The sequence below is a fragment of the Aphelocoma coerulescens genome, chromosome 3 (genome assembly GCF_041296385.1).
Source record: "Aphelocoma coerulescens isolate FSJ_1873_10779 chromosome 3, UR_Acoe_1.0, whole genome shotgun sequence".
Taxonomy (NCBI): Eukaryota; Metazoa; Chordata; class Aves; order Passeriformes; family Corvidae; genus Aphelocoma; species Aphelocoma coerulescens.
Genome location: NC_091016.1, coordinates 79,139,242 through 79,202,011, shown reverse-complemented (window position 1 = coordinate 79,202,011; position 62,770 = coordinate 79,139,242). Strand labels below are relative to the sequence as shown.

At 41.4% G+C, this 62,770-nt stretch overlaps 1 long non-coding RNA gene across 5 annotated transcripts; it reads left to right on the top strand.

Annotated features, from left to right (window-relative positions):
- Nucleotides 1–2,128: 2,128 nt before the first annotated feature.
- LOC138108399 (uncharacterized) lies at nt 2,129–28,644 on the top strand. 5 transcript variants are annotated; one of them, XR_011149949.1, is made up of 7 exons: nt 2,174–2,299; nt 2,669–2,791; nt 21,373–21,482; nt 22,663–22,712; nt 25,763–25,861; nt 26,214–26,256; nt 27,900–28,644. It is a non-coding gene; the product is annotated as an uncharacterized lncRNA (long non-coding RNA). The 5 variants fall into 5 exon arrangements; XR_011149950.1 differs by lacking the exon at nt 25,763–25,861; XR_011149951.1 differs by lacking the exons at nt 2,174–2,299; nt 25,763–25,861; nt 26,214–26,256 and adding an exon at nt 2,129–2,147.
- The last annotated feature ends 34,126 nt before the right edge of the window (nt 28,645–62,770 follow it).

Sequence of the window (62,770 nt, the reverse complement as noted above, 5' to 3'; positions counted from 1 at the left end):
AATTCCTTCTTGGTACTTTTTGTGAATTTATATGACTGAAGGAAAAACTAGGCACAATAAAAATTCATACAGTGTGTCTTACTCTGTGGTAGTATAAATGAAGCCACAGTGTAGGTCTTACTTGTAAAAAAGTAGTATTTTGGTGATATTTTATTTAGTTGTTCTCTGCTAGTGACAAAATACCGTGTTCCGAGGCCAGATCCACTCTTAGGCTGATTATACAGAATTGAAATCTTTGCAGAGCCGGCTGCTGTTTCCTGGGTGTCTCTTTCTCATGGCACAGGTCCACAGTACTCAGTTCATAGAGTCTGCAGAGGTGGAAAACCATGGCAACTCTCACACTAGTGAGGATGAATAAATTCACACACAGGACCAGTGAGGGTTATACATAATATATGATGTGAATTTAGAGGACCCAAAGGAGATTGGGAACAGCCGCTGCTTGTGACCAGCCAGTATATTAAGAAAGAAAAACGTAAGATATCCACATGTCCATATCACCCTGTGATAGTTGGGTTTGCTCTTTTCAAGGTAGGCTGAGCCCATGACTTGAATTGTTGCTGTGCTTGTGCAAGACCAACTGCTGACTGCATTTCTGGGAACTTTTTTATCCTTCTAGGTAGTTAGGTGATGAATGTTCTACAAAGACCTAACTGAATATGTGGAATTGGTTGTCACATATTGTTAATGTCACAGTTTTGCACTTTTTCAGGGTCATAGACATCAAAGTCACCCTGGAGGGAATAATAACAGAGAAGAGACATTTACTGACGGAGTTAAGTAATATAATGAGCAAGCACATCTTCTAGGCACAGGGAGAAAAGAAAAATGTTAATTTTTTCTGAATGTCTTTTTATTAATGTATTGGATTGCTTTTTCCACAGAACTTATTTAACTTCCTACAGTTTTAAACTTTTCTCAGTTGTCAATATAAATCCACAAATTATTCGATGTTCCAGACTTCTTTTTTCTTAAACAGTAAGATATGAGTTAAGGGAGACTATTAGGGATTTCTAAAAAAGACCAGCTGTACTTCTAGAAGAGTGAGGAGGAAGAAACCCCATGGAAACCCCATGGCTGATTTTTAACTCTGCAGCTCTAAACTTTTCAGATTCACTCTACTTGATTTATCATTTATTGTCAAAAATAGCTCTAATTTAGATAGCTACACAACCAGGAAAATGAAAGAATCACTTCTTTAAGGATTTCTCATGGACTGATAGCACTGAAATAGCAAAACCAGCAGAAAACCAGGACCTTGCATTTACTTGCTGGATTCTTACAAGAACCATTAAAAAATTTCCATGGCTATACCCTATACCAAGTGTTTATTTATACTGGAAGATTAACTTCAGTAATTACACACCCAGAGATGTACGTCTGTAACTCTCTTTGTGGCACTCCTAGTCAAGAAACAGAATCTTTTGAAAATGAACACCACTTCTGGTGTTATCAATAGCATTGATAGTGTTTTTTTCTCCTTTCAGAGTAATTTTCAAATTATGAAGACTGACTTTTCTGGTACTAAGCTATCCAAAAAGAAAGTCTTCCTCCTTGAGCCACTCTCTATCCTGCTTTATCTCTTAGTAAAATTTATCTTTCAGTAGTGTGTGCTGCTTTTCATTGATCTGAGAGTGAAGGTGAAGGGATGAAGATGACTGTCGCTAGCGGGGCGCTGCAGCTTTGCAGTGCCAGAGCATGATGCCACCACCTTCCAAAAACGTCTCCTAAGCACAGCCACTCAGCAGGACCAGCACACACTCACACACGTGTGCGCACACACACACGGACAGCTCCAGTAATATGAGTCGACGGCAAAGAGACGGGAAGGGTCTCTGTGCAGAGTCCCACAGACAAAGGCTTATTGCAGTTACACCGTGAAGGAGCCCAGAGACAAAGACAGAGAACAATGGCGAGTCCAGGTTTAAGTAGGGGAGCAGGCGAGCATCAGAGACCAATGATCTGAGGGCACAGGGCCGGTACAAAGGCGGGACTGGGGAATGGAAGCCAATAGGAAAACTCTGGGGGAGTGGCGAGGGGCAAGAGCCAATGGAGGGAACAGGGAGTAGAGAACTTTCTAGGGCATGGGACATATATGGTAACAAGGGGCGGGGAGGCCAACAGCCAACCGGGGAAGCAGAACTGGGGTACATTACCATAACAGAACAGAGCGTCCTGAGAGATGCTTCTTTTCTCACCTTGAGGTTCTGTGATACTAGGGACTGTCCTACCAGTGGACTTTCTTTGAGGCTTGTACTGCAGGCTAACTGGCCACAACAGATGATACCAACAGGATTTGGTGTTGTGAACAATTAAGCTTCTCTTCACTTTCCTCCCTTAGTTTTCTTGTGTTTTCTCTGGCTTTATGTTTCTTGATGTGGGTTTTTTGAACTTGAACCTCACAAAGAACATTTGTTAAAAGATGATGAAAGAGATATGTTTACACCAAATGGCTGGTGCGCTTGTTCTTTGCCTTTCAGAATACTCTGGGGTGCACCAAAGCTTATGGAACTTGAAATCTTTTCCTGGTCTGGGGTTCCCTGCAAGCAAAAACCACAACCCCGTGCTAGAAATAAACAGAATTACCACAAGCCCTGGGACTGTAGGCATGTGGAAATCCCTGTGATACTAACGTCTGCTCGTTTTCTCCTTTTTTGGTTCGTCTTAGGCAATGTGAGCAATTCAGTGGCAGCAAGCCCATCCTTGGCTGGGCACACGCCTCTGCGGATCAGTGTGCTATGCTGCTTGACCTCTGGACCTGTGAAACTGCTCTCCTGGAAAAAAAAGTCAGGTACAGAATTTTTTTTTGTCTGAAAACAGTGATTTGCAATCAGTTCAGTTTGGGTTGCATAAGATTCCCTTTCAACAACATTTCCTGTTGTGCATGCATATGAATGCTAGAACCAGCAACTATATTTATTCTATAAATATCACTCTGTATTTACTATAGATTTTTTTCATTGTTATTTACCCTGAGAAAAAAGTGCCATGCTTTATTATGTAGTTATAAAAAAACAACAAGCAAACCAACACTATAATGTGTATTAAGCAATGTATTGCACTGTTATCCACAAAGGCTGCTGCATATCCTGAGGGCTCTCCCCTTCATCCCTCTGAATCCAGAAATGTGACTGTATTTTTCCATGCCCCATGGAAGCATATAGGGTTTCTGCCCAAAGATTTTAGTGTTGAAAGATGAAGATTAGACGAGTTGAGAGGAATGGACCCAGAGAAGCTTGGAAGTGTTTTTCTGTCTAGGGGACTCAGCAGTCTCAAGGACAGTGCTGTGAGTGTCAGGAAGTGGAAAGGAGCAGATAAACCACTTCAGAAGCATGGAGAAATGGCACTAATTGAGGTCGTCTTCACACACTTGAAATGTTTTGTTCTCAGTCCTGGAACACAGGGCAGTTCTCAAAATAGGAATAGTAGAGGGTGTTATGGAATCTCCTGTGTACCCTTGAAGAGGCTTTAAATAGAAAACCTTTTAAAACTAAAAATATACAGTTTAGGAAATCTCCTAAGGCCACTCTCCCATTTTCGGGGGGTAGGGGCAGGGGGAGGGCACAGAGCTGTGTAAAGTCTGTCTAATTGCCTAGTACACTAAGTTTGTGCCCTCATCCCAAAAGACTTCACCTTCCATTGCTATATAACCCTGCTACCACTGTGCACCTACCTTTCATTTTTATCATGGGTCTTCTGTACAAGGGAATTTGCTTTATTTTGTAAAGAAAAAGCTCCAGCTAGAGAATAATGAAGCCTCTACAGCAAAAATACAGTAATTCTCTTCTAAAAGCATCACAGAGTATATTCCGGAAATGCTCTCACAACCCAGCTATCTAGGCAGGATTAAATGTACAGATGTGTTGTTGCTGGAGGTCTCACTTTTAGCTAAAATTTTAGCTAGCTTTCTTTCCATCTGGGACAGAGTTCATGCAGATGAATGAGGAAACAAAAGCACTCTGTCCAACAGATTAGCTTAACATAAAGCTTGCTATTAGTCTATTGCTCAAGCACCCTCTTAGCTTCCTCAGAACAGTTCAGGTCATGAAGGTCAAAATCAGAGAACTTGAGTGTTGAAATCTGTATTCTCAGCAAGCCAAGTTACCTCCTAAGCCTTTCTGCAACTTCCTCTTCCAGAATCTTTTGGTTCAGTATGGAAAGTAACACAAATGCTTTTCTACTTAAGTGTTAATGCAAGAGAGTCAGATCTAGATCATTGCATAGTGACATTATTGGTATGTCCAGAAGGAAGAGCACTAGATGTTCATATTTTCAATCTCCTAACTACCATTTGACCAAAAAGGACTACAATGCTATCTCAAGAGTTCACACGTGCTTGGTTCACATGTTCACAAGGTCACAAGAGTTCACATGTTCTTGGAACATTCCTTTTTCTGACCTAAGCTGTGGGCATTGATAATTAAAATTTTTATTTAAAAAGAACTTAAGAGCTAGTCTTGATAGAGGACCCTTAAGAGGGCTTGAGTCTTTGCGCAATTTTACTTATACCTTCAATTAATTTAGGGTTTCTCCAAAAAATATTAAGTAACAGTGGCAGTCATTGCCAAATGTGTTAACAGAAGTCTTGGAAGAGTCAACAGGTTTCAGGTTGAGGGAAATGGAGCTTTTCAAATATATGAGAAGGGATTAATTGTCAAAAGAAGCAGGTGTTTTTAAAGCAGTAAGTACACTGCCTATTACTTTTTAAAAGAAATAACATGTATCATAAAGATCTTCATGTTTCAGTAGAAAAAACCCAAATGTTAACTTTGCAAAATTTGGATGAAATTTCCCCTGTGAGTAGTTTATTCTGCGTTCTGTTCTTGAGCCTTCTGATGAAGCATTCAGTAATATCCTGTACCACAAATGTGATGCTGCAGCAGGTTACTGGTGGTTTGATACAGGCAGCAACCTTTATGCTCAGAAATCTCTCCCCAAAAAAGAATGAGTATTTGGGCAAACAAACACTTCTAAACATGCCTTGGAGTATCTCTTCAGCTTTTTTATGTTTACTTTGAAGCTTATCCGAATGCTTTGGATCCAAAGGAAAGATTCACTTTGGCCCAAGTGATTACTGACATCATGCATAAACATCCAGGGTTTGATTTTGAGCTTCAATGTATGTTAACACCTACAAAGATGAATGTATGTGTTTGCAACTTCACCCCACTGCTGAGGGACATAGTAAACCAACAAGTAGGTTGAATTTACAGTATAGCCATTTTGGGCAAGTAGGTGAAATCCATCGTGGGAAACTTTGATTAAAGCCTGCACGGGTTTACAGTGTTAAGGTGGGTCCATACTAATTTAAAAATGAAGTCCACGGATGTTTTGTAAATAGAAGACCTGAAGATCAAGAGCAGAAAGCTATCATTTGTTGCTGCCTGCCCCTGAGGTGCAGCCAGGCCCAAGGCTGTGCAGGTATGCCCTGACTTGCTCGAGCCATGTGCTCTGAATCCCCTTCATTCTAAGTGCTGGTAAAACTGAAAGTAACTGGGATTCCACCGAAACAGAGTCCGATTGGCTGGTTCTCCCCTTTCCCTTCCTAGTTCTCCCTTTTCCCTTCCCCAGAATAAAAGGCGAGCGGAGCAAGCCTCCCCCCCCTCTTGCTCTGGCTACCCTTCTGCTCACAGCTTGTGTGTGTCTCTGTCTCGGACCGAGCGCGATCTGCTAGCAGGATTAAAGCATAGAGCGAGGGCTGTATTTCTACCTCTTTGCTCCTGCTTTTGCAGCTACCACTTGCCGCTTTTGGAGCTACTAAAGTGCTAGATCATCTCTAGGCAGCTCGAGGCTTTCTGAGGCACTGAACTGAGAGCCTAGCTGGCTAAGTGTGCTGTGAGTATTTCCACAATCATTTCCTCAACATAAGAAATTAAACATTGGAAAGATTGCAGAGCTTCATACGTCATGTTAAAGCCCCATCTGCTACTGTTTGAGACAACTAGAAATAGTATTTGAGAGGCATGGAAGGTAAATAAAATGATAATCTAATTTTTTTTCTGTAATGAAGTACATAAGGAACTAGTCATGTTTAGAGTAAGAGAGAAGAGACTTTAAAGAGAATATAAACAAAGCTTGTGCTTCATAGTGCACTTTGAAAAATTTCAGATAGCTGGGAATTCCTGTGCTAATAATTAAAGTACAGCATTTCAAATCCTCACACTTTTCTTCAGGTCTAAAAATCTGCCTCACCTTTCCTCTGCATCCTGTCACAAGGTGTTTCCTTTCTCTGAGCTTTGATTTCAGAGGCTGCAGGTTGGGAAGCTTAATTAGCTAACTTTTGTAATGTGGCTTTTAGTCCACAGACAGAAGTTGGAGGTTTGGTACAAGAGGCTCAGTGTTGTGCTGCTGTTGCCACCAGTGCTTCCACATTGCTAGCAACAAAAATGGAATATTGCCAGCATCACTGGATCTCAAATTTTGTTCTGAAACAATATGAAAGGCTCAAAATAATTTTAGCATAAATGATTCATGTAGAGTGGGTACATAGATAATTGACAAGAAAACTTTTACGTATATATATAAAGAGAATTTTTCTAAACTTCTGTTTAAATAAAGAATAGTTGATTTTTGCCTTGATTTCTAGCTATATGTGAATTTTGTTGGCTAACGTCACTGCGTTTATTGGTAAGTTTTAGGTAGAGGCCCAAAGGGAATATATCTACAAGACTGTTTTTAGAACCTTACCCCGTGTCTGACAGAGCCAACGTCATGCAGCTCCAAGATGGACCCACTGCTGGTCAGTGCTGAGTCCCCCAGTGACAGTGGTAGTGCCTCTGGGATAACAGATTTAGGAAGGGAGAAAAAAAAATTGTGCAACAGCAATTGCAGCTAGAGAGAGGAGTGAGAAAAAACAGCCCTGCAGACACCAAAGTCAGTGGAGAAAGAGATACAGAAGGTACTCCAGGTGCCAGAGCAGAGATTCCCCCACAGCCCCTGGTGCAGACCATGGTGAAGCAGCTGTGCCCCTGCAGCCCATGGAGGTCCATGGTGGTGCACAGATCCACCTGCAGCCCCTGGAGGACCCCACACCAGAGTAAGTGAATGCCTGAAAGAGGCTGGGAGCCTGTGGCCTATGGAGAGAGAAGCCCACACTGGAGCAGATTTTCTGGCAGGACTTGTGACCCTGTGGGGGACCCATGCTGGAGCTGTTTGAGAAGAACTGCAGCTGGTGGAAAGGACTTGGGATGGAGAAGTTTGTGGAGGACTGTCTCCTGTGGCAGGGACTCCATGTGAGGGAAGAGCATGAGGACTTCTGTCACTGAAGGAGTGGCAAAGATAACATGTCATGAATTCATTGCAACTCCCAGTCCCTGTCCCCTTGCCCCACTGGTAGGGGGAGGTAGAGAAAATCAGGAGTGGAGTAGAGCCTAGGAAGAAGGAAGGGGTGGGAGGAAGCTGTTTTAAGATCTGGTTTTCTTTTTCATTATCCTACTCTGATTTTGAATGTCAATAGATTAATTTTCCCCAAGTCAGGTTTGTTTTGCCTATGACAGTAACTGGTGAGATCTCTCCTGGTCCCTATCTCTCCCTGTGGTAAGTTTGTTATATCCTCTCTCTCCTACCCTGCTAAGGAGTGGAGTGATAGAGCAGCTTCATGGGCACCTGGCATCCAGTCACCACATCGACTGTAAAAAAATTAGTATCCAACACCTGAAAGTAAGACTGTTTGAAAAAATTGCAGTCGTGGTGAATCAAGCAATAGATAAAAAGTCTCATGCTATTTAGATACCCAGAAAAAAAAAAAATAAGGAGAAAAAGTGATTCCTCCCCCACCAGCTTTACATTGCCCTTTCATGACAATGGATTTGGTACTTGCATCTTGCAATGCACTGGGGCATTAGTTTTCCTGTGGGTACAGAATATTAAACAGTAATGATGGAAGTAATTACTGAGGTTAGCCTGGCCTCAGGATTGCTGCATCAGTATCCTGACCTGGCGGTACAACTTTCCCTGCCCTTTGGCCACAGTCTATTACTCTTTTGAGTACAGCTGCCCAGCTGGATGTGTGTGCACTGTGACTTCACATACAGAATCCACACATTACCTGCAGGTACAGACCTGCCCCTCGTTCCCAATTCCTCAGCTGTGCAACACTGTGGGTTATGCAGAGCAGCCACAGAGCAGCTGATACACACCCAGAAGCCAAGAGCTCCTTGCACTTGGTCCCTTCTGGATTCCTGCCTCTGTCTTGAGCCCCTCGCTCATATTCCTCTTCCCACAGACCTTGTGATTTTGTGTTGGTTATCTGAGGGTTTATTTTTAAGTGCAGGCAGTTTTAATGGGCAGGCGTAACCATAGTAGATGTGACAATGTGGTTAATAAACCATGTCAGCTAATGAAAGAGAATTTTAAACATTTTCTGTTTTCATGAGCAAATGAGTACTTAGATGTGTTCCAATATAATTACATTTATTACGACTACAGTTCTATTTTCATATTGGATGTTTGATATCTGATGTGCAATGAAACATTGCTGTTTATTCTTGCAAATGAAGCTATTGCAAGGTTTTTTGTGTAGACAATTAATAAAAGCCTTATTTGAGACCTATTTGTTCTTTCTTTGTTTTTGTTGGTTTTAAGTTCTACTTTGAGGAACATTTATTTAGCTAGAGTTTCACCCTTCTCTTGGTTTGGTGTGCTCAATCCCCAAAGCTCTTGAGTGTGTCTACCAGGAACTCCACAGCATCTACAGGCCAAAACCAGACACGAAAGGAGGTAATCTAGAAAAATAAGTACTGCAGCTAATAGTTGGTAAGTGGCTAACTATGAAAACCCCAGAAACTTTCTAGAATTCTTTGATTCAAAAGGACATAAGTTCCATTTTGCTTATGTTAGTAATAACGCTTTCAAGTAGAATGTCCCAGTCTGATCTTGCTAGTTTAATTACACTTCCTGGTTAAATTCTAGCTATGTGATTCTTAATTTATTTACTTATTGCATAAGATTGGTCAAGATACATTCTATCCACCTTTAAAACAAGATTTTTTTTTTTTCCTGCAAATGACCACAGAAACGTAGAACTCTTGACCTCATGACAACAGGAAGTAGAAACAACCAGCTTAATAGGAAGGAAAATAGACATGGTTAATACTGATGTGAGGTCATGATAAGTCTCCAGATTTTGTGTTTGTGTGTGTGTACAGTCTACAAAGAAAAGAAAGGCTTGACATTAAAGCAAATATTGTTATAGCTGAAGTAAATTATTACTATAATGTCTACTATTTCCTGGTGTAGGACTCCAAATTTGGTTGGGTATAATTTTGATAAATGCTAATTATTGTGAATGAAATTACTGATGTTGGATATCTCAGCAGGTTGGGGTTTTTTAAATTAGTCAGCTTAGTTGTTGCTTGCTACTTCTCCTGTCCTCATTGGAAACAGAAAATATGCTGTTCTTCTTGTAGCAGCTCTGTGAAAAAGAATGTAAAGATGACTTGTCCTGTCTCACCCATCCAGAGTCAGAGAATTACAAGTGCACAAAGTACAGGATAAGAGGGACAGAATAAAGTTACACAGCTTCTGACACTGAACTTTGGGGTACTGTCTTTCCAAACTCTGTTTTTTCAGTGTAGGTGTGAATATGTGGGGAATGGCTGGTGTTGAAATCTAAGCATTTATTACTAATAACTGCATGGCTGTGTTCACATGTTCTTATGATCTGTGATTCATTGGTCATAAGCAGCAAAGTGTGAAGCCACTCAGCTATAGCAGTGGCCACACCTGCTGTCTGCTATGAGCAGGGTGGCCCAGTTGTAAAGGCTGGGACATGGAGAAGGAGCATCTCCATGCACAGAGCCAGGAGCTGTTCCTGCCACCACTTCCACAATACTACAGATGATGGACCGTTGTCTTTCCAGCTTCCACATGACCAATCTGCAGCTTTTGATCATTTTTATTTCCTGGGGTTTCTCTTCTTTTGGAGGCTTCCATCATCAGTAGAAAAGGGGTCCAGCTCTGCAGACCATAGGTGTTTGCTGTTCCCATTTTGGGACCATCATAGATACACTGCTGCATGTGCTGGGATCTGCACAGTCTTTGGAGGAGGAATGGCCCCAGCTAGTACTAAGAGAACCAGGTTACATAGGTGTATATACTTTCGAGAGGTATATACAGCTAAAAGCCTGCTGAATAGTGAGTCAAAAGATAAATATCTGGCATTAGATATAAAAATAGATAAAATAACATTTTTAATGGATAAAATAAGCTTTGAGTAAAGCCAGGTTTATAGGTTCAGTGTCTTTTGCCTTCAAAGCAAAAGACAAAACGCCAGCATATTTTTAGGGGCCAGGATAGGTCAGGGTAGGCACAATTCTGGCCTTGCATGGGTAGTTAATCAGGAACAAATCCAGTCATGATCTACGATTAACTTTTGAATGGTTCCCTAAAGTATTTAAAGGCCTTTGTTATCTGTATGTAAGTGATTTCTCTCTTTCCTTTTTCTTTTTATCCCTTTGTTAGAAGTTATTTGCTGAGGTGCTGATAGAAGACCCTGTGTTGGTGCAAGAGATTGCTTTGTCATTATTAGAGATGGAAGCAGATGAAGAGAAAAGGCAGGCAGAGGAAAACAGCTCTTCATCCTGGATTCCTTCTCCACTCTCCTGGACCTTGTCACACTCTGCCATAGGCTGATGGAGTTGGCAACAGAGAAGACATGGTTAGCTAGGTTAGTGCTGTTTTAGCTGTGGGGATTTCAGAGAGGTGTGGTCTGTAGGGAAAAAAAGTGAGTTCTTTTAAATAGACTACCTACTATAGTTGGAAAAAAATACAGAGAGAAGTGTGCCTGCATTTCTGTTGTAGGAGCTGTTTGCCTGCATGTCAAGATGGGGAAATGGGCTTAGTTTCAAAAGTTAAGGCCATGCCGCTTATCAAAGCTTGACAGGAAAAAACTTTTCCCAGTGAAAATACCAAAATTTTGTCCAAAGGAGCAGGCAGAATTCACTGATCAAATGAACACAAGATGCCTCCTTCTGCAGAGTTTTAAACAGTTAAATATCTTAACAGCCTTCTTATGAAAAGCAGTGCAATATAAGAACAGGCACACAAGAAGTACAAGTTTTGTTCACCACCAGAGGTAGGAAAATATCAAAATTGTTCTAGCTCTGCTGATCTTTACAATGATAATGAAATAAGAGAGGCAAGAGAAGTCAGTGTCGTTTATGGAGTTATCAGCTGGAGGAGATGACAATTTGTACAGGAAGACAAAGAAGATAAGGACTGACGTAATAGGGAGACTACAAAGGTTAGTGTTGAACTGCTGTCTTGGAGGCAGGTTATTGGTGAAATTCTTCTTGTTCAGCTCCATATGACTTGACAGTTTTATTAATGATCTCAGTAGAAAACATAAGGAGGTGTTATTAAATCCAGGACATTACAGTGCTGGCAGATAAAACTGATATGGAAAATAAATTGAATACCTTGCAGGAAGAACTTACAGTTCCAAGGATTAGAGCAGTAGAGAAGAGACAAGCATCAATAACACAAATCTTAAGGTTATGCATAATAATAGAAAATTCTCCTGTGGGCTTTGAGCTTATTACTTGGAGGCAACAGAGGAGGAGAAAGAACTCGGTGTAGAGCTGGCCATGGGATGATTGTAAACTGCCAACAAATCACAACCGTGATGGGCAGGAAAGCCATTATTTCTTACTGTGAGTCAGACAATGAGTATTTAGATAGAGGGGAAATTGATGCCAGTATGTGGTTCTGGTAAGGCCTTACCTGGATTATTAAGTATAATTTGGAGATTTGTGTTCAGGTAAGACAAATTCAGCCTGGAATGGGGGCAAAGATGATAAACTGGCATGCAGGGGCAAAATAGAGGACACATTTTACAAAAGCAAAGGAAATAGATTGGCTTGTTTATCCTAGCAAAAATGAAGGCTGAGAGAAGATAACATTATTCTCCATAAATACACCAGAAAGATAAGCACTGAGAATGGAGGGAAGCTATTAAACTAAAGGCCAAATTTGGCAGCAGAACAAATGGATCTAATCACTGTGAATAAATTTAATCTTGAAATTAATAGGGGATTTCTAAGAATCTGACAACAAAGTTCTAGAAGGGAAAGAGAAAAGGGTAGAAAACTAACAGTTTTAAAGTGGGGCTTGATTCATTTATGGAAAGGATTTGTGGGATGTGATTGCTTGCAATAGCAAAGTTGGGTGTGTAGGATAGATGACATTTCAGTCACAGTTTTCCTTTGTCTTAACCCTTTCTCTAACTTTCCTCTTGAAAATTCAGAGTCTGTATTAAAAAGTTAGCAGCATTTATTTTCAGCAGCTGAAACCTAGACATCTTTAAGATATGTGAGCCATGACCACTCAACTTAGTTTGGTGGAAAATCTAATTTTCTGTCACAACTCTTTTTCATTGAAATAAGAACTTCTTGAACTACAATCTGACATGTGGAACTTTCTTGACCAAACTAACAAACGGGTTAATCTACATTAACCCGAAAAATTCCATAAAGCAAGGAGGTCTCTTTTCTTGGCAGTTTGTGTTTCTTGTTTGGATACTCAGCTTTCTAAAAAAATAGAAATTCTAGTTAAGCTACTGCTGGTTGAGCTTTTCCTTCAATTATATACATGCATACATACAAACAGAAATATTTTCTGGTAATTAATAAGGGGTAAGGTTACACTGAAATTTTCACTTACTGTTTTTTCATGAAACCTGTAGGAACTTAGTATCTTGAAAGTTCTGTCTCTGTGTCAGATTTCATTAACATTCATCAACTGCTTTAAAAGTCATCTAGAGCAGACAGATGAGTAGTCTGGATCATTGCCTGGCTGCATTTCTTTTGGGAACAGGACTAAGAGGACATATTCATCTGAGGTGGCATACTTAGAAATCCCTGGAAAATAGAAGTAAATTGTCATTTTCTGGTATGAGAACTGAGTGGAAAGTTATGACAGAAAGTAAGACCTCAGACACATATGTAAGGCCAGTAAGCATAACATTATCTTCATTCTAGAGAAGATGGTTAAGTCAGTCTAAATATCAATATAAACCTATATAGTTTATTTAATGCAGTACTTGGAGGTGATGTTTTTACATCTTCTTTTGATGTGATGAAGTTCACAGTTCATTACGGTATGAACTGGTAGAGGCTCAGATTCAGATTGAAACATCAGAAAAGATCTCTTTTTCTGTTATGCAGTGCTAATGTAGTGAGTGCACCTACATTTGTGGATTCCTCTACCTCATAAAATAGCTTTTGTCAGATGTGTCAGAATTACTCCCATTACTTGACTGTCTCTCTATTCCTGGAGTGGAAGGTCATTTACATTTGAAAATACACATTTATGTTGTGTGTGCTGTTCCTTACAGCCCACTTGCTTCTTTATGTTCCTCAGTGTTTCCCCAGTTCTCAGTTTCTCAGTATTCCTCTTCTACCATTCGATGACAAGGGACATCCTTTGGTAGAAAACTAGAGGTAGACAGTGCAGCTTTAGTTTGAATTTTGCTTCTTTTTGGTTTTGTTTGACACAGTCACCTTTTTAATATCTTTTATTGTTCTCTATATTTCCCCTTTACATGATAACAAGCTGATGTGTGTGCTGATCGCTGTTCTGTACAGGCTCTTTACATGTCTATACTGGTTAACTGAGAGTGCCATTTATAATAATAACACAGCGCTCTTTATTTTAAGACTCTAGAGTTGATTTTGGCTGTGCCCCATATGATTCTTTATTGATGCACGTGGTGTCTTTCATGTATTATTTTGTCTCCTCACCTTTTCTTTCCTTTAGTTTGCAGGCAGGGAATGACACCTGATTTTAAAAGATTAAGAGCTATGTCTTCTAGGTTCTCTTGGTGTTTTTATCACATTCTCCCAGCACAGATTCTCTGTGACCTGATTGCTTGACTGATAAAACACCCAATTTGATGTTAGGAGAAAGAAAGGGAGTATCTTATTCCTTTGTACTCTGTACCGTAAAGTCAAAGCCTTTCTTTCTGACATCTTCTTACACTCTATGAGATGGAGCATCACAGACCAGATCAATATTTCTGTGGTCTTGCATCTGAAGGAGTGCAGTGATGGATCTGTAGGGAGGGAATGCTAAAAGCAGAACAGTGCCCAGCTTCTGATGCTTGGTGCTTTAGAAGTTTCCTGAGTTAGTAGTTGCATCTAGACCATGTGTTTACTTTCTGCTGATGGGCTGCACTCATAATTCATTAGATGGGGGAGGTTGTGTTAGGGTTACTTCATACTGGGGCCATCTAGGGTAAATGTTTCTTAAGTTATGAAATCACTGTTTAAATAGTAATAATGTGTATGTGCTCTACTTGTCTGTTTAAACTTCCTCTCTGGCAGTCAGTCCTCTGCCCAATTTCTAGTCTAAAATAGGGTTATTCATCTCTCTGCAAAAGGCTGTCCTTTCTAAATAGGAACAGTTAGCCTATTTCCCTTTGTTTTTTCTTATGACATTATAGGCTTGCAACTGACTGCCCTTTGTGAGTGCTGTCCGTGTCAATTGAATGGGCAATCCTGAGCAACCATCAGCTATCTGGGAAAACACTCATTTGCTTTGTATCCATCACACCATTTCAGATGCCAAGAAATGTTTTAAGTTGAATGCAGGTGTCTCACTGAAATGAACATGATGGATGTAGGTTTCTAGACATGGATTGTTTACAACAGAAGGAAAGTTAAGTTTTTGAATGTATCCATGTGGTTTTGGTTTTAGGTTATATAAGGCTTTTGCAGTGGAAGCAGGTTTTGGGAAGTTCCATTTGTACCTGAGACCTGTGCTCTTCGAATCTACATCTCAGATGGAGAATATTCCATCCCACCAATATTCGTTACATCTCTCTTGGAAAATTACAGCTCTCTGAAAGAAAGACTGATAATTTTTTATGTTTCATGGGATGTAATCTCTTTAGATCAGATAGGATCAAGCCTTTAGTCTGCTTAGGCTCACACATAAGCCACTAAAACTTCAGTGTATAAAATACATAAAATTATTCAGGCAGAAATGTAAAATGCTGCATGAGTCGTTTCTTATTTGCATAGTTGGGGATTGAATAATACTAATTTGTAGCTGTTGAGGAGTGAAAGTGAAGAAAACACTGCATCTGTGTAGAACACTGGCAATTCTGCAATGAAAGTGCATTTTCATTCAAAGTGAGGGATTCCTAAGGGACCTGACCTTTGATTGCCCCAAACCCCATAGGTAGCGAAACAGGACCTCGGAAACTGTTGTGACAGTTTTCTAATTCTGAGCACAAAGCAAGCTTATTCTCCTAGAGTTAAGCTGCACTTCATGAAGTGATCTCTTTGGTCTTTGTTTTTCAACGCAGTGACTACTGGACCCAATCTCCACACAAGGAAAAGGCTATTTATTATCTTTCCTTTTCCTCTGGGGAAAGTGACTGGAACAAGTAGATTTTACAGTTGCTTTGATTTACTCTTTAAAGAGTCGATCAGTATGTGTGTATACGCACACAAAATACACCAGTTTGTGTGTGTGTGTATTTTATAATCAGGGTTTAGGAGGAAGGAAAGAAACAGCTTGTGAATCCTCTTCCTGATTTCAGGGAGAGCATTCTGTCAGTTGCTTCCTGTGGCTAAGCCTGGCAGCAGGACTCCAGGACTCCCTTCTGACTACCTGCAGACCTATGCTGTTGTTTGAATCCAATCCCCTTGCATATAGTCCCGCCTGCTGTGAGAACTGGGCTGTTCCTAACAAGTTTAGCACTTGCAAGCGACCTGGGGAGAAACTTTAGCTGCTAATTGAATTAGAGCAGTAGTGTATATCAGAGCCTAGAAGACAGTACAGCAGCACAGACCCCCACATTAGTAACCAATACTTGAAACAAGGCATGATTAAACTAAACAAGCAGATTTTTCACTGGCATAGACCAAGTTCATCTTGGAGGAGTTAATGAATCATTGTAAAGTCAACCACAAAACATAATGAGAACATATTCTTTTTCTTACAAAACTCCTTTGAAAACTAAAGCATCATCCTAATATCACTAAATTAAGGATTAGAGTCGCCAATTCCACTATTGTTCTAAATTTAAAAGGGGAAAGAAGTAAAAAGTATTTCTGAATTTATCACAATCTTCCTTTTATCTTCAGTTTGGCTTCTTTCTGTCATGCTCCATGTTGATAGATAATTTTGCTTTTATTTCAGATACATTCCATGTAGTTTACCATTAAGCATTCAAGAAATTGACAATCATATTGGAAAGTTTAGTATGTGTACAAGAGATCATATAATGCAGGTAAATGGTTTAATCTGCAGAATAATCAAAAAGATGTGTATTTAATTATGAAAGAAAATTAGTTTAGTCTTCAATGGTTTTTTGCATACTTAATCCTTTCCTCTTTGTTCAGGTGTATAAAAACAGTATGACAGACTGCCAGGCCATGGACATTTCTTCTTTAAAGCTCTCCACAAGGTCTCTTTTTTGCCATCAACTCAGTCATGACCTGTACTTTGCAGCATGGTGGCATGTAATTAAAAATTTACAAGGAAAACCAAATATGTTTTATTTGGTATCTATTCTCTTCCCAGCCTGTTTGCACATGGCTGCACTCTCTAGCACTCTGCTCTACTGAGTAGAACTGAGCATACAACTCACTAAACATAAATGAATGAAATACTTCCTCAGTCCCTACATTGAGTCATGTTTCAATGATAACAATGCATACAAATATAATGCCCTGCCTTACTCCTCCTTTCTTTAATTAAGCTGCTGAAGTACTACAAAACAGAGAGCAGTTTATGTAAAGTGAACAGCAGAGGAAATGCCTAACATGTTTTTTTCCCTTTCCTTAGCTCTTGTGTCTATCAGGAGTAAGGAAGATGTAACTTATCCTGGCCTGTCAGGTCATTCAGAAAAATGCTCTTTTGGCAGACATTCAGCAAGCCTCCTTTTGTTACTGGATCCAGCCTCCCCATACCCTGGACAGAAAGGTTAGCAGCATCTTCCTCACACTGCTCTAGCAGTAATGGGGTTAGTCAGCCCCAAGAGGGTATCTGTTAGTTCTGCTTATAATCAGTTGGGTGGCAGTCCTGAACAATACTTGGAACAGCATCATGGATGACTACAGGAACTGCAGTGGGTGTGTATTAGCATACAACATAAAAGTAAGTGGTGTCACATCAGTGATTTATTCAAAGTCTAAGACTTGGGTAAGCGATGAAGCATAACCAAAAATACACAAAAGAGGACTGATGGAGGTTGGAGATTAATTGAATTCAAAAGGTACAGGTGAAATCTTAAAGCCTGTGGTATGCAGAAAGGCTAGCAATCACAATCTGACCTTGAAACATGCTGGGGTGGTGAAACCATGAATTCCCACTACCAAAACCAGTATGGTCAACACTATTTGCAATGGGAAACATCCATGCCATCCCGATGCCATAATGTTGGTTCAAAAGCTACCTTCCAGGGTTCCCAAAATTATTCTTCCTCACCTTATATTTGGCTTTCCCTTTTTTTTAACATCCTGTATTTAATATATGGTGTTCAGGAGTTGACCTTGCTTTATACATGCTAAGTTTGTGTAGGGCTCTGTGCAGCATTTCTTATGCAGCTGTTGTCTCTCTTCCAGAGTAAGCTGCCTTACAGTGGTGAGATAAGTGATCTCATGTGCAATATTGAGTTTGTAAACAAAGAGAGATTCTTTGGGGCTTGTTGTGCCTTCTCTGTGTTTATATTGACATCTCTTTCCATGTTCCTTAGTACACTTCTTCCATCTCCCCTCAGCCCCCTCTTCCATCCCTGATGCACCCCGTGCCCAATCCCTCACTCCCAGGGAGTATCCTCAGCCCATTCCTGAGTATGGGAAGTGCCTGTGATTTGCTGTCTAGCCAGGCAAGAAACACTGTGTTTTGCAGCAGGTCTGTAGCTGTGCATGTGCTGACTGCCTGGCTGTGATGCTGGGAACCCAGCTGGCTGCTGCCTCCTGGGAGCTGAGCAAGCCAAACAAAACAGCCAGGGATCAAACCCTCCTTTCCTTTTCCCTGAGCAGGGAGTTCTCCTCACTAGCTGAGTGCTGATTTTGCAAAACTGGAAGGAACTTTTTACCCTTGAGACCTCTGTTCTTATGTCAAATGTATTTAAAATTAGTCAGAGGGTTCAGAATTTGTTGGAGATGAACCAACAGGGAATGAGACTAAAACGTTTCCTGTGTGACACACCACTAGTTTTTTTCTGAGTTCAGATATGAAAAATAGATGTTATCGTGACACTCAGTTGTCTCATTTTGGGTCACTCATAGCTGTAGCGTAAGGAGGGAAGGGAAGGACATCACATGCAGCTGCAGCTGTGACTTGCAAACTTCTGAGCATGAACTGCTGTTCCTAGAGCAGTGTCCTACACGCCGTCTTTCCTTACATTGGAGATGATTGTAAAAGAAGTCCTAGGGTCAGCACTAACCCCAGAGACTGTCAACTGCACCAGAACGGACTTGCTCCACCACTACATGGTTTGCATGCTGTCCTGGCACAAGGAGGACAGTGATTCTGCATTGTATGGCTGAGATCCACTGGCCCAAACAAATTGATACCCTGATGATCCCCCAGAAAAAAGTTAGGGCTTTGTGGTCAGAGCTGCCTGCTTGCTGCTGAGCAGGAACCTTTGCAGCACTGAAATGCAACTTTTGGCAGCACACAGCCCATGTCCCAGGGTGCTGCTGCACTCTGAAGCCACTTGGTGGGCACCCAGGCAGTGAGACCAGCTGTTCTGCCTCCTTGGGCTGGCCAGGGTCTGCTTCAACCCCCAAACTGGTTTCCATTCCCTCTCACAGACAAGTCTTCATTTCTAATCAGATCCTGCAGCACTGAAGTCTTCAAAGGAACCTGAGCAACCTGTTGAAAAGAATTGATCTTCCAAGCATTTGGAGCTCTCTTACTGTCTAAATGCAGAATGGTTTCTTTCCCACAGAATGGCAGCAACTCTATTTTTCATTTTCAGATGCCTCCTTTCCTCTACAAATCATTTAGTGGCTGCTGCATGCATTCTGAAACAGTTTTTGTTCATTTACTGTCAGTGGGTATTAGCTAACTTATCAAACACACACAAGAGGCAATCAATACAACCAACAGAGGCAGTGATAAGGTGCTCATGCACCTGTTATTCCAGAATAATATGCAAAAATGGAACAAATCTTGTAAAGCCTCCTTACATATGAAAAGGAGATGGATTCAGGATGTCACAGGCTGTGTCTGCGCTGAGGGACCCACCAGTGCTATGAGCGGTGTGGTTGCCCACCCAAAACAGGGCAAGGTCCATGGTATTTCCCTTCAGCCTGTGTGAAGGAAAGCTGTTTGTGTGATGCCAAGGGAGCTGTGTGCTCTGCAGCACCTGCCACTGCCTGGCTGGTTGACAGCCAAGACCCATGGGCTGTGCCATGAGGGGCACAGGCTTAACCAGGTCAGACTTGCTGTGCAGTAAGTCCTCATGCAGACCAGTCTGTTTGATAGTGGTCCAGGACTTTCAGAATGATGAAATCCCATGTATTTGAAACCTCAGTGCCCAGCTTTACTATACTGCCTTTGTTTATAGGCTGAAATATTTCTCAGGAAGACACTGCTCATGTCTGCCCATTTACTTCTAAGGCAATTGCTCACCACTGATTTTTTAATACATGTTTTATATTCCTTGTGCTCAGAAGAGTTGTTCTCTGGGCAATAAGTAAATTTTCTACAACTGAGCCAAGGTGTTCTTTGGTAGACCTATCTGCAAGCTGCCACTAACCCAAGTCAAGTTAGTACTTAGTTAAGAGAAGGAAGGCAACCCTCAAAACATGGCTTTTTTCCCTCTCTTTGATCTTTCTCTTTCCTGCTATACATGCAACAATAATTCTTCTTGATCTGCAGTGGAATTAGAGTGCCTTTTTAGCACCCCTGGACTTCAAAGTACCTCTGACACTTTTGAAATATGACTTAAACCATTTGGAAAAGTACCACTTGTTCCTATTTGAAAATTAGGATTATTTTTATATAAATAAGCAAAAATTTCTGAGGCTCCTATATAACAAGAGTCAATGGGACTTACATAGGAGTTGTGAGGGAATGAGTGTAGTTTTTTGTGTTTGTGGGGAGGCAAACTGATTTTCCAGACAAGTAATCTAGAAAAACAATTATTTGTATGTATTTGAAAATGTGTCTATCTGTAAATATTCATATTTTATTTGCAGCTGATTGAATTTTGAGAATGTTGTCTGATTTATAAATAGGGTACTGCCTCTAAGTCTGCTGCTGCTATGGTATCATTATGCCCATGCTCAATGAGAAATGTTTTTCTTCTGTGACTTTCAATGAACCCAGTGAATTATACCATAAAGCTAGAGTAAATGAAAACACACAGAATTGCAAATCTGCATTGATTTAGTAGGAAGAGCTGCCAGTCTTTATGACAGCAAGCACAGAATTGATGTTCATGATATTTTAGGAAAGAAATGTTAAGTCTAACAAGTCAGAGCAGTTCAGCAGGTGAAAGACATTTGGAAATTCTGGGAGTGAAACAGAGGATTGGCTGCTTTGATGGCATTCAAGGCCAGGTTTATGGGGCCTTGGGCAACCTTGTTTAGTGGTAGGTGTCCCTGTCCATGGCAGGGCTGTTGGAACTGTGTGGTCTCTAAGGGCCTTTTCGACCCAAGCTGTTCTGTGGTTCTATATAACTCTGGTTTCACATTAAAACCCATGGAGAAAACCTTTAGTTAACTAAAGGAGAGAATCCAGATACCTCTCATGAGTTCCTAAGCATCATCAAGTTTACAGCTGAAAACACTGCAAAATTTTGACAAGTAGTAAGTGGGCCAGAATAAGGCCATTAAATAAGATTTTTCTCCTCCTGTAGAACAGAGCTTGGTCTCAATACTTTTATGCCCACTTTCTACTTCCTGTCTTTTACATGGGGTACTGTGTACTAACAAGGTACTGGCAAGACACAGATATATTTTTTATATTATTCAGTGCTGATTAGCTGGAAGTTGAGCACAGAACACTATGTGCTAACTGAACAACCTGGTTTGAAGGTACAAATAAAAGTACATTCAATGTGTCCAGTTTGGTCCAGGCAGACTTGTGGTTTTTATTACTACCTTAATGCCAGTATGAGGAGGTTTTTTTGGGTTTTTTTCTTTTGTCACTATTTCTTTCACCATATATTTCACTTCCCCTGAAATTAAAAATATATAAACTCTGAATTTTTCCAGAACTTATCTCCAATAGCTGATCTACAAGGCCCTGTGTATTTATACCTGTTATACATAAGGAATGAGTAAAATGAATGTTGTTGGAGAAGTTGTCTAAAGAAGTTATTTGAGTGGCTCAGAAGAAGATTATCAGTTCATCTTTCAAAAGGTGACTCTTTTCAACTCTGATGGGGTTTTTTTCCCTCTTTAGGCTTCCAGAAGCTTTCATTTCCACTCAGCTGGACAAATGGGGACTCCGATAGGATGCTGAACCCTATCACTCGAAAGAGAGAAGCACTGTGCAGCAGGCTGCAAAGCCCTGTAAGGACATCAGGATGCTCCCAAGTGATTTTGGGAAGGACTGTTGGGTTTTGGCACATAGATGAAGTGGCAGCTTTGAGTTAGTGTTTGCACTTACTCAGTGGTTACTTTAAGGAGAGGGTGAGCCAGTGGCAGGTGTGGAAACTCCAGAAGAGGGCAGGAGGCTGGGATGTGGTCAGGGTGTCTAGACAGTGGCCTGGCTCCTTCTTCTGCTGCACTCTCTCCCCGTGGTCTACCATGGGCACAGCTGTAAGGCTCGTGATGGAGAGGGGCATGGAAAACAGCAGCAGTCCACAGGCACAGAGCTCATTAAGGCTGTGGGTGCTAATGGACATTGCTCCTAAACTATTTCCAGCCTAGGTGTAGACATAAATTCTGGCTGTAGTTATGTTGATGGGTGCAGAACTGCTCTGGGCTTTTGCATATGAAGTGTCCAACAGTGGTCCTAGCTAGAGATGGAAACTTTGTGAGAAAGGTTCCTCTAATAATTATTTCTGTACATATTTTAATTTTAGAAGATGTGATAATTATTTTAAAAAGTAATAAATGTAAACATACAATTATGTTTATGTATTACAGAATTTGTCTTTTGCAAATTCTTATTTATCCAGTGTCTAAAGATGAGAACATAGATCCTGTATTAAACTGCTTGTGATTGTCAGTCTTGTGCTGACTGCATCACAGGTTAGGCACAGCCTTGAGGAATTTACCATGTAGTAAAATCAAACTCCTTCTATACAAACCCTTAATGCCTATTCCACTTTTAAAATAGAGAGCATAAATTATTTAGTTTAATGTACTCCTCACGTTTTTGCCAGCTCAGTAAGCTATGCAAGTGTACAAGGAAATATCTGCAAGCTGCAGGCTCTTCTGGGGAAATACTACAGAATTTGTGAACAAAACTGTATGAACCAGACTTTAATAAAATAATTCTGAATTTATTTACAGGACTGACTTAGCTGTCTCCAGGGCCTGGCATACTGGTTGAAATGTTTTTTAATGTTTAACCTCCTTAAGGTTTTGGAGTTTCGTAGTTCAGATGTTTGTAATACTGAACAAAATCTGGAGAGGTTTTTAAAATTATATGAATAGAAAATGTTACAAGTGTTTTGGCTTTGCTAGATTTAGAGTACATGTAAGTCCTACATGATACTAAGAAGAAAATATTGTCTCTTCATAGGGTGAAGTTCTGAGACTCAAAAGAAAAATTATTGTTGAATATTGCCGTTAGTAAGTATATCTGATATAGACATTTACTGTATGTCTAATATATGTTTAATATAGATCTAGTATAGACATTTCCGTACAAATGTATCACATTTTAAACCTAACTCTTCTGAGGTCATGTTTTTCATGTGGATGTATGAATTTACAGACTTTTTATTCAGAATATTATGAATATGCCTGTAAGCTATTTTGCAAGCTGAGGAAAAGAACATTTTCAGTGGTTTTACAGGTTATTATTACAGGTATTATATTACAGGTAGTACAAGCCATGTTGATGAGTTGGAGATATGCTACTTGGTTTCTTTATGAGAAGAAAGGATTGATGGTAGGATGCTAAGCAGAGGCATACAACACCAACACTTTTTTGGTACTTCAGCAGAAATACCAGATAAACATCATTGATATGAGTGATAAATTGTAGTGGAAATAATGTGCAATAGAACAGAGAATGAATGAGTGGGATGTGCTATCCTATGAATTCAGTATAACTTGTAAAACAATTTGTGAGAAAACATAAGTTCAGACAGGGTGGGACTTGATTTTATTTTTTTAACTCTATGTTCATATGTAAATGTTCAGTATTTTATTGTTTTTATGCCCAGGTAAGTTTATGTTTCTGAGACCTTTCTCTTGCACACAGTGTCTTGAGATTGAGCACAAATACCAACAAAAAAGAAACGAAAAAAGGAAATGGGCTTTTTCTAGTCTGTTTTCACTAAGAAACAGACCACACTTGGCATAACCCTGTAGCCTAGTTTATGTTTCCTTTCTACTGAGTGTGTAGCCTGTTGTGAAGCCACCTAGAACTGTATGTTCCACTCTGTCAAAATGCTGGGCAAGAACAGAGCATGTGGGCAGCATCCAAGTCTGCCATTTCATATGCCCAGGTATGGAAAGGTGCATTCAAGCAGCCTTGGGAAACAACAGGGCAAGGAGAGAGCTGTGAGCAGGAAGGCATGTTTCACAAATGGTGTGGGTTTGTGTCACACTGCAGATGCAGACTTCCTGTAACCCAGGTAATGGTGGGTGAGTAAGGCCAGACTTAGGGGTCTGGAGGCAGTTTGCAGCCCGGGGTTGGAGTAGAGTTTCAGCACAGCTCAGTGATAATGAAAACTGACTGAGGGTCACACTGTCAAATCCCCAATTGTGCAATTAACTCATCATCTCACTTAGCTCCTTCCTGCTTCTGCTGCCTTACTGTAACTTAAGTATCAGCAGCTACCACAAAATGGCAGCTGTATTGACTTGTGGATTTTTCTAAAGCATTGTAAAGACACATATAAGAGGAAAAGCATTAAATCTAAAATTTACCTTAGTTCTTAAATGCCACCCTCACAATTTTTATCATGCCGGTCATCACAGTACAGAGGAAGTACAGCTTGTAAATTTGGCTGTAGAAGATGCCAAGAATATCCACACAGAAAGAGGTTCAAAAGTAGAGCTTATCTGGGCTGCTGATGCCCCATGCAATATTACATATTTAAATTATACCTTTTTTAGGCTGAGTCACTGTATGTCCCAGCATGCCGTGAGAGGTCAGCTCACTGGGCACTACTATAGCCTAAGAAGCCTCTTAGATGACACCCCTGTCATCAGAGACAGTACTTCATAATTGGTCTATCTCAAGAAAAAAAAAGAGGAGCAAGAATTAAAGAAGAACCCTGCAGCTTAATGCCAGGTTTGCATTAAGTTTGCAAGAGTGTTCCTGGGGGCCAGAGTCCTTGGTCAGTGCATATTGCTAAGTAAAGGTAAATACATGTCTGTAAAGGGAATGATAATCTGAAAGTGCCTTGAGCTGTGTGTTCTGCCAGTCTTCAGGCAATTTTTGGTGGGTGGAGAATGTGCAGAGTCTCCTGCAACAGCTGGCATACAGAGAAAGAAAACTTTGAAAATATTCTTGCTTCTAATCCCAGCACTACATGTAAAGGATAAACAAACAGATAATCTCATTTTCAGGATGTAAATCCTCTTCTTTAATAATTAATCCTAGGTAGTGAGGGTTTTTCTACCCTTTAACCTTTATTTGTTTAAGATTTAAATGAAACCTGCTAATAAATTGCAGACATGTGACTTGCTGGAAGTTAGGAAAGGAGAGAAAGAGCACACAACATCTTAGGAGATGACCCTGTATCAAGATGACCCTGACCAACTGTGCTCCTTTCAGAAAGCACAGATTTTTGACCATGTCACAAGGATCTCCTTCCTCAAAACTTGTGTCTAGCAAGGCATGCCCTTCTGCTGACTCCCTGTGTGACTCTGTTAGCACCAGCAGACAGATGGGTTTAGAAGTAGTCTCCCAGCACACTGTTTTGGCTTCTGATCATCGTGTTCCCCAGCAAAAGAGGCTCAGAAGGAAACACAGGAAAACACGTTAAGGTTTGGGCAGAAGCTTGTGTCAATGACAAAAGCTGGAAGTTGTAGTTACAATCCCAGTGAACTATAAAAGTTGAGAAGATGCTCGTCAGCCCTCCCCTGCTCTTATCTGGCTGGTAGTTTCTGGAAAGTAACTCTGTCACAGGCTTATTGTTTGGGCTGTTTTCCTTCCTTTATCTGCCTAGTTTTGTCTAAGCCACTGTATTTTGTACTCCTGTCTCAGACTGCCCTGAGAAGCTTTTAAGCTTTATAATATTTTACATATTATCATAAAAAGTTGTACACAGGCCATTCATAGCACATTTAGAGTTAGAAGGAGTTTTCTCTGGACACAGTAAGAGAAGAGATAATAGTAATTCTAGAGGAGAGCATTTTAGTAGACTTACGTTTCAAGCTCATGCCGTCCCCACCCCAGATTGTTTCAGTCTGTGGGTTCATGAGTCTCAGTGTCCTTCTGCCCTGAACTCATTTGCGAGTTAGGACCAAGAATGGTGGCTTATAATTACTCTTTATTGCCATCCTAGTTTATCAGCAAGGACTGAATCAAACATGATTTATTTGCACCAAGGAGCTGAGTTCAGCTGCAGAACCTGTACATCTGCAGTTCATGCCATGCAATTCCTGCTACTCTTGGAGTCACAAGGATGTTGAGTAAAGAATAAAGCCATGGTGCATTTCAGGAGCATCCATCTTGTGACAGAGAAGGCATTCCAGACCATTAATTCTTCTCGGATAATCAGCAGAGGTCTGTGAGTCCTGATGCTGTGCACCCTGATCAGGTACTCTTGAATCTGTAACTTGGCAACAGCAAGAAAATAATTCAGTATCCTATAATACTTTGTAGAGTTATACTATTACACTTCTTCAAAGAAGTTAATTTAAGTGTATTAACTTATAAGCAGTTACACATTGTCCTTTTACACTTTAAAATTAAACATCCAAGACACTGTCACACCCTAGAAAATGTGTGTGTACATATGTATGCCCTTTTATTTCTTTAACAGCACTGAATTTTCTTAAGTTGCCTGTTCTCCTCCTGTGCTTTGACACTTGCCTGTGTCTCTCCATCAGCTTATGGCCCAGCCACACTCACTTTCCTATCATTTGATGTGTTGCTTTTCTGTGTTTCAGATACAAAGGAAGCCGAGAGCAAAACCTCAGCTACTGGAGGGAGGTAGATGTGAGGGTGCCCAGAGAGCAGTGAATGTGGGGACAGCTGCAGTATGGGAACTGGGGGTGGCTTCAGCATGGGGATCAGGGACCCCTACAGCATAGGAACTGGGGACCACTGCAGCATGGTGACCACTACAGCCTGCCCTTCGCATCTGCGTCAACCTGTCCTGCACAGGCTGTCACAGAAACAGGCATTCGTGCCAGAAAGAGAGCTGCAAGTTGCTGGAGAAAAGGCTTTGATTAAGAATTGCTCCTGCCCTTTCCACTCCTCTGGTCTTTTTTTGTCCCTGCTTTATCAGTTATTACCCGTTAATGTTTCATTTTCTAGTTTTGTTTAACTCAAGCCAAGAAGCACCTTGTAGATAGCAACTGCCAATTAGTTATGATGAAAGCAGTAATTTAGCTTCCAGCTTGCCTGCATTTGGAGGGCTATAGCAGAAGTTAATTAAATTGCGTTCTTATCTTCTGAACTATTCTTGCTACCTGCATTTGTGGTTGCCAGGTGCTTCTGGGGTGAGCAGGCCCTGCCTTTCCTGTCCCTCTCTCCCTTCCTCCCTCTGATAAGGACCTGCAGGAGGGAAGGGAGGGAGGGAGGAAGGGAGGAAGGGAGGAAGGGAGGAAGGGAGGAAGGGAGGAAGGGAGGAAGGGAGGAAGGGAGGAAGGAAGGAAGGAAGGAAGGAAGGAAGGAAGGAAGGAAGGAAGGAAGGAAGGAAGGAAGGAAGGAAGGAAGGAAGGAAGGAAGGAAGGAAGGAAGGAAGGGAGGGAGGGAGGGAGGGAGGGAGGGAGGGAGGGATTGACTACTGACTCTGGGGGAGAAACAGAAGATAGTTATAATGTAAATCTTTCTGGAAATATATATATATGTATTTCCATAAGACTAAAATTAATTAATATTAATGTGAACTGTTTGAGAATAGCCCATCTCACTGTAGTCACCTGTACCTGAGAAGATTCCCCTGATTAACAAGGGGTGCTTCAAAGGGATGACTTGTTTCAGACCCCTGGGTTTGGATGAGATGTTTTGTGTCCTAGAATTCCCTCTTTCTCTCCTCGGGGACTCAGGGGAGGTGCTGACATTGTCAAAATCTGCATTTGGTCAAATGAATCCTCTTACTTTCCTCATTTTGCTGTCTTCATGTTACACAAAGTTGAGCTGCAGCAGGATGAAGAGAAGGCTGTGGATAGTAGTCTGCATCCACCCTTACTGGCTTACCACTGCCCTAGCAGTGTCCCTTAGAAAGAGGCAGAAGCACTGAGTACAGCAGAAATGTTACCTTACAGAAGACAGTAAAGGACTCCCACAGCAACTGCTGTCTTAAAAGCAGATGTTGGAAGCAGGATGAAAGAAGACAGTGTATGACTGTGGGTTTTGTGCAGTGGTGCCATCCAGTTCTCCCCTTCCCCCAGCCTTTTTCTTTGTTCCCAGATTTGGCATATGAAACTAGGTCAAGGCTCTTAGCCATACACGTTTTAAAAGTACTAATCACTCTGTGAGCATGACAAAGCATGTTTTGGGGGGGTTAGGGTTTGGGGTTTTTTTTCACATAATGTAGAAAATCGATTCTATTTGGGATTAAACTGTGTTTTAGTTGTTTCTTAGGAAATGGCACTGAAAATCTTTCATCTGTTTCTGGGCTGATCTAGATGCAGTGGGCTGATCTTCTTTTCTCTCTGAAGAAGCCAGATGCCACATCACAGAAGAGTGGCAAAGTGTTGGGACTCCTCTGCAAGCATGGCTACAGAGAAGTCACCCTTCATGTCCTGCAGTGAGGTGGGGAAGAACAGCATCTGTGACAGGCGGATCACAGTCCTTGACCGCCAAAATCAGTGAAGATGATGCACGTCTGGACAGTGTATGTGCTTCTGCCCTGGGAGGAAACCCTGCTCACCCTGCTTGCTCTCACCCTGCTGGTATCATTTACGGGTTGTGATGTAAAACAGAGGAAATGGGGAGTGTGAATACCAATCTCACCCTGAAAAGGATCTGGTTTCCTTAGGTACAATTTGTGCTTATCATTCTTGTGCGAAAGTTAGTAGGTCACAGCTAGTTAAACAAACCCTGCCCAATTATAATTTCCATGCTTACAACACAGAGTATTTAACCTTTCATTACTCCTTTCTACCCAAATTAAGGGCTTAAATTTTTGCACTCAATTTTACTTTGTTCTTTTTTCAGTGTAAACAAAAAAGGAAAACATTAAAAACCTATAAAACTCACTTCAAAAAGACCTGAACTTAATCTCCAAGATTAATTGATGTCTCTTATTTCAGAATGTACTAACTGCATATTGTACTTCTTCTTCATGTATATGAAGAAAAGAAATGGCACATTGTGTATAAAAACAAGAAAATGCATTATTCATGTAATAAATGCCATTTTTTTCATGTCTTCTGGCAAAAAAAGTGGGCTGCCTACTAGTAACTGCACATCATATTTTAATATAATTATGCAGATTTTTAATGTGCCTCAGTTGCATTGCCCTGCCTGTGTCCTGTTCTTAGCCAGCAAAACCACATTCCCGGAGGAAGAGACCTTGAATGCCCTCAGTGCATCAGCTCACATCCTTGCTTTATAAAGTAGGTGCTTTAAGAAAGTTACTTCCAAATGTCTCTCAAATTCAGCAGATTTTGAAGGTCAAACCTTTACCTTGTACTCTACACATCATAGCTGAATCATGTTATGTCTAAAATACACTTGCTCCAAATCTGAGAGACAAATCTTATGTTCAAGTAAGAGTTTAACTCAAAAAAAACCAAACTGTCAAAAAAGGTTTTCTGGGAAATGACAGGAACAAAGAAGCCTCAAAATACTATACACTTCTCATTTCTTGCAATAACTCCTTCCAACCTCAAACACGCTCTCTGCTGTCTAAGGATGGGCGCACATTCCTTAACTTGTGGATCATCACTCACACCAGCAAAGTGCTGGCCATGTTCAAAATGCTTAAAGAGAAGGTCAGTATTTTTTAATGCTAAAAGAGATTTTGTTCTAGGCACTAAGCCATCCACAGATTTTCACATGCATTACAATATGTCTTGCAACAGGACATGGGGAAAAAACCATCATAGTGACAATCCAAGTGCAGTTCTGTGTGTTCCACTGATGATGCAGCTATGAAAGGCATGCCAAAGAAAGCATGGCATTCCTCTAACACTGCTCCCTCCACACCTTTATCTTTGGCACCACCCATGTGCTGGCCATGTCAGCCATAGGAAAAGGCTGCTTTTACTGCTCTGCTTAGGGTTAGTGTTATGCTCATGGTTAGGGTTAAGAAACCCACGAAGTCTAGAGCTCCAGGGGCACTGCAACTGCAAAAGGCATGCCAAGAGCAGCACGGCACTACCCCAACATTGCTCCTTCTGCACCTTTCTCCTTTGCACCAGCTGGCCACCTCAGCCTCTGCACATTCTCCTTTTACTGCTGTGCTTAGGCTTAGGGTTACGCTTAGGTTTAGGCTTAGGGTTTGATTTATGCTCGAAGAAAACCACAAAGCCCAGGGCTCCAAAGATACTGGAATTTTAAAAGCAGAAGTTGCTTCTACAGATACTCATCATGCTCAGTGGTCAGGGTAAGGTAAGACAGGGGCACAGAGCTCACTTCTCCTCTCAGGAGGCAACAACTGCTATGCCAAATCTCAGGCATCACCACAAGAAAACTCTTGTGTGTAGGACTGGGCGATGCTGAGGCCAGGGCTCTCCCACAGCTGTCCAGTTCCAGGATGATGCACAAGCTGTTGTTCATTCCACACAGAGAAACTGCACCCCTGACTTCCAGCCCTCCTGCAGCCCTGTCCGCCTCTGTCCTGGAGCTGGTCCCTCAACAGAGTTCATGAATTAGTTAGAGGCAAAGACAGTGGGTCCCCAGGATTGGACTGGGCGCCTTCCGCTGTGGTAGTAATGCACGGGAGGTAGTCCTGGGATACAGATACCTAGAGACCAGAATGAAGCAAATCTGATACAAGCTCTTCATGCAAACATACACATTTTCTGTGACAGATTCAGACTTGTCAATATAAAATGCCTTGTCCTTATAGGGACATACTCACTGAGCATTGCTTCTTCCCTGACCCACTGCATGACAGCCGTGTTTTCCAGTGCCTACATGCACAGATTTCACCCTCACTGTGTCATCTTGCTCTTTCACTTCCTGTCTCGTGGTTTCTGGGGACATGGTTTTTTAAAAGGCAATGCTCCATTTTCTGCTTTCAGAAGGACCTCTCTGATGGCAATCTTCCAATTTTCTATTCTTGACTGCTCAAAGTTGAGCCAAGTAGGAGGGTTAAGAAGACTTCTGCTACAATTCATCTAACAGGCTTCCCAAATTTCCATTTATTCAAGTACTGTATTTAACATTGTTTATGGAACCTGAAATACAGGGGTGGGTCACATGACTGAGAAGAATCCACTTGGAATACAGCATCAGCAAACAGGCTGAACAGATATTGAAAGAGGGGAGAAAACAACTGTATTGAAACACAGAAACAGACGGTAACCCTCGAGCCTTTAGAGAAAAGCAAAAGTACTTAGCTAATAATAAAGAAAGGTAGAAACTAAAAAAAAAATAAAGGCAAGTAAAAGTGGAGGACAGGAGGAGAATGCATGAATGCATGGAGAAGGCAGAGACTTTACTTATTTTTCATCTTTTCAGTCACTCTGGCATATTCTTGCATCCAAGGTAACTTCTTCTTATGGCTCACAAAATTCTTTGTAGAGAAGAATTGTGTTGATACTCTCAGTCTTCAGCTTCAGTTGGCCCCATTCTGCCTTTAATGTTGCTTCCACAATATCAGAAAAGATCTCAGCAAGTGAGTTAAGTGATACCACCAGATCATGAACCCTCAGCAAAAGCCTGCATGCCTTTTTGCCATCCTGCAACCAGTTAGGACTTGAGTCAAGCATTTCTGCCAAATTCTACTGGAAGTCACAGGGAAATGTTTTCCTTGCTTAATATCATCTCATGAGATGCACAATGAGACAAGACATGCAACAGGCTATTGTGCAATTGCAGCCTGACACCAGTCTCATTCAGAGCACAGCACAGGGAAAAAGGGCCTATTTTTTGACTGCAGTGGGTACTCACACACAGCAGAGATGGAGATAAACTTGCACAGAAGTTAAGTCCTTTGGTTTTTTGCTGCTTTTCTCAAGTGGATCACTTCAACAGCATCTCTGCTTGGTTGCTATGAAAAGTGCTGTTACAGAAATCTGCCTTTCCACTCATTTTACATTACAAATTGATCAGTGCATTTGTTTTCCATCACAAACAGTTTGAATCTCTCCCCATTCCTTGAACCAAATCTTTATATAGTTTCTGGTAGAATTAAGTGCCCCCAGCAGCCATTCCCCACAAACACATCCAGCATGGAAGTACTTGGGGAAGCAGAACCTGGAAATACCTTTTCTCTCCTTCACTTGGTTTTAGACAGTGACCAACCTGTTCCTTTTCCCTTTGCATGGAGTAGCTCTTGATAAGAATGAGCTGGTCCTTCAGTGAGGTGTATGGTCTCTGCTTTCTCCAGAAGTCTGGAGATACCAACAGGTCTTCAAAGGGTGTCTACCACTAGGGCTTCTCTCGAGACCACTCATGATTTATAAGACAACACTGTTCCCTTTGCTTCTTACCAGCTGGCCAGGAATAGGTGAGGGCACAACTCAGATCCAGGTCACTTATGTTCACAGAGATTTGGTTGCAAATATTAAGAAGAGTCCTACACAGAAGCTGTACAGCCCCAAACAAACTGAGCTGTCAGAGATACCAGCTTGCTCTGAGCTAACAAGGCCTGACAGTGAGTGTGCTCCTCCACAGCATGGCTGTGGCTGTTCTTCAGGACATCTCCAGGAGAAACTGCATCACCACCAGCTCTGCATGAGCAACTCTTTGGGCTCCAGCCCTCAGGCTGCACAGGCACAGCTGGGGAGGAAGGGAAGGTCTCTGAAGGCCTGCTGTCAGAGCTTCACCAGTACTAGCAAACCTCAGATAACTGTCAGCACAGGGGCTTTTGTGTTACAAACACAAATGGGTTTCAAGTTTTTAGCACCATAGTTCTAAAACACATATACCCATGCATGAAAATTTTCTAGCTCTAGCACACTAGAAAAATGCTAGGTATAAGTTCATTATCAATAAAAATGCTCTGTTGTGCCTGAAGAAAAATCAGATGTGATGCAAATGGCAAAAAGGGCTTTTGGACAGAAATAGGGGAGATTTTTTTTCACTTTACTTCTTTAAAAAACAAAGACAGGCAAAAATGTACTCCTAGCTTGCTTTCCTCCTGCATCATAGAATCATCTTGTCTTTATTTCTTTGGACATAAGTACAAGGCTACTGTCTCACTGTACTTGTATGTTGTAATTTAAATTAATTGCACTGTTAATAGTGACTGGAAAAAAATCCTCCATCCATTAGGAATATCCTGCAAGGAAAATGCATGTGTGCCTGAAAAAATAGAGATTACTCTTTGTAAATAAGAACAACATTCAATTAGTTATGAGAGTCCCATCTAATATGATGTGGAAAAGGCAACTCAGAGGCCACACTGATATCTGATATGTGGCACACTCTGCTCTGACTTTGAAAGTAGGCCACGTATGAGAAAAGAGAGAAGCATCTGTTATCAATCCTTGGGAAAAAACAATAAGATTAATTCCAGAATACATTTCCTACCAAAATGCTGGATGACTACTGCTTCCACAGAATAGTTCCCATGTCTTTACCTAGCTACTGAAAATCACTTATTGTTGGTTGTACCTCATCAGGACATCTTATTCATCAAAGCTGTCCAGATTTTGCACACCAGTACAAATCCTGTTTCTCAGTTATGCAAAGTAGGTACTATGTGTCATTGTCACCTAAATCAAGGCAGAAAATTGTATTCCTATAAATCATTGTTTGGGAAATGCATTATTAGAGGTGAAATCATAGTATCTAAAACTGGATAATTGTCAGAATGGCATTAAAATGAAGAAACATGAAGTGAGAATGACTACTTAAAGCTGCCTATTACCTTGGAACATGCTAATATTGTCAGCAAGACTCATCTTTACTTTCCCTAACAAGACACCAGCTTTTTTTGCCAGTGTCATTCAAGGTGCCTCTTGAGCACGTAGGTATGTAATTTGGCATTATGTAATTCCGTGTGATGCTATATCTGAGAAAACCACTCCACCTAAATATCTTGCACACAACCATGACAGACATGTTGATCAATCAAAACTGCTGCCAGGTGACCAGAGAGCTCAGAAGGGTAATTACACAAAACTGAAAGTTTGTCGAATTGCCAACATCTGTCATGCAGAATAATTCCATTTTGGTGACATCAGTGTGATTGCATTCTGTCTCAGATTTTTATTATTCTGTATATACACTTCTGTAGAGAGTGCTTTCTAGAACTCCTGATGGAGAATCAAGTTAGCAAGCTGTGATCACGGGAATTTTTTTTAATTAGCTGTTAGTGGTTAGTTTCTTTGCCCCATGGTAGGGAAGGAGTAAGAAGCGCAGAGGACATTGTTCTCCAAGGAGCTCAAGGCAAATGGAGGAAGGAAGAGTGCATCTGAGGGTATGCTTTACTCACCCTGCAGCTTTGAGGATCCAGGAGCTGTGGGAGTCATAGCTGAGAAGCAAATGCACTCTGAATCACAGAGTTACTCAATACAGGCAGCGCATAGTGCATCCTGTCTGTAACGCTCTGTTAGGCTGAAACATACCCTGAGGACTAAAATGTCTCTTTTGTAAAGGAATCAAAATGTTTGTATTAAAAAAGAAGCAAGGTGACTTCAAAACTCTCCCTATAACAAAATTACCTGCACTTCATTGCAACCCAGCATGGTGGCAGCTAAGAGGGATAGTGGCAGACTTGATTAAAACAAATAGACACAAATATTAGTGATCTAGATACATGTGAAAGTGCCTCTGACTGGGGACATTTACAGCAAAACATATGTCTGAGAGGAATGTTCACGGAGAGGAATGTTCCTGTAGCTAATAGACTGGATAATAATTCAGAAGCTCTACTGCCTACTATTCCTGATATTAAGATAATTTCCTATACTAAAGCTTTCCAAAGTTTTCAAAAGTGCTTGTGAAACTTTGGAAACTAAATGACAGGATTCTTGGAGTCCAGAGCCAGGTTTTGCAGGAGCACTCCCCACTGGTTTTCAGGAGACCTGGACTCAGCAGTGCAGGGGACATCAGTACCCAGCTAAACCATCAAAGCGCTCTTCCAATACAGTCGTACAAGCTCTTCCAGGACCCAGCTGACTCCTCATGCTTGGATTGCACTGTGCTGTGCAATGCCACACATAAAGCTTTTACTGCACTCTATGCATGTTGTAAATATATTACTCAACCAAGCTTAGACGTGACTTTGTCATTTTATTGCAGCCTTTTTGTCACTCTCAATCCTCTTGTACCTCATTCTCGTGCTTTTTAAAAAGAGAGTCCCTGTTCGACCAGTTCTTGTAATATAAAAAGCAATATAAACTGCAGCTTTTTCTGTAGCTGCACATCCTCCTTTGAAAGGAAACTCTAAGGCAAGGATCCAGTTCTTTGTTTTTGTCAAACCCACACAAGTGCTTTTAAAGGTGACATAGAGTTTGTATCAGTTGCAGAACTAGCAAGAAAATTACAGGGGCAAATAACAACTTCTAGGTTTGAACTTGGCAGAGAAGTTCAAATGAGGTCAAATGTGATTTAGTGTCACACTAAGCCCTGGTGTGAAGAAAATGGAAACTGATTGCACTGGCAATAAGGAACAAAAAAGATGAAGCATCTAATATTTACATTTTGTCTTACCTCCTATTAACACACAATTCCTTATCTGAGGAAAACATTTCCCTCATGAATTGCCTTTACAGTAGGGAAAAATAGAAATAAAAGCACTACATAGTTTTATCTCCTTGCAAATCTCCAGAAAAATCCTGTCTACAATTACATACAGCTCCACTGGATAGCACAAGCATGGTCATACTGGGTCAGAGCAAAGGTCCATCAGCTCAGAGTCCTGCCTCCCACAGCGATCAAAAGCAGATTCGTGAGAAGATTACAAAAATATCCAGAACAAGCAGATGATGGTATTTCCCACTGATGTTCTCACGGCCTCCTCAGGCATTTCCTCAGCCAGAGGTGATTGCTAAATGCTTAATAACCCTTGGTAGATTTGTCTTCCACGAGCCTGTGCAGGCTCCCTCTGAGTCCTAGAACCATTTACCACCCGCAACACAATGCAGCAAGAAATCCCACAGCCTAATTACAGGCGATGTGCAAGAAACACCATGTTGTTGTTGTTGTTGTTGTTGTTGTTGTTGAGAGCTGGTTACCTGCTGTTCACCTCTGCACCTTATACTGGAAAAAACTGTGAGCAAACACTGTGAGCAAAAACTCCTTGTTTATTCCTTGCCCTTGACTGACAATTTTACAGGGCTCCCAGTTGTACCTCTTGTTCCATCCAGCAGCCTTTCACCGTCCACGTGGCTCCTTTGGGAACCTTTCTGAGTTCTCTTTCGTTCCTCAGGTGGGGACCAGAACTGTTTAGGCTCATCAACACAGATTTATCCAGTGGTCAAGTGGTGTTATTTTTTTTTTTTACCTAAAGGGAATCAATTTGCTTTTATTTTTATCACCACTGAGCTGAAACTTTGACAGAATTATCTGTTGTAATTCTGCAATTTAATTACTGCATGGTCAATGCATTGAACATGTAATGGTCAAGTCAGAGGCTGTAATTTTATACACTGGGATTGGTTTCTTTCCCCCAGATGCACCATTTTACCAACACACTGAACTCTTTTTTCTTCATTTGAAAGAAAGTTCAGCTTTTTGAAGGATGTCTTCTTAATTTAATAATTTGTTTAATTCTGCTGTTTAGCAATGCCAGCATCCTCTCACCCTTTCTTAAGGCTTTCTTCACATGTGGTATGCATTTCTTGAATGCTTCCAGTATGTCCCCAAAGGGTCTCCATGCCATCTGCAAGGATTGAACTCCCCCACCTAAGCCTTCTGATTTTCTTTGGAGCAAGTATTCTCCTTTTTCTGTAGCTGCTTATTTTGAAGTTGGTATAAGCAAGTTCTCTACTCCTTATTAAGCATACTTTGATAGAGGAGAATATAAAATTGGACACAGATCCCACAGAAGAACAAAAAGATTAACTCATAAGTCAACCGCTGTGGCAGCCACCAACTTCCCTGATGTAGTAAACTATGAATCAGAACATAAAGGTGATATAATGCTCAGGTAATAGGACAGCTGTACTCAGACATGATGTATTGAGATCCCTCAGTGTGGCGTGTAGGATCTTCAGCACTTTTAGTTAAGTAAAATTAATGCTTTTAAGTAAAAGGAAAATGTCTACACTCACAAGGCATATATCATGATCTCAGAACAGAGACCATGGAAAAAATGTGAATTCATCTTTCCTACATTTCTTTCTTTCTTTGTGAACAACTGAAAAAATCCCCTCTTTATCAAAAAAGGTGTCTGTCCTATCCCCAACAAATTGTAACTCCTACCATAATTGATGCCTGGTTGCTGCATCAAACTGTAGAAAGACCACTTCTCTGTGAATGGCTAACAGCTGGGATACTCTGCTGAGATCCAGTGGATTCTGGAAGCTGTAATAATTATCTGTATGTCTTGAAGTTCAGTCCCTGCAATCTCAAAATGAGTAAGTTTCTCAGGTAAGGTGTCAGAAGCTGCATATAAAAATACGTCAGTTTTGTAAACTCCTTTTCCCTCCAGAGGTTTTGTACTTCAGGACTTTCTCCATTTTTCATCCTCCCCTGTGATGCAAAAGAAGAATGTGTTTACAAGCTGCTCAACATTACAAAACCAGACTTTAAGAACAGATTTTGGCAGGTGGAGAATTATGAGGATGTAGTAAAGTCAGGGAAGAAAAGGCATAGTAATGAAAAGTTGCAGCAACTCGAAAGAGTGATTCTTTCATTAGCCTTTCCCATTAAAACGTTAATCATTATGAAATCCCAGCAAGGATGGTGGTAAATCCTACTGACTATCATATTAGGATTATGTTTGTCAGACACAAGCAGAATCATGTCCAGAGATGGCATTTTACTTACTCCAAAGACCTAAACTAGATACTACCTGATTCGGGATAAGAGGGACAACATTTCCAACAGTGTTTTAATAAAATACTATTGTAGCTCAATCCTGCAAGATAGTGAATATTTTCCTACTGAAGCTCTGAAGTTTCTGATTCCCTCTAAGCTTAGCAAAAACTTCTCAAAGCAATGGGTCTCTGTGAGTCATTACCCTTACAAGAGCACCTGCTCTTACTTGGTGCTTGTAGGAAGTGTGTGCACAGGGCTTGACAGCCTCCCAAGACAGCCCTGGCAGAAGTGATTTAACTCAGAAGTACCTGTTATAGAAACCCAATGTTCTCTCTGTCAGACTGAAGGGCCTGCCATCATTCAGGGAAGTTAAATGGTCTGATTTGGAGGAGAAGGAAATTACTCCTCAGCAGCAGCAACCAAAAAGATCTCTTGGTCATGAGCAACAGAGTAAAATTCTGTACAAAATGTGTCACAGAGACAGCAGAGCACTGAGGATTCTATCACTGTCCATATTTTCTGTTTTAAAGGTGTAGTAACTAGGCACGCATTAGATGTGTCTGAAATTGAAATACATTACACATAATATTCCTCCTACATCTGGTTATGTGGTTTCTCACTGATCATTGAGCTCAGCCTTTCTGATTGTTTCAAAGCTCATTATGCATGCTAATTTACGTGAGCTTTCTCAGTCATATACAAATGAAGTTACTGATATGCACTTGATGGCACAATGAGCACACACCACAGAACAGGAAGGGCTTTTTGTCAAAGAAAATAAAACCACTTCAAAAATCAAACATTCATAAGCACAGTAGTAAAATAAAAGCTGTAACAAGTATTTATGATTCACTGACTCCTTTCTTCCTTCCAAAATGAAAATTCAAGACGATAAATTCAGAACTGATAATAAAAATCTTACAGAAGAAGAAAAATACATAAAGGATAAAATCTGGATACATTAAAAGAGCAAGCTGGTCTTTTATATATTTTCATGAGTTATTGAAGAATTTATTATTTTTATCAAATTGTTGTAATAAATTTTTCATTTTTTAACAGATGCAGGATAAAAGGAAAGCTGTTTCAGGGAAACTTTTTACTCCTGAGTTGTATATGAGCAGCACCAAATGTACAGATATATGAACAGGGGCATTTCCTGGTGACAGGAAAACAGTCCAGACATGCAACACTCACACCCACAGAGGAGGTGGTATGCATAACATGCTGTGTTTTGAAACTCCAGCTCATTATACTGTGAGAATACTCCGGGGGCTAAAAAGCAAAATGCCAAGAGCATTGCATTCAGTACTCGGGACAGTATTCAGGTACTCGGGGCATTCAGTATTCAGGACAGGATTATCTCCTGCAACTTTGGTTGCCTAATTCTCACTTTAATTGGGCTCCTGCAATCTTAGGCACCTCCAAAGGGACTTTCATCCCACTCAAAATGAAAACATTTTAGCTGAAGGTGTCTTTGTAAGAGTGTCCAGCAAAAGTGTCCAGTGACAGCAGAGGTACCAAACCAGTGGTGAGATGCCAGTAGTTACACACCATCTCCATGCTAGCTGCTAAAGGAAAGGCAGGCAAATCTCAGTCCTGCAGTAGTTTGACCTGAATAACAAGCAAAAGCTCTTAGGGAAACCAGTACTATCTGTCTCCATGCTGGATGACACACACCTCAGCTGTTTCACTCTTTGGAAAGGGAAGGAAATGACAGATTCACTAGAGTAACCCCAGCCTGCCATTTTAAATCTTCTGGTAAAGAGAAAGTCATCACAGGCTGACCAGATGGTTTAACAGGCACTTGCTAAAGGTGGAAGAGCAATTTTTGGACCATGTTTTCTATTCTCTGCAGGAGCAGACCTCCCAAGCCTGGTGAGTGCATTGCTTTTCTGTGAGATCATGACAGATCTGTGATGCTGTGGACATGCTCTGGAAACAGAGCAGCCTTCCACAAGTAAAATGCAGAAGGAAAAAGAAAAGAAAAAGGATGAATTTTCATCTTGACTTTATTCTTCACTTGACATCAATCTCCTTTTTTCCCTTTCTCACTATCAGCATTTTACACTCTTTTGCACCTGGAACCATCTGCCTTAAGCAGTCAGTATAGGTTACTTATCAATCCTCCTGGTCACTCCCCCATCTGGGGTCAGAGGCTCTGGATTTAAGACACAAAAGCAGTTTGGGGAATTTCCTAGTTGAGCAAAAGCCAGGATATATGAAACCACATGGTAAAATGCATCAACCATTTCTAGGCTTAGATGGGGAACTCTGAGAGCAGCCTGCAGACAAGACAAAGGCACAAATAAAACCTTTCAGATGACTGTCCCTAAGTAAACCCACCAAAGAAGCTTTGCTTCTTGGCCCACAGCTGCTTCCAGAGACTGTGTAAGACCTTGCTGGTATGACACTGGGGATCCTAGAGCAAGTTCAGCCACTGGGTTTTGTTGAGGCTCAGGGTATCGCTCCCAGCTGTCACCGTTCCATCTAGTGTCACAGCTTCTGGTTAAGAAACTGCTTCCCCAGTGTCTCTTACAACTTCTTTCTTCAGTGTTTACATTTACTCAGACACAGCCAGACAGCCTTCCCCCCACAGTCCTTTCCCCCAGCTCCCACAATGCCAGGGCCCACCAGGTACCTCATCCCTCCTGTTCTCTACATCACATAATTCTGCAGAAACAAGTCAAGAGGTCAGAAAGGGCCTAGCCTAAAATTTCAGTGTGCATAGGGACAGGGACAATACTATACAAACTGATGGGCTGGAAAAAATTTGGAAAATAGGAAATATTTGGGTGGCTAGATTTTGGTTTACTCACATGTGACATTTAACCTAAAGGACCCTTCATTTCCATTTACTTTCTTTTCTGCCTAAAAATCAAAAGGACCAAAGCTTTGTCCTTTGTGGCAGTGTCCCTGGAGCTCTAGCCTTTGTGGTTTTTTCAACCCTAAGAATAGCCCTAATCCTAAACAGAGCAGTAAAAGCAGCCTTTTCCTGAGGCTGAGGTCGCCAGCACATGGCTGGTGCCAAGGAATAAGGTGTAGAGGTGTCTTGGGGATGGCTTGTATCCCACAACAATTTTAGTTTTGTTTTTGTGTCTGGAATGGTCACTGCCTCCCCTTCCTCAGCTCCAGGAATATTGCAATGGGTGAGGGGCAGCCCGGGATCCTGCAGGGGTTGGGGCCCAGGGGCTGCTCTTCCTTCCTGTGGTGGGGGGGGGGGGGGGTGATCAACACAGCTGCCATGGAGCGCAGTGCGTCTGACTGGAGATCCTGTTGCCCTGTGGTTTTTGCCTTTTTTCTTTAGTGCTCCTGGTTGTTTTTTGCCTTTGGCACTGTGACTAGACCTTGCTGTCTTGCTTCTCTGCTCCTCTGCCACATGGGAGCCTAGAGCTGGTGTGTGCTGTGCCAGGACCCGGGAACCAGGAGCACCCCCTCACCCACTGGGCCATTCCCTCTGCGCAGCAGCCTGACCCCAGGACCAGCCGTCATCAGAGAGCTGTGCCAAGGAGCAACCCATCGTCCAGCCCCACTGTTCTCTGCCGCTGCTTCGGGGTTTTTGCTACACTTTAGCCCGATGGCCCGTGTCCGCCAGGACCCCCCCCCTGCTTCTGCCACCCATTCTGGGTTAGTGCTACAATTCTGTTCGCAGGCCCCAGGGCTCTGCTCACCTCTGCTGTTCCAGCCACCGCTCCAAGGTTCCTGCTACAGTCTATTTAACCACCTGGCACTAAGACCTGCTGCTCCTCGTGAGTCTGCAAAGAGAGCCACCCTCTCTTTCTCCCGTATCAACTGAGTCGCCATGACCCCGTGGCGTGAGGCGGCTGAGCGCGTGCCGCTGCGCCCCCTGCTGGAGTCATGGCACCGGCCCTGCCCGGCCGGGAGCCACCAGCGCCCCCGCCGGCTGCGACTGTAACTGCACCGAAGGGGAAGGCGCCTGCGGCCGAGAAGGGCTCCTGGCTCTGTTTGTTGTTGCTGCTGCTGCTGTTGTTTGTTTGTCTGGTTATACATATATATACTAGTAAAGAACTGTTGCTCCTTTTCCTGTATCTTTACCCGAAAGCCGCATAAATCCATCACTATTAATTTGGAGGGATGGGGGTCCTATTTTCCATTTCAGGAAGGTTCCCACCTTCCTTGGCAGACACCTCTCTTTTAAACCAAGACAGAAGAGAGCAATGTTGGGGCAGTGCCGTGCTCCTGTCAGTGTGCTTTTTGTAGGTCCAGTCTCCCTGGAGCTCTAGGCTATATGGATTTTAAAACCCTAACCCTAATTGGAGCCTTTTGCTAGGGCTGAGGTGCCCACCACCTGGGTGGTTCCATGGAGAAAGGTGTGGAGGGAGCAATGCTGGGGCAATGCCATGCTGACCTTGGCATGCCTTTTGTACTTGCAGTGTCCTTGGAGCTCTAGTCTTTGTGGTTTTCTTGAACCCTAACCCTAAGCATAACCCTAACCCCAAGTGGAGCAGTAAAACCAGCCTTTTACTGAGGCTGAGGTGGCCATTACGTGGCTGGTGCCGAGGAGCAATCTGTGCAGGGAGCAATGTTTGGGCAGCGCTATGCTCTTTCATAGCAGGCAATCTGCTAAATGTACTGGATCCAAAAATCCTGCTGTTTTCCTCCTCCAAATCCCCACCCAACTCCTTTCACAGATAAGAGCTCTCTAATTCCCTCTCTGTGCTCTGTGCTGACCTTTGTGTCATGCCACCAAGTGTTTAAAATGCTGCATGATTAAAGCAATAAACTGCAACAAGGGATATGGCTTGCTAATGGCTCCTCTGTTTCCAAGAGCACAATGATTTTCTGCCTTGGCACTCAGAAGCACTTAGCAAAGCCATGATCAGATACCAAGGAAAGCAGGGATAGGAGTTGGATGGAGCTTCTTGATCTATTTGATCAACAGTGGTAGACATTTTCTTACCAGTGACCTAATCTCCATTTTATGTGCTTGACCCCTTGGTTTCTTCGCCTTAGTTTTAGTTTTGTATTATTACAAACTTGGAGAGACTGAACTACGTGGTAAGGCAGGACCAGCAAAGAAGAGACAGCCCTGTCCTGCTTGTAGGTTGAGCGGGGCTGATGCAGTGAGCTGAGACTTAACCACACTCTGTGTGGATTGGGAACAGGGGCAGGGGAAGACAAAGGAAAGGCCAGGTTCAAGCTCAGTAAATACAAACATGGTAATTTTGAGAGAGAATTTGTGAAATATCCATGTTTCAGTGATTCTCGTGCAGTTACGCTGTGCCTTGCCATGAAAGCCACAGTCAGAGAGGCACAGAAGAGGAGTTTTTAAGTTTAGCAGGGGCCCTGGGGGTTATGGGGGGGGAGAAAGGTCTGGCAGATGTGGGTGACCCCGGAGGCTCTGCAATGTCACCTCTGTTGCATGGAGCAGGTGTGGGTCCTGGGAGAGCCCAAAGCAATGGTGGGACCTGCCCCTGTCCAGAGTGTTTGTAGCACAGCACTAGGCATACAGTCACCCACAAATAATATTAACCTTGATATTCTATTGGAAAATTCTGTATTTTAGAGAAGAATGGCAAGAGAATTGCTTTGGTTTAGTCTGCTACTTTTTGCTAGCAAGTTGCTTTATAAACAGCATAGAGATATAGTAAAAGCTAAGTATTAATCTTGATTCTAGCTTCAAAAGCTTCTGGAAAGCCCAAAAATCCACACAATCCATGATGTGCAGAAGAAAATTAATCAGGAGATTACTCTAGTGACATCTGAAAGACCTGGACAAGAGTAGTTCTCCCCCCTGGTAAGGACAGTTAAGATACCCTCTCTGGGGAATATGGGAGCTCAATTCTTGTGTTGGGAAAGTACCCTTGATGCATAAAGGCAGCAAAGCCTTGTCCTGTGTGAAAACATTTGCTCTCAGCTCCCCACTAGAGTTTCCAGGCAGGCTGAATTGGACTGATATGAAATTGCTTCTCTACTCCTCTGTGTTGGAGTGTTAATATTTTAGGCCTAGCAGAGCAATTTAAACATCAGAATTTTTAGTACTTTAGATATGTTACGTTGGTACAATTGCTGCATGGATGTGGGCAGTTTGAGTATTCACGGACACAAATAGTAAAACAAAGGAAAAGAGGAAATAAAAGGTAAGAAAAAAGTGCCCTACTGCCACTAGTTGTGGTTGCAGGAAGCAATAATTAGTGTACATAAATGCTCAGTTCCAAACAAAAGCCATATTCTTTTCTCAATACTTACAGAGAGCTCCAATATACAACTGTGGGCCAGGTCATTATTGACAGAATTGGTCTGTAACGAAATTGCATTTTGGCTTTGATACCAGGATGAATTTGATATTGCTGCTCAGCACAGGCTTTGCAATCTGTTTGCAATGACATTTACTTTTTGCTGTAAACATTTTAGGAAAGCTGAGAAGCACTAAGCTATAAAGCATACCCAGTGTCAAATCCCAGGGATTACTAAAGGATCAATATTTTATGACAGTGATACCCACTGATGTATGGTTTTATTCTGTTTGGGGTTTTTTTTGTTGTTTTTTGTTTGTTTGTTTGTTTGTTTGTTTTTTGTTGTGTTGGGTTTTTTTTAAATTGTTTTGTTTTCTACCTCTGTCCCCACAGAGTTCTGGAAACATAGGGTAAAGCAAGAAAATTTCTCAGTTGTACACCCACAGATAGTTGAAACAGTTGTTCAAAGGTTGATGGATAACCACCAAGAATCATACAGAGGTACATACTCTGCATTTCTAGCTAAGCAATGGCTAAATCATGTTTACAGCTTTATTTCTTAAAGCTCTTGTCAATCAGTGACCTAAAAGAGAAACACATTTCTTAAGCTTATGAGCTTAGATGTAGATTATGTTGGTTTGAAATAGCAGCATTGGCAGCAAACTTGGGCAGTGCCCAGCTGCCTTCTGACAGGTTTATTTCAGCTCTCAGGACTGTAATAATGTGAAGATGAGTTAGGGCTGGAGGCTTATATGCAACCGCAATGCAGGATTCCAGGACTTTATTCACAGAATCAGTAGCGGGAACTCTTCTTCCTGAGTCATTGCTAAATCAGGGGTCAGTGATGATGTTAGGAAGCAGAACTAGTTTCTTTCAGGGAAATCTGAAAAAAATATTTATGAAAATATGACCACTTCTGGTAAAAAACACAAACCACATTTTTCAGTGAGAGAAGGGATGTTGGGGCCCAACTGCAATCCAGGCAGTTTCCGTGCTGGTGATTTAATTTCTCTACTGAAAATTCTCTTTTACCTTCAAATGGAAAAAACAACATTATACAGTTGCAGCTAGAAGCAGTCAAAGAAAAAAAAAAAAAAACAAATCTGTTTTCCATTAGTTCAGTGAAATTGTAGGTTGTGCACAAACTTTTACATTGAATGATTTGATTTTGCTTCATTTTGGTATTGCAGAAGCACTTTATTTACAATAAAGTGACCATATTTCATTTTGATGTATGCTGTATATAGCAACTCTTGTGACTCAGGCCACCCACAGGGTTTCTTATTTTGTTTTCCTGGGTTATTTTTAAAAAAGTCACTTACAGCAGTGTCTCACTGTACTGGACTGTGACATCATGGCCAGAGAGTGCAGCAACTTTGAGCCCCACTCCACGATTTATGAAAATATTCTTCCGCAGCAGCATCATTTACCAAAAAGAACATGTATGCTCAGAGCATTGATCCTACTCTCTGAGAAGAGAAGAAGGTGATTTCTCTGGGTAGGAGGCAGTTGCTAAGTAAAAATTAAAGCCGAGCTGTCTGGCTGGGAAGTTGAAAGGGAGCTGGGCTGCACAAGCACAGTCACAGTGCATCTTTGTGCTTTGCTTCTGGAGCTGCACACAGTGGAAGAAGGTGGCAGCCCAAGTGACACAGCTCTGACACAGGCTGGGGAAGGTGTTCCATCGAGTGGGAGCACTGAGTGGTCTCAGCTGGGACAGAGTCCCGCTGTACAGACACATCTTGACAGCCTTTGAGAAGGAAGGCACGGAGGCTCTGGGGCTGTTGCATAGTCATGATGGACTGGTGAAACAGATATCTTGAAGGCAGAGGTACTGGCCTGCTGCTCTGTGGTTCATGTTCACAATGGATGATACACTGGTAACCTTCTAACTTGAACTTCTACTGCCAGCTCTCTTCCTTCACAAGGCATTTTCCCAGAGCAACTCAATCCTGTGCACTGTCTGAGACAGAAAATAGAAGTGGGTCAGGCACGGCAGGGTCAGTACAAGGTATTCTGCATTATGTCTGTAGAACCAACTCCTCTTGAGTTCTGAGCCCCTGACTTTGCAGCTTCAGTTGTGTGTTTCAGGATAGCTCCTATGTGTGGGTGGAGTTTTGAAAAGAAGTAAACTCAGCCAATAAATCAGAAATGCTATTTTGTGGAATCGTGACATTCATGTAATCTGTTAGCTGCCTTGGAGGCAGGGCTCCATCAACACAAACTCCACTGCTACAGGCATGTCCGCTTCTACAGAAACCTGCACTAGGGACAGGACTGCTTGGGTTTAAAGGATGTTTGCACAGCAGTGTTAGAATACCTGCACTTTTGATTTCATTCCTGGGCTCCTATTCTAATTTGGCCTTATTACTGACTTTTTTTTCTTTTTTTTTGCTCCTATATCCTTTTCTGTACAGTGCCTCTTTGGCAGCGTCCCTTCTTGCCTGATTTCACTGTCCTGTTCCATATGTTTGAGAAGGCTCAAGTGAGAGAGAAAATGAGAAATGCATGTGAGTTTTCAGCTGGATAGAAAGATACAGGAGGAGTCATTTGGACTTTCCTGTAGCCTGTGGGCAGTGGAGTCTCGCCCCACTCCCTCCACTTTGCTAGCCCACCACCACCAAATCCCTGTGTCACCTGTGTTGTACTCAAAGGAAGTGGCCCATGGTCACCAGCTGCCTAATGTCACTGGGCTCTGCTTCAACCTCAGAAGTGACGTCCCCCTCCCAGTTCCACTGCTCACTATCCTAAAGCAATTAACAGAGGCCACTACAGGTCTGAGACCAAGCTCAGATGCTTCATGGAAGTGTTAGAAGCCACAATAAAGATTCAGGCATGATCATCTAAAATAGGATGGCAGATAGCTGAAGAACTAAAAAGTGTCTAAAGAACATACAGGAAACCTGTGGGTTATGCTGTTTTCTCCAGTAGAGTCTTAGGATTCAACAAACTTTTTGCTGATTTTGGAAAAAAGAAACCCAAATCAGAGGAAAGCTAGTGCTGCTCTGAATAAAGATCACCAGAATTTTTAAGCAGGGCCAAAATACATGTATTTTCCCCCAACATTCATTTTCAGAAATCGCTTAGTAATGTTTGTTATAAGACACCCCTCCTAAAAAAAAAACCCTGAAAATTTCAGCAAGAACCCAGTGAAGTTGTTAGCATTTACTGCTTAGATCTGGCATGCAGAGGTGCCAGGCAACCTTGAAAGCAGACTGTGCTGTTGGCTGAGCCCACAGTCTGCGGTTGTGCCTCTTTCTTATCTGAGTAACGTAATATGCTAAGAATGACTTCTAGCTTCCCTGCACTGTGTTCATCTGCTTGAGAGTGCTGTTCAGTGGTATGAGAATGACCAAACATTTATACCTAGCAGTGACCTATCTATATGAAATTTCAATACTTTCATTTAAATCTGTTTAAGTTCTATCACATACCTTCCTATTTGTGCGAATATGTGTGCCCTTTCTGAGGGTAGGCTGATTGTCAAATATCAACAAATGGAACACATAATTGTTTTTATCATATATTAAATGGTCTGTATGTACAAGCTTATCAGAAAGAGCATATTTGTTCTGGTAAATGCATTGCCTCATAACCTGCTGAAAGAAGCCTGGTCACAGTTATTCCAGCTTTCTCTCTGGAGGCAGGGGACATTATGCTACGGGAGGCCAGGCTTACTGATGTAGCAGAACCAGGCACAGAATCTTCTCCTAAAATTGGATTTCCTAATCCTGCTCTCCAGTCTTTCTGCTTCTCTGTCTTTGGCACACATATCATTCTGTCAATTCTCATACCTACTAGTGAGGAAATCTTTCTTTCCTGATGACCAGAAACAGACAGTTTAAGATTATGTATGAAACGTACACATTTCACAGAATTATGGAATCACAGAATGGGTAAGGTTGGAAAAAACCACAGTGGGTCATCTAGTCCAACCTCCCTGCTCAAGCAGTTGCCACCTTCAAGTATTGGTCATGAACTTCCTACTGCTTCCAGGGAATAAGTGTTTCTATCCAACAAACAGAGATTAACAAAATGGATAATTCCATATCATCAATGGATTATTTTCACCAAGCCACTCAGTTAGGAAAATAGCCTCACTCTAATTAAATAGGTATCATGCAGCATATTCAGCGCTCTGGATTGTTTACTCTTAGGCTGTGGTATTTGCTCATCTCTAGCTTTGCTCATTCAGTTTCTCTGCTGCAATAGATTGTGGGCCTGTGCCATGGGATGATTATGGAAGTAACTGCTCTCAGAGCCCAGCTCAGTGACTTAGAGGAAGAAAATCTTGGTCTCAGAGAGCAGGTTAGAAAAGTACGGGATGAATATGAATCACTAGTGCAGAACGTTTTTGTGACTTGTGTCCATCTAAAAGTAAAAATAAGAGGGGGTACTCCATCAGCGTTTCTGTGCTGCTGTATAACTCACCACAAGCGTAGCACTCAAAGGAATAAATTGCTGCAGTGTGCCAGGTGGATGAATATGTGAATCATTTGTCTCCTGCTGCTAGAAGCATCTTGTAAAAACGTCTGGTGGAAAAATAATGTACCTTCTCCGAGAGAGATGTATTCTCAATGGAACAGGTACCACATTAGAGAGAGTGATGGAAGCTCTTTTTAGTTACAGCAGAGGGAATATTTTGGATATACCTCATCTTGTAATATCCTGCATTATTTTTCTTGGAAACGTTATGTCTGCTGCATAATTCTATTGCTCACTCTAACAATGCCTTTGTTTTCAAGTAGCCCACTGAGTTCTTTGATCTAATGATATCTCATTACTTTACAAAAATAAGACATCCCAATGTAGTCTATAAAAACTGACCTGATTGGGACCAGAGAGCAAGTATATGCCTCAGATCCTCAGAGTTTTGATTTGATGGTACATGAGCCCATTAATGCCAATAGTGACTTGAGGAATATTGTGATTACTTTTGCAGTCCTAAGAGTGAATCCAGTTTTCACCAGAGAGCCTGATTTTTCACCATGGTGCTGCTACTTCCATTAAATACATACATCCCAGGACTGCCAATAGATCTCCTGCAAATGACACAATTGAAATTCCACTTTTTTAGTGCCTGGAGGAAAGAAGAATATTGCTCTGTCTTCCTGATACATTGATTCTAGGAAAATAGTGAAGAAGAAAGACCATTTGGTTGTAGTTGAGAGACTTTTGAAATCTTCTGAATGTCGCTTTCCCTTATGTGCACACTCTGTCTCTTACAGGTTCTGTTTGTAATTGCAGAGAAAGTTGGATGTCTATTGCCTTAGCACTGAGCAATGAGTGTATGAAATCAACGAGTGAAGTGAGAAGGGACGAGCCAACAGCATGATTGATCTGAAGGAAAAGGTTGGCTCCACTGAAAATAATGGTGACTTGAAAGAACATTTTTCCAAAGCAAGGAAATACATATGTGTGTCAGTAAACAAAGACAAGGATAATATGCTGGTTGAACTCACTGAAGATAGCTTCTGTTACTGCATTCTGCTTGGGACATGGGTTGGGTGAAGAGCTGGTGGTGATCCATCACTAGACTCTGTTAATTCGTGACTTCCTGTCACGAATCTTTGTGTGCTTATGCTCCAAGTGCAAAAATGTTGTGCCCTTAGAACCTGAATAACTACGTGTTTGAACTGAATTTGGTTCTAAACCTTAAAACTCTGCTTTCAGACTCTTCTGAATGAAACCAACATCATGCTTTCTACACAGGTGAGCATCAGAGAGGTCGAACTTGAATCTGAGGAAGTATAAATGGGAACACACGTTCAGTCATAATGTCAACATTTTCAGGTACTGCCATTGCCCCTTTTCTGGGCAGGGGAAAGAGACAGTGGTGTTTCAGTGGCCCCGATAAATCTGTTGATGGGAATTTTTTGTTCTTGTTGTGCAGGCTGGTCACATAAAAGAATGGGAGCAGAATCCTTTTTCACACTAGTGGTTATTTAAAATAAAAATATATTCAGCTTAATGTTTTGAAAAAGAGCTCCAAAACTGATCTTCCGGGAATTATAAACTAATGCCTGGAAAGTTATTTCCAAGCTGCAACTTCCAAATCAATTCCTTTTATAGTCAAACATATTCCTCCTCAGCAAAGTTCAATTTGTGCTGAAATTATGTAGTCAGCCAGCGAATACAGATGAGATCAAATTGATAATGGCTATGTACTTCTGTCTAAAGGAAATATGTCTGCAGCTCTCTCAAGCAGAGAAGCTTGTGAAGCAGGGTGAAACGCAATGCCATCATAGTGAGAAGGGCTTTCAACACCCCAAATGTACCTGGGAGGTGGGGACAACCCAGAAGTAAATGAGGAACCAGTGGAAATGGAAGAGGTCAATGTGTAAGAAGGCTGCAGGGAGACCTCTGTGTCCCTTCTTGGAAGGGACGGTGTGTAGATGCAGTGAACACAAAGAGTGTGGAGCTCACGTGCAGTCAGAGGGCTGTGGTTGAGCAGAGCCATGGGAACTTCGTGGGCTGCTGCACACCATGGTCAGGGGTGCTTGCAGGGCACTTAAGAAGGACCAGCAGGGAGCAAGGATTGCATTCTGTGTAAGGAGTTCATTCCCTGCACAAAGCCTGTGAGTGTGGAGATGCACTACTGACAGCCTATGAGTCAACGTCAGAGGAGGCAGGAATGTTAGTGAAGATTAATGACTGTGGTGGGGAATCTGTGACAGTCTGCCTGGTCAAGAGAACAAATTGGATGGATCTGTCTATAGAGGGATAGGAAAAGTGGTTTTGATTTGAGGTCTTGGTGTTCATCTGGAAATCTACTGGAAGGGGAAAAAAGCACTGTAAAAGCTGAGGCAGTTCCTAGGTAGCATTAGTGATAATATCTTAAAAGCAAGTGCTAGAGGAGCCAACTGTGGTAAATCCGTACTTCTGCTGCTCACAAACAGGGAAAACCATCTGAGGCCGTATTGACTCCTGAAATAAAATTATTTCAGGATCAGGAGAAAGGTTGCAAAATTATGCTGCAGAGTTAGGACTTGGGACTTCAGGAGAGTGGACTGTGATTTATTTAGGGAATTGATAGGCAGAATCCCTGAAAAACTGCCAAGAGAGGAAAAGTGCAGAGGAAAACTCTGGGTTCCTACAAAAACTGGTTGATTTTTAAATAAAACTGAGGAGATTTCATAACCAGCTACCCTGTTATGCAAGAAGACTAGGGAGTTTAGCAGAAACTTGGCCTTGATTGCCTTAGCAAGGAGCTTCTTGAGGAACTGAAATACAAAAAGGAAGATTGCAAATAGTAGAAACATGGGCAGGCCACAGAGGTGGAGTATTGGAGTTCAGACCCATAGTGGTGAAATTAGGAAGGCCAAAGCCCAGCTACAGATAAAATTAATATGGGGCACAAAAGCTAAGAAGGTAAGTGGACACTGAATCGTAGAGCTTCTCTGCAGAGACACTTCTGCCAGAAGGGCCAGGACCTCCAGCAGTCCTTTGGAACCTCTGTAACAGTTTTCAGCAGGAAGTCATAGACTCATAGAATGTTAAGAGGTTAGAAGGGACCTTAAACACCATCTAGTCCCAATCCCCCCTGCCATGGGATGGGACACCCTCCACTAGACCAGGTTGCTCAAGGCCTTATCCAACCTGGCCTTGTGTTACAGTGCTGCAGCGTTGCAGTATCCACACTGTAACAGCCTTGAGCACTGCCAGGGATGGGACATCCCCAGCTTCTCTGGGAAAGTCTGCTATTTGGAGCAATGCAGAAGAAAACCTGATGACTATACTTTTCATGAATCCACTAATTTTGTTTCTATTAAGGACACTGTAATTAGGGTGAACCAAATATATGTATATAGTGGGAAACAGAATCCCCATTTGGCATAATAATGTGTTCATTATCATTAAGAGGGCTTCACTTTGGAGGGGTTCACTGCTTGCTTTTTTGGATTAAATTTCTCAAATTTTTTCCCATTCACATTTCCTGTTTCCCCAGAGACACAGTAATAGAAATTTATTGCCAAAGGCTGCACTGCTTTATACTGCAAAGTTTGAGCATTTGAAAGTTGAAATGAGACATAAATAGTTGCATGCTTTTACAATTGTATTTACTTCGAAACCACATTGCTTCCTGGGGAAATTATCCTTGTGGGTCTACTCTTACCAATGTCTTCTTTAACAGGAACAGCTGCAGCTCATGCAGGATGACAATATCAGGCCTCAGCAAGCCGGTGTGTAAGCTAAAGGCTCTGAACTATTGGAAGCAAAACACTCAGAAGGCACAGCTCTCTGCTAAGCTCAGAGATGCTGAGAAGATGGTATTTCCTTACCACTTCATCTGTTGTTTTGTCTAATTTTTTGTAAAACTCGTGGTCAGATTGGAGAGGCTTATGGAATAATGGTGAGCCTATAGGAGCTCCTGGTAACTTCAGATTTTAGGCAAAAATTCTATATTTTTCCCCACTGTACCGTGTGTATAATGGCGGTCTTCAGATGGGAAGAATGTGAAACAAATCTATGATGCTTGCTTGAAGCAAGAGTTTAGGAAGTATGCATAGCCTATAGTATTCCTAATTCTGTCATTGACCCAGAAAATGAATTATGACATTGCATCAAAATTCACTATTTCATAACTGATCAGAAGGTATGAAAGAGAAGACAGGCAGACATGAAGTGAAAATGAACTAGATTGTTGTTTGGGAAGTGGTGGTGTCTGTTTTCTTTTTTTCAATTGGTGTCTGCTTAAACGAAGCAGAACACAGAATGAGGTTTATAAATTTAATTAAAGAAATAAAAGATTAAGGACAAAAATTACTAAATTAAACTAAAGTGAAGATGGATGGAAAGAAAAGTGTCTCACTGCTTTAAATGAAGCTGATTAGGATTAAACAAACAGGCTATTGATTGTTATAAAGGCTAATTAGCTGCACATGTCAAACAAAGGAAAGCAGAATGGATCATATTTGTTAATTTAAAAAGGGTGAAAACAAAATGGGCTTCGTGTGCTTGTTAATTTTAAACCCTAATAAAATGGATGTGCATACAATTAGTTCAACTGTATCAGGGAGATGCTAAATCATCAGAATATTTTACTAAATAACTCAGTCAAAAATTGATTGAATTATTGCAAATTTGTGGATTTAAATAAGAAATGAGATCTTTCTTCACAGGATTTAAAAGAAAAGTCTGAAACTGAGAAAAATTATTGGGAGAATTTGGCTTTTTAAAATTAGAAACTAGCTCATCTCACTTTGGCAGAACTTTCTTGTGTTTGACTTTGGAATGATCCCAAAGATCTAAGAATTTCTATTTCACTGTCCCCCACTCCAAGTGCAGAGGATCCTGGACCCTGCTTTTTCCAGTTCAAATGGTTGGGAAAGGAGAGAGGGCTGCTGAATCTGTATCTGACATAGTAAGATGTATATATACACACACATTTATGTTTGTGTTTAAAAGAAACAAAAAGACCCTGCCTGGAAGGCAAACAAGCTTCATCACACACGTTTTTGCTTTAGAGACAATGAAGGGATTAACAGATTAGTAGATGGACAAGTCTTTCTACAGCATAAGAAAGATCAAGTTTTGCATTGCTCTGAGCTTATTTGTGCACAAGAACTTGAATTGCTGACATGTAAATATAATTACAGACGTGCAGTTGTACCCATAGGAAAGATCATCTTACATTTTCCCCTTTAGAGGACCCCTCTTGTCCATCCTCTTCCCCACTCTGCTTTAAAAAAGGTCCAACTTTTGTTAGAAGGTAGGAACAATTCAATCCCAATTTGCTCAAAACTCTCAGAGGGACTTGCCCTTCCAGAAACCCACTTCTCAATAAAAGAGACAAAGTGACTGCTCTCATATTGTTTCTGTTATGTGCTTTCTATTTACAGGAAGGTCTTCAAAACAAAAAAGACTGTCTGAATGCTGCTTCGTTTCAGAGGCAGCTCATGTCTGTAAGGAAAGCTCCTGCAAAATCTCAAGCAGACACTGTCAAGCTAAAGAAATGGTTACATAAACTGGTATCTGAATTCAACAGTTCCTGAATTCTCCTCTCCATCTCACTTGCTTTAACAAGGAATTTGCCTGCCGCTACTCGAGGAGAGAAATGGATTAAAAGCTAGCTACATAAGAGTTACTGAAGCTGGATGTGCATTTTATGGCATTGAAACAATGTGTTTGTCTGAGTGTTCTCACCATCCCAGGCAGAGAGAACTAAGGAAAAAAACTGTAGCATCTTGGAAGAAGTTCGAGTCGCATACCAAAATGACACCTACAGGCACTACATTTACATATGTCATCAACAGTGCTGGATGTATTGTTTCGTAGTGCAAAAGACACTACTACTAATATTCTATTCCACAGATTGAAAGAAAAGTTAAATTACAGATCTTGAGGTTATTAGTCTTCTACCCAATCATTAAATTTCAAGGAAACATTCAGAGGTGTTGCCATTAAAACCAGAAGAAATTCATTACATGTTTTTTTGGTTGTTTTTTTGTTCCAATCTGTGTGAACACCTTCCTAGATGTATCAGCAAGCCAGCAAGCTGCCTTTCACTTCTACACATGGCTGCACATGCTGAAATGCCCCATTCTGCGAAGCAGACTGCAAAGCACACCCTTCACTTGCAATATACTTAATGCCAGGCAACATTAATGTATGGAAAATAAGTCTTGTCAAACCAACCTCATTTCATTCCACTGATAAAATTACAAGTTAGAGAGATAAACATTACGCTAGAGATGTAATATATATTTGGAAGGGCCGTGTGGGTTAGCAGCGCATAAATTTTGTATTTTAAATTTCAGTATTACACCATATCAATAAAAATGCTAAATGGATTGAGAGCTAGATTTTTTTTTTACATATAAAAATGCATCATTTCATTAAATTTAGTTGGTTTCTGATGGGTTTCTACAAGGGTTGGTAGCAGAACTATCAGTATACATTTTTGTCAGTGGCTTGGACATAAATATAAAATTATAGATTATAAAAATAGCCAATGACATATTTGGGGAGGAATGTTAGTGAATTTGATAAGGCACATACAGTGAATAACAATGTGGGCAGAGCAGGAGTACAGAATCACACAGGTAACTCAGTAACTTGGTTATCCCTCTGAGAAGTATTTCAGTGCCTGCTTAGACGAAGAATGAGAAGAAAGTAGGGCTTGTGCAGAACTGGGTGGCTGCATCCCTGGACAGGACAGCGAATTTAACAGACAGATGACCAACTGTGTAGTGTGGTACTGGAAAAGATCGATGCGGCAATCTTTTAGTTTATAAAAAGGATAGCAGTGCCAATATAGTAAAAAAGAGTTTGTAGCTCTATGTAAAACACAGAAGTACTGCTGCTGGTTCCAGAGTGCACTACATAAAACACATGAGAAAAAAATGAGGGAGTATAGAGAAGAGTTCCAAAAATTATTCGAGGGCTGCAAGAAATGCTTTCTAGCAGAGGGCTCAATCTGTTTAGCCTGTCTGAAAGAAGAGTGATATGCCTACAGTCTATGGATAATTATGTTGGGAGAGAAGATCAGACATTAAAAGGTATTTAGGGAAAGGTCAAGCTTCAAAGTTGAGGCCAGAAAAATTGAAAAAGGGGAAATGAGAAACAGTGTTTTCAAAATGTGATTAAGCAATGACAATATGGCTAATGGAGTATCAACAAAAACAAATGCCTTTTTGGGAAACATGGATTAGGCCAAACCAACTTACTCATTCCAGTGCAAGGGTAATGAAGGTAAAGGTGATATCAAAAAATCACATCTGGTAGATCGATTGCACCATTCTGAGCTTATCAGGCTATGAAACTCCAACCTTAGTAAGGCTTAGAGAGCTCCCCAGTGAAAAATGTTTGGACCGTGACTGCTTTAAATTCTGTGTGCTCAGATTTTTCAGCAGAGTGGAGTTGCCTTTGGGTAATAAATTGGTTTTCTTCACTGACAAGCTGTCAGTTTACTTCCAGAAGACCCACTGCATCTATCATCTTTCTAGCAGCAGCTTCTGTTGGTTTTGTTTTCTTTTGGTTTCTGACATCAGCTTCCAGTTCTTTATTTTCTTCCTAATTCCTTTCTTACCATTATGATGATGGTATTTACCAACAGCAAGCTTCATTTCACAAACCTTGGCTGTACAGGAGGTTTTGTCCTGATATGGGTGGCTTGCAAGAGATTCTAACACGTAGCTGTACTGTCTCTACAAACTGCACAAACAGCAATGTTTGAAAAAGCTTTGCTGATTTTCCCCCTCTTTCTTTTTTTATATGTTGTTTTAAAAACAAGTTTCATATGCAAAACAGAGGCTGGTTGCAGAAAGCAAGTTACAACAGAATGAGGAAATTGGAAGCAACTGAACTTTTTATTTGCAATTGAATGAGTTCTCCGCATGAATGTTGTTTTGAGGCTTCTCCCTCTAACAAGCAGTGATATAAATACAGCATTCTGTTCTTAACTCACCCTACCCTTCCCTTGTGCTCCCCATTTTCACAACCCAGATTTTATTTTGGGTTTAGGTCTGACTGGCTTTTTAGATACTAGGATAATTCAGGTTTGTTTACCAACATTTCATTATTTTCAGTACCAATGGAGACAATGTGGGACTGGGTCTCTCTTCATTCAACTCAGCTGGGCATGACATCTGAGGACTGATCATCAGGGTTTAAAAGGAAGTCAAAAAGGTGTGTATGGGAAGTGGGGTAAAGCAATCTAACTCTGAAGTGTTTATAATTGCTTGTTTTAGAAACAAAAGCTGTTGGAAGTAGTATAGAGGAAGGTACAAATAGCTGTCAAGAGACAGCTAAGACAAAGAACTTACAAAGAACTGTCAAGAGACAAGTAATCTGTGCAATGAAAGCTAAAAACATGGGCAAGCTGCTTGTAGAGAAAGAAGAAAAAGAGCAGAGATTGAAATGCCTCTGAGGGAAGCTGAAAAACCTTCTAAACCATACTATCTTCAACAAAAAAGGGGACAAGAAAGAAATGCAGCAAATATACTCATAATGCAGAGTTGAAAAAAGGAAGTATTTGCATTTCTGAGGAGATGTCTCAAGTTTTAACACTGTCTGACCATATATCTGAGTGTGTCCCTTCAAGTGTCTGAACTTCAGGGCTTCTCTGTAGCCATCCAAGTGTGCTGGATATGTCTTGCAACAGGAACTTTGGCACTCTGCTGGGCCCTGCCTGCTGGGGGCTTTAGGGTCATGGTCCACTATTTGGTAGCATCTTGTGCATCAAGCAAAGCATTACCAGCCAGGCAAGGGAGGGGATTGTCCTGCTCTGCTCTGCAGTAGGGCGGCCTCACCTCCAGTGCTGGGGGCAGTTTTGGGTGCCACAATGTAAGAAAGACATTAAACTATTAGAGAGCATCCAAAGGAGGCTACAAAGAAGGTGAAGGGCCTTGAGGGGAAGCCATACAAGGAGCAGCTGAGGGCACTTGGTCTGTTCAGCCCAGAGGAGAAGAGACTGAGGGGAGACCGCATTGCAGTCAACCACTTCCTCATGAGAGGAAGCGAAGGGGCAGGCACTGATCTCTTCTCTGTGGTGACCAGTGACAGGACCCGAGGGAATGGCCTGAAGTTGTGCCAGGGGAGGTTTAGGCTGGGTATCCAGAAAAGGTTTTTCACCCAGAGGGTGGTTGGGCACTGGAACAGGCTCCCCAAGGAAGTGGTCACAGCACCAGCCTGAGAGAGTTCAAGAAGTGTTTGGACAATGCTCTCAAGCCCATGGTGTGACTCTTGGGGATAGTGCTGTGCAGGGCCAGGAGCTGGACTTGAGGATACTGATGGGTCCCTTCCAACTCTGCATATTTTATGAATCTGTGATTGTCTTTCTGATACTTCTCAGGACCATCCTGTTGAGCCTGGGTCAGTATCTTTGCTCTAGAAAGTGAGCAGTATTCTCCATACTTTAGAGGTAAACTGCCAAAGAATTTGTGTAAGGTGCTGGTGCAGAGGGAATGGGTGTGCAATGTCAGACAGAACATGCTGGCAGCCCTGGGGAGACTGAGGGTGGTGCAGCTAAAGCAGCAGCTGGCTGGATTTGGTGGCTGTGGGGGATTTGGATGTGCCCCAGGCCTCTGCCATAATGGCCATTCTCATCACCAGGCTATACAAGGAACTTTGGAGCCTCACTTGGACACTGCCTCCCTGCTGGAGCCATGTTCCCAGGTCTGCAGTGTCTGTGACATTTTCCAGGCAGGGCTTTGACACCAGCACTGCAGAGCTGACAAACTGCTGTCCTTTTGCTTTATCTGCTCTGCACTGGACATGAACTCTCTGCCCTTACTCTCACACATTGTTTCACATTGTCACACATTACAACACTGTTCCCCAAACTCTGGACTAGCAAATGACTGTACTGGGAAGGGAGCTGCTTTAATCCAGTCAGACCACAAAAATGGCATTCGTTTTCACTAAACTGATGCCATTGTACTGAACTGATACATTGAGTCTAAATCTTAGTGCACATTTGTAATCATTGATTTAGTGTAACTGAAATCAGATTCATTCTTAAGATTGTCTCCAGGTAAAAGGTGCTGTAGACCTTTTTGGTCAAGTAAATACAATCTCTGTGTTTAGCACAATTGGTAGAGTAGGCACTTGGCTGTGAAATGTGCAGTGCTTCTTTTGTAGTACAGCCTGCAGAAAAAAAAGTACTGTTTGGAAACCACTTGATTAGACTTTAACTAGATTAATCCATCTACTGACAATTTTGCTGCCTCAAAAGCCTCCTTACCCTTGCTTTCTTGGTCTACTGAGAAAAGAGCTTTCTAAGCACATCTGAATGTCTCTCCTCCAAATCAAGCAAAATATATTCTGTCTTCAATCGTTTCAAGCATCAAGGTGAAAGCATGAGCTGTTGATTTTCCAGAGTCAGGATGGCAAATGCCATTATGCTGGAAATAATTTCTCAGGCTTCTGGCATGTTTTCTAAACAAAATCATATGAGAGACTTTTACACAGCCACAGCAGTTGGTGCAGACACATGAGGCCACTGATTTCATAGGTGTCTATCTTTGATGAGACTCTGAACTGTTTCGCTTTGTTAAAAAATAACCCTTCAAGAGATCAGAGATGTCAACAGCTGTATCAGCCTTTGAGGAGAGCAGAACAGAAAAGAGTAACTACAGTGCACATGCTTTTATTGCCACACAACAGTCTCAGCTGCAGCTAGCACCTATGTGGTCATTAACACTAACAAACCTCAAATATCAATTCAGTTAGCAAATTACAGTCTGTGTGAGAGGTGAGGGAAGAGCTGCTCTTTTCTTCCACACACCTCTGCCCTGAAAATGGATGTAGGGCCTTGTCTAATTAGGGTTACCTGCAGAGAACAGTGAGGAAAAGGCCTCTTTATTGTTTTTATCTCCCTCCAGCAATGCCCAAAATCCAGATTCCTATTAAACAATAATGAGAATGCTAATTTGCACTATTCGTGCTGTACTTTGCATTCAGAGGGATTATAGGTATGTTTAGCAAAACTGTAATTATGGATTATTTCAACCAGAGAGAACTGATAGCCACTCATTCACATGAGTGCACAAGGACATCTTTTCCTTTAAATCTAGGCCCCTGCTTTGAGGCAGAGCCTTTGGATGATGAAGTTTTGTTGCTAGCATTAATTCTTTTACCATCTTTTAGATACAAAGTCAGTTAACCCAAGAGTGCCGTTTAGATTGGGAGACAGGTTCATGAACTGCAGTGTCAAGTTTATGATCTGGAAGCTGCAGTTTCCCAGAGGAATGTGACTGCAGGGAAAGACAGGTTGTGAGTTATGTGTTGTCCATGTCTCTGAATCCCTCTTTAACCTTTGAAGGGACAGGCAAAAGATATATATAAAAGAGAAGAAGACCTTCTCTGTAATGAAAGCATTTAGGTAGAGGAGAAAGGGCTTTTGAGTTGTCTGACTTTTCCTGAAAGTTGTTTTTGGTCTATCTATGCTTTCTGACACGACAGCTGCTGAAGCAGCACAACACACGCAGTTAATAACTTGAAACCATAATTTGTGTTGTCTTTTGCTTTGTAGGGATATCATGGGAAATAAAAGGGGAGCTGCATTTAGGGCGGAGGCAGTTGGGAGACAAAGGATCCCAAGTGGTAGGAAATCAGGCTTCAGTAGTGGTTCTGTTCTTGGAACAGCTTACTTAGAAACCATGGGGGGCAGTCAAACAAGGCTGTATCTTTGTAATTCAGTTAGATATATGCCTATGATTGCAGGAGTTTTTTAGAGGCTTTCAAGACAGCAGTGAGAGCTTCCTAGCCCTTAAATGAATTAACCTGGAACTTAAACCTTTTAACAGAATTCCTTCTTCTCAGCTGTTTGTTATGTAACTTCTAAAGGTAATGCTTATGTAATTCATGTAGTTTTAAAAGCTCGATTAGGGATTTCTACTCCTACTTGTCTGAAGTTTCTGCTTTTTTTCTGTGTTATTAAAATCTTACTGTCAGTCTGACAAACACATGCAGAAAAATTGATGGGCAATACCTAAATTTCTAGTAAGTTAACTAAACAGGAAAAAACTTCAATGATCCTTCAAGGTCCATTTCTATGCTATGAAGAATATAAAGTACTACAAATTTAATTACAGTTTCCTTCTGCAGGAAAATGGTAGCTGTTCCTGCTGCAGGAAACTGAGAAATGCTCATTAGTGCACTTGCTGAAGACAAGACACAAAGCAAATATGGGAAAATAAAGAAATGGGAGATATCTTTAATTAAAGCACAAAAATACTTGGCTTCTCTGGCTTTAAGCCAGTCAAGTTCCAGAGAAAAGTTGCTGCAAAAATTGTAAGTCACATTGGTGCCACTGAACACAAGGAGAGCAGCTGTGACAGGAAATTTTTTTTCTCCTGCAGTGAGTTACTATTGTTAAAGATGATGCAGAGCTGGAAAAATTGTCTGAGGAGCTTGGATTTCTCTGTGCTCAACACAGGAGCTCCATCAAACTATAGACACATAGTCTGAAATGCATTAAAATCCTGCAATGTATTGTAGCTACCTTTTCACCTCTGATATTTTTATTCCTACTTCTAATATTTAATGGATACTGTGAAGTTTTGAATTTTTTGCCATTTCAAAAAGGTAGAAGGAAGTTTGCACAGCTGTTGTCCCACAGTACAAACAGTATAAGAAGTAATTTTCCAGATAATAAGTCAATATTAAATGGCTATTTTTTTAAGCATTAATGCTAGTACTTCTGATAAGGCAATCCAGGCTTGCATCATGTAAAGATTTGTCTTTTCTGTTAAATTGATTGCACTGTGCCACTGACCTGACTTCAGATCTATAGTACTTGGCCAGTTCTATCTATATAGGAGTGGCAACTCCTATTTGCAATAGCTGTGTTGTGACTGTAAAGACAAAGGTGTTTTTGAAACAGATCATATCAACTTCAGGAATTGCCCAGGGAGACTAAAACTTTAGCCAGTTTGTAAGAATAATCTACAGATTAGCAGTCTGAGCTAATCTAGGTATTTTCTCCAGTCCTTTTCCTTTCACTTCACATCCTCCTCTTCCTCCCTCTCCAATGCACTAGGTCCTGGCCTGTCTCAGCAGTGTAGAACAGTTGCTGCTCTTCTTTCTGGGTTCATGTGGTGTTTGTGTAGGCAGCCCTCTCAAGGCCCTGCTGCAGATTGTGTGGACACCTGATGCATCTGGCCAGACCAGGTAGTTGTGCACTTCGGCCAGCTGCCAGCTGTTCTCCCACTGCTTCTGCAGAAGGCCAGAGTCCCCAGGGCATGCACCCTGAAATAATGCCAGAAACAGCTAACCACAGCTAACATCTTGGATCATACCTGAGAAGTGCCTCAATTAACATATTAAGCACAGGATTACAGATACGCAGCAAAAACACCCTCATATTTTTAGCTAAAGTTAGCAGGAGGTGCTAACACAGGGTGAAGAAGTGGTACAGTCACATCACATTGCACACAGATACTAATCAGGGCTAAATCACATCAAACCTGATAGCAAGAAAAGCCTTTGATTCAGTGGGGATTTTTCTTGGTAGTTGAAGGGCTGGCATTAATTGGCTGCATCTCTTTTTTTTCAGAAATTAAATCAAAGACTGGAATTCACTATGGAATTTGGTGTCTCTTGGAACAGATCTTCACCTTTTAACACCTCTCCACAGCTTTTAATCTTGGCTTTCAACAGGACCAGAAAAGACACAGTTGTGGAGAAAATAGTCACATAAAGCAGATTTGGGGCAGCAGAAATCTTCTGCTTCACCGAGATGTCTCTTGCTGCAGGAATGAATGCTGATACACTCATTACTATGAATTGAAAGGGCATGGGGTGAGCTGCAAAAATTGCAGAAAATGTCAGGTTTTGTGAGTAGTTGCAACTATTTGCAAAAAGGTTTTGTCCTACCTTCTGTCGAGATCATCCATGAATTGGTTTTTGCAGACTAACCAATATATTATTCAACTATACTATGCTGAATGTTCACAACTTGGGGTTCATTCTTTTTTCTTTTACCCTAACACTTTTCTTAGAGGTCAGAAATAACAGCTTTTGCATTTACTTGAGTTCTGCTTTAACTCTGTGTTAGTAACTCTTCAGGTTCTGCAGCTAAGGTCCAGGGTAACAAGCTGTCAGCATTACTAGCATGATCCTTTGAATTTTGACCCAAGAAGCAGCAATGACAGAGGAGGAAACACTTTAAGACCAAATTCAGTAAGTAATGATGGCATTGATAATAAGGTGATATGGTTGCAGAATGAGCAAATTTTTTGCTTGTCTGCAAGCTGTGATTTCTGTATAGACCCAGGTAGGTTTCATGTGGACAGTACGTCAAATCCCTTCAAAGATGTACCTTTAAAAGCAAGGTGGCAGTATGCATTGTTAGTAAATGGGGAAAACAAATTCCAAAAATTGACTAAGAAAAGGGAGCCAGAAGGAGGTATTTAGTTAGCAATGGTCTAAGAAGTAATTTTTTTGAGTACCATACCATGATTAATGACACTTCTAACATGTTACTTATGCTTCCAGGTGCCTAGCAGATAGGAGAGAACAGCAAATAGGATATTACTACACCTAAATGAAAAGTCTCTTCCTACTGTCTTCACATAGCTGCAGCAACAAAGGCTGGACCAGAAGTAAACCTAAATGTATTTTATAATCATTCCAGGTCATTTTAGAAAATGCCACTGAATTGGCAACCTTGAAGTAAGAGAAGAATAACTCACACATAAATCAAAGAGAGGCAGTAAGACTCCAGTGCTGTGCACATGTACTTCAATGCATCTGGATGCAGTGTTCAGTTCCAGCTCCAGTCATTCAATCTGCTAATCCATTTTAGGTACTGGGTG